The sequence below is a fragment of the Magnolia sinica genome, chromosome 4 (genome assembly GCF_029962835.1).
Source record: "Magnolia sinica isolate HGM2019 chromosome 4, MsV1, whole genome shotgun sequence".
NCBI lineage: Eukaryota > Viridiplantae > Streptophyta > Magnoliopsida > Magnoliales > Magnoliaceae > Magnolia > Magnolia sinica.
In genome coordinates, this window is record NC_080576.1 from 8,841,086 (window position 1) to 8,909,832 (window position 68,747).

Genomic DNA, 68,747 nt, shown 5'->3' on the forward strand with positions numbered 1-68,747 from the left:
TTCACTTGGTTAGTCAGTTTATGAGTGCACCACGCTCTACTCACTATGTTGTCGTTCCTCATGTCTTGCGCTATGTTAAGGAGACTTTGTTTCATGGTCTTGACTTTTCATCGCACTTATCTTTAGAGCTCCACTCTTATTCTGATGCTGACTGGGCTGGTGATCCTACCAATCGTCGCTCCACTACGAGTTATTATTTTTACTTAGTCCTTCTCTCATTTCTTGGCGCAACAAGAAACAGATTGTTGTTGCCCGATCCAAACTAAGGTTGAGTACTGTGCACTTACTGATACTACAGTTGAACTTTTGTGGCTACGATAGCTTTTTACAGACATGGGTGTTTCTCAGCCGACTAGTTTCCCTCTTTATTGTGATAATCGGAGTGCCATTCAGATTGCTCACAATGATGTTTTTCATGAGCGGACCAAGCATATCGAGATTGACTGTCACTTCATTCGGCACCACCTCCAGCAAGGTACACTACATCTTCGATCCATCTCCTCCGAGGATCAACTTGCCGATATTTTTATGAAGTCTCATCCACCTGGTCGACTACGTGATCTTGTTTCCAAACTCAAGTTGACTTCATCATCTCGAGTTTGAGGAGTGATGTTAGAATATTGTGTGATCTTATTACCATACTTTGTGTGATTTTGTTACCATACATGTGCCAGAATATTACAATAATATTCTTTATCATATTATAATATTATTCTTTGTATTTATTGTCCTTCCATAATTGTTTTGCCTCATTCACATATAAATAAGCCCTCTTTGTATAGTTTATACACACGTAGAAATGCAGAATTTCTACGACAATCTCTCTCTTTCTTTTTATTTCTTCAGCATGCATGGATATATGATAGGTATCTACGTTCACATCTCGCAAGGTCATTTACATGGTGAGTCACACATGGCAGAAGACTTGAAGAGCGTGGAGCTAGTAAATGTACTTCTATAACATATATAATCCATTGCATTCCCAAGGTCATCAATGCATCGAACGAAAGGACAAAGGAAGAACTTATTTGAATCCACCATTGTCGGTGGTTACTAAGTTAACCGAGTTCTAAATCTTCCTCTTGGTTTCACCCTTTGTCTGATGGAGAATTAGTGTACTTTTAAGTTGTGTGAACAGAGAAAGAGAGGGGGGGACTGGGACAACTTTAAATGATTAGAATCTTCGTCGCCTCCACATGCCTGTTGTAAGGGAGAGAGTATTGCCAATTCACAACCCTTTCATAAAAGACTATATGGGAGTAATGTAAGAATTTTATAAGGTGGGCCTTATTGATCAACGGTCTAAATTATCCTGAGGGTTGGATAATTTGATCGGGTGCACCAATGGACTCAACTAAGTTGTGATGTTTCTAGAATTACTATAAGGGGTAGAATGGTAAACAAACAGTATCTAAGTGGGATTGAGATTATCAAATTGTAGATCCATAGGGAGATGAGTTTTGATAGGTTTTAAACTCCTTTATCCGAACAAAGTTGGATATCCAATCCAACACATCAGAGCTTCTTTAAGGGTGTAAGGAGAGGAAAACTCCAGCATCCAGCTTATAACAGCAATGACGTCCCAACAAGGTATGCCTTATAGTTCTTTAGATATCTAATGTTGTGCACTATACTTTCAATTCTGAATATAGTTTGATAATTTATCCTCATGTGTGTAAAATGATATATACACCATATGGGCCTCACCTGATGGCTATCCATTTTATCTAAACCATCTATCTCGTTTCCTGTTTAGGTATTGCCATAAGTGATCACAATTCCTACCATAACATTGAAGACAGAAGAGAAAATTTAAATATTACTTGGATTTAAGTTTTACACTGGTACGCATCCTTCTATAGAGGCCGATATCAAAAGATGTCACTGTAGAATAAGACTATCGGCAAAGTGTTATGCATTGCTCTTTAGTTGAATTTGTCACCCCACTACGAAAGTTGCAAGCCCTAAACTCTCCACCCTCTCATCGGGGTTGGGCTTTGCGAAGATGAGTGGACCAAGCCAATTTCCGGTGGTATATTTTCTTATAGTATTCCCTACCTGATGAACGGCCCTGATCTTATATACACGTGCCATGTTGGCAGCTGTGCCCGAATGATTTCCGCGACAAGTACAATGCTTTAGTGTACACTCACCAACATATCACACGTGTATGAGATCTAAAACATTCATTGGGCAGCGCATATTGGGAGAATGCTCATCACCGACGTACGCTGTTGGGGTACTACCCCGCTTATGCCCGCTAGGATCGAACAGGGGTTCTGAGGGGCCACCTTTATATATTGGTTCCGTCCATCCAATTTTCCATATGATTTGAGGGCACAAGACAAAAAATTAGACAAGTCCAATGCTTAAGTGGACCACACAATGGGGATTAAATAAGTACCAATGAGAACTTTTTAGGGGCCACATAAGTTTTGGATCAAGCTTATACTTGTGTTTTCCCTCCATTCAGTTCTAAGTGACCTTATCCATCAGGGTAGGCCGTTTCAACAGTCGGTGTCATTATCACCCCTGCTTTCAGTGGTGTGGTCAACTTCAGCCTGGAATCTTCCTCATTTTTGGGCCCACGACCAAAAATGACAGGGAAAAAGGATAGACCGTGTGGATGAAACCCATACATCACGTTGGCCCCTAAAAATCCATGTACGTTCCTAGCTAGGGATGGGGTAGTACTAGTAGTACCCAATCCGCGTCCTTGACTGACTTGTTCACGCGGTTTTTGTGAGAAGAAAATAACTGGACTTATAAGATACTCAGGCTGCGTATGACCTTCATACGCGGTAATTCTGAAATTGTACACGTCACGTATATTAACTCAAATAAAGCCACTAGCCTGTGCAGCTCACTGTCGCCATGTCACAATCTGAAGTTCAGATTCGTTCAACAATCTTAGCCTATGATTCATGGACACTTGTCTTTTGAAAAAAAACAAACAAACCATTGGACATTTTTTCATTTTCAACTGTCCAATAGTCAGATAGTCAAATAAGCTATTATGATACAATCCAATAGACAGATAATCAAATAAGCTATTATGATACGATCCAATAGTCAGATAATCAAACAAGCTATTAGTTCGTGATACATCTTCACCTCGTCCCATAATTGGGATGGTTTAACTTGCCTACTTGCATGCCACGTTTGCAATTTCTAGATGCCTGTGTATTGCCTATCGCACTCTGCCAGAGTATCAAAGCTTTTCTCCAGTTCAGCGCTGTGGCAAAGCTGGATTACCTTTCATGAGAATGAGATGGTGGATCCATTACAAAGCCTACCACGTTAGGACTGATATGTGCATGAAATCTAATCCATCCATCATGCTTGACCCCTAATGTTCTATTTGGGCCAAAAATCATTCGAATCCTAAATTCTGTCCGGCTACACCATATGTAGAAACATGCCTAAAACCATTAAAATCAGGTGGAGTGGCCAACCTGAATTTTGAGTTGGGCTGATTTTTTGGTACCCATTGATCTTAGTGTGTTGCATCTTCTGAATGGTTTGGATGATATATACAAAGCAAGATGGGAATTATTTCAGAATAAATAATAGCGTAGCGCCATATGAGGAGAGATTGGATGTCCTGAACTCGTTCCGGTGAGCTCCACACATCGCGTTGGAGGTTAGCTTAACCTCCAAACCTTTTGACGGATTGCGTCCTGCCCGCGGTCTGGACGGGCGCGGATTAGATACGTCACCAAGCTCTGTGGGCCCCAACATGATGCATGTGTTATATCCATACCGTCCATCCATTTGGAGGACCGTTTTATGATATGATAAAAATAATGAGATAGATCTAAAGTTCAAGTGGACCCCACCATAGAAAACATGGGGACAGTGACATCCACCGTTCAAAACTTCTTAGGGGCCACAGAAGTTTCTGATCAAGAAAATATTTTTTTATTCACTTCATCCATCTCTATGTTAATTTATGAATAGGTTGGATCTAAAAAATATATCATGGTGGGCACCATAAATGTTTCAACGGTGCGTGTGACTGATCCCACGGTTTTCTGTGGTGGGTACACTTGAACTTTAGATCTATATCATTATTTTTCTATTGCCATAAAACTATCTCTACAAATGGTTGGACGGTATGGATATAACACACGCATCATGGTGGGGTCCACAGAGCTTGGTGACGTCACTTCAGTAGCGATTTGGCTACTGACATTGTCAGTATCTAATCCGCGCCCGGTCTGGACGGCCTAGGTCCAGGCAGGGCTCTGTGGGCCCACCATGGTGTATGGATTTTATCAACGCCAGTCTATCCATTTTTCAAGATCATTTAGCGGTATTTGTCCTAAAGCGAAGTAGATTCAAGGGTAAAGTGGATCACACCACAGGAAGCAGCTTTAATAATGAAGCCCACCGTTGAAACCTTCATAGGGCCCACCGTTATGTTTATTTACCATCCAACCTGTTCATAAGGTCACACAAACCCAGATGAAGGGAAAATACAAATTTCAACTTGATCCAAAACTTTATTGGCCCCCAAAAAGTTTTTAATGGTGGCAGTTCAATACCAACTTTTTGGTCCACTTGAGTCTTGGATCGGCCTAATGTTTGGGCTGTTATACTAAAATAATCTTCAAAAATGGATGAACGGTGTGGATAAAGGACATCTAACAAACAACCATTTTAAATTGAGAAAATCTTTGATACACATGAAACTGTCACGGATGATACAGTTCAAAAAATCAGATTTTTGAATCGGTTCTGCTGTCGTGTCATGTAGGGGTGTCAATGGGCCAGGCTGGGTCTGAAAATCAGATTTTTGAATAGGTTCTGCTGCCGGCCCGGCCAGAAACAGTTCAAAATCCGGGCCGAGACTAACTCCAGGCCCGGCCCGTTGCAGTCCTAGTGTCATGCAAGTAATTTAAACTATCTGATTAGTGGACATTTATTGTACGGTTTAGAAATAAAAATTCGAATGGTCATATTTCGATAAAAAAAAACTGTCCACGAATCAAAAGTTAGGATTGTGCAAACAATCTGATTTCTGGAATATAAATTGAAAACAGTGGGGTTGAATTTGAATTAATGAATGTCACTTGTACCATTAAAAAGTTGCTGGGTATCAAATAACTCCTCTGCTAAATAACACTCTGAAAATTTGCATTTTTACGTGATTTAAAATTCATGTCACTGCTCAGGTATGTGGGGCCCACCCCGTGATGCATGGCCTTACATCCGTGCGGTCCATCTGGTTTGACAGCTCATTTCAGGGATTGATCCCAAAAAAGAAGCAGATCCAAATCTTAGTTGGACCACCCCACGGGAAACTGCGGTGATTGAATAACCACAGTTAAAAACTTTCTAGGGGCCACGGGAATGTTTATCTGCCCTCCAACATGTTGATGAGGTCACAAAGATCAGGACGGAAGGACCACATAAATATCTATCAGCTTGATCCAAAACCCGTGGCCCACAAGAAATTTTTAATGGTTGTAAGGTACATACATCACGGTGGGCCCCACAGTGATAGATCCACCGAAGCCGCCGCCCCTCTAATATACAATTAGCAATTATTTGGAGTAAAGTTTTAAGAGAGGGATCGTTGATCTAAACCGTTGAATCTAGGAAATGATCGTGACCAGTGGGTCATTCGGTGTACAAGTGCCTCTTCCTTAATCAAGGGCTAGATTATAATTTCCAACTTTCACAATTTCTTAAATGGTTGCGACTCATCCGCTCCATCTATCTTCATCAATCCAGACCGTCCAACTTGGTGCCCGCTTGCGATGTCCTACTCATCCAGTTCACAGCAATCAAATGGAAAGTTACAACAATTAGATGAATGGTGCCATTGCTTCAATTTCCTACAACGAACCAAAACTATATTTGGGCAATGGCCGAAGTGGCCCACCAATTGGACGGTCGGGATAAACCAGCACGTCCGTGGTAGAGATGCTTATACACCGATATTTGGAATACAGTAGCCAACGCATCAAAATCTCTCCTATTCTCCCTTCTTTTATTTCTGCTCTGTTGGAGTATCTTCTCTACGCGATCAGCTCTTCTCAACAGAGGTGAAGTCTTTTTGTACAAAAAGGCGACAGAAAGCTAAATACATTTGCAATTTTACAAAATTCTCCAACGGCTCTTTTCCCTCATTGCCATTTTTTCAGGTCCTTTTCTCCTTTCAAATCCATGGCTCAGGACAGTACCATGAAAGGCTCGGAGCCTGTTCTTCTTCGAAGAGATTGCAATGCTCATCTCCTCCAGTCAGGAGATTATTCTCTTCCATCTTCATCATCTGATGATACGCCTTTTGGGTGTTTGAAGCAATGCGGGGATAGTCCGAGAATTGAAGGTAATTGATTGAAGAATGGGAAGAAGATGCACAGTCGAATCTGAGAATCGACGGAACAGGCTGTTCATTTGGATGAAGAATTTCACAGGAGATAGCACTGTGTGGTCCATTATCTTCGTTTAAGATCGCGCTCGAATCACTGTCCGACGATCCATCTTTGAAGTCGCCAAACATCATGAGCCCGCCGCCATCACAATGCTCATGGCTCTGATCGATATCGTCCTCCATCTTGCTATGTTCCAATACCCTGTTTTTGGATTCAGATTGAATGATTTCCTGTTTCACACGGCAGCCGTTCTCTACGTTCTTCACTCCGAGCTTCGATTTCAGTTCTTCTATCTGCAGAAACAGAATTAGAATTAAAATTCGAACCGACCCAATTCAAATTCTTAGAGAAATTCAAAACAGCAAAGAGCAATGACCAACCTCTACTGACAATGCTTCGTTGTCGCGACGGAGAGTATCGAGATTGAGCTTAAGAGATTCGTAATCGGACTTCAAGAGGCCATAATCTTTCTCCAATTGCTTGGTTTTCCAACGGGCTCGCCGGTTTTGGAACCAAACGGCAACCTGCCGTGGCTGCAATCCTAGTTCTCGAGCCAGCGTCACCTTCCGCTCGGGCTCGAGCTTGTTTTCGACTTCGAAGCTCTTCTCCAAGGTCTTCACCTGCTCAATGCTAAGACGCCGCTTCTTTTCACCGATCAGTCCGGATTCTTCAATGCAATCTTCATCGTCCATGCTATCTAACATGGATCGAAATCCCCTATTGTAGACATTGTTTTTGCTTCCTGAGCCTTTGGTTTCTGAAAGCAACAGCAGTATGGAAAGCAAGAGTGAAAAAAATGAGAGAATTAGTCCAACGAAATAAATGGGACCCACGGTTCCTTGATCCAGACCGTTCATCTGACAGGACGAGCTGTGGATGGGGAATGACCCAATGCCCTCAAATCACAGCCGTCCATACAAAGGAAACTAAGAATGTGTGTTTATGTGCAGCTGCTACTAACTCAAAGTTTATAGGGGCGTTGATAGTTTTCCCACATGCATGGCCCACCTACAGAGGCACCCAATGAACGGTCTGGATCATCAAGAGGTGGGGTAGCAAAATGCAAAGGCAGGTATATGATGACGACTGATAATCAAGATTACCTGCAGATGAGCAGACAGGAATCATAACACCCGAGGAATCTGAGATACTGGGCCGCTTCATAACTCAAGAATTGAAATTCCTAAAAACCAGAATCAAACAAGGAATTCTTTTCTCTTTCTTTTATTACAGAGCTCACTCTCTCTGTTTAGCTGAGAGGGTGAAGGAAATCAACACCTCTGCAGTTTGAGAAAAGCCTAGGAAATTTCACTTCCATGAGCATGAAAGCAATAATACAAACATAACCATTGAACTGCCAAAACCCGCACTTGGGTTTCTCACTTCTCTTCTCTCTGCAAAATTCCTCTCTTTCAGAACCCATCAAAAAAAAAAAAAAGGAAAGAGAAAACCCACAAGCCAAACAGTGGAAACACACTACTCTGCTTCTATCTCATTATTGCCCAATCAATACAAGAGAGATTTTGAGGGAGAGAGAGAGAGATTTTCAGAGAGAGATGGAAAACAAGGCAGGCAGGGCCAATATCATCATGTCTTCTCTTTCATGACTTCGCTGGCGAATCTCTCTCTCTATAAATAAACCTACCTGGGTTAGAAATGGGTTAGAAACTGACTCGGGTTAACGAAATGAAGATTGAAATGAAATCCACCTCAAATGCAATATGACAGACATTTGCCAGTCGACCTCATCCTTTTGACCGGAACCTGTGGGGAAGATATCATTTGTGAGAACTGATCACTACAGGCAACCGTAACACAATTTGTGGGGGAGCGGAGTAGGCGAGAGCCCGTATTCGCCCAAGAGTACGTTCCTTAACGTCATGGCCCACTTTGATGAATGTATTCTCCATCCATCTTTTCATATCATTTTATCATTTCAGGGCATTCTCTCAGAAAATGAAGTAGATCCACTAATCAAATTAACCGTAGCATGATCAATCACCACTGTTTTCTATGATATGGTCTACCTGATAACTGGATCTTCTTCATTTGTTAGATAATGCCCTGAAATAATTTAAAAAAACGAATGGACGGTATGGATATATGATACATACATCAAGGCAAGCCCCGCGAAGAGGGCCGCACTGTCTTGTGGTACCATACCATCCATCCCTACTGGGAAGCGGATTGGCTGGCTGGTGTACCACACAACACCGACCATGCTCATGTGTTCAAGTTGCCAATATCTATGGGTCCCATCATGAGACATGGGTTATATCCAAATCGTCCGTTCATTAGATGACCTCATCGTAAGGCTTGAAATGAAAAATATAACAAATATAAAGATTAATTAGACCACACAGCAGCCAATATGATATTTGTTTTTCTTCTTCGTCTAAGTTTTTGTGACCTGGTGCACAAATTGAATGGAAAATAAATATTATGATAGGCTCTAGGGAGTGAATTACTATCCCAATGCTATTTGTGATGTGGTCCACTTAAACTTTAGAAATAAATCATTTTTAGTCTAATAATTGAAAATGATCTCGCCAAATATACGAACGGTATGGATATAATAAATACATCATTATAGGGCCAATATCACTTTGTTCTCATTTGAACCGTTTGTACAACTCGCAGCACGAGTACTGTCAGCGCTCGTCTTCTCACGACATGTACACACAGCAGCCAGGTCGGTGGTGTGTGGTACACCAGCCAATCCGCTTCCTCCCTACTCACATGCCATTTTTTAGGGAATAGTTACCATGAAAAAAATGGCTCACCTTGAAGATCACATTGTCGAAATTGAAGTCGATCCGCCTGCTAGGTGGACCAAACCTGGCTGTCGAGTCAGATCGTCGGTTGATTCAAATGGTTTGGCCCATCTGATAATCCAAACGGACTCACTTTTGCAGCAGGTGATGTACGCGGTCGGACCTGTATTTTTAATGGTATTGATAGCGTAAAAAGTCGTATGTTGGCGGAAAAAAATGGTACAGTACGATAAGCTGTGGTACCTTGCTTTTCAATCAGGACCGGTTATGGTCTGTGAAAGTGAATTGACCACTTCCGGGCACGGCACCGAAACTTGTGGTGCGTTACCATCTTCTCCGCTGATCAGATAGTTGTATGAAAATCAGGACCATTAAAACGGTAGTACCCACAATCAATGTTAATCTACTAAAAAACGAGGCGGATCCATTCGTCAGGTGGGCCATAGATGAGCACCATGTCAGAAAATCAGTTATCCGTTAATTCTAACGGTGGGGCATATCTTATGTGATGAGTGGACGGTGATCTTCATGGATGCCCCGCAGAACGGGCATCTTAGCTGTACAGGCAGTAGGGCACGAGGTTCTGGGAGGATATCAGTTCTCGAGTTAGAAATGACGAGTGCACTCGCCTGATAAAGGGAAAGAGGAGCATGTGTACAAGATCAGAGCCGTTGATCACTCTTACACTCGGTACTTTGCTATGCCTCAAACATTTACACTGGTGCATTGAATCAGTACTAAAAATTATCAAGTGGGCCAATGTTATGCATACGATTAGGGATACTTGTCAATTTCTCTTCACCCTTTAGTCATTTTGTACACGTGGCCACCTAACGAACATTCCTCCCTAGTTCTCAAAACATAGCATCAATTCAGTGGAGAATGATGCAAGGACATCGAGCTGAGATCTTGAATATGTTCTCGAATCGATAGACCTTTGGAAAGTTTTAAGGGATCTAGCTATCTCTCACACTTTAAAAAATCAAAGGAAAGAAAATCACAATTTTTTTAATACTAAAACCTAATGCTTAGGGTTTTCTTTAGGTATCTATATGCTAACAAGCACTGAAACTCCTTGCTTATGTAACCTTTTCTATTGTTGATAAAAGAGGGTCTACAATCTCCATTAATGAAAATACTTGCATGATCTTAAGATCCAAAAAAAAAAAGAAATAAAATATGAATAAATAGCTAAGAGATAAGCTGTAAGGGAAGGATAATTGTTTTGGGGCTGTCCATAAATTTGTGCCAGCTTAAATAGTAATTTTTGTACGGCTTAAGTGGTGCAGATTGATTTGGTGGGAGTGGAAAAAGGGCTCCCTGATCTTCAACACTGTCATTTTTAGTTGATTGATTTGGATTTAACGCACTTTATAGCTTCTGATGACCATAATTTTGTGACTCCTTAACCCTTAATTTGCATGTATGATATATTGCAAAAAAACCATCAATGAGCACTACATTTAGCTAAAAGGTCATTTGGCCTTTAATGTTTTTGCAAAATTCAATTGTTTAGGGGTCTGATGTGAGTTTTAAATCAAAATTTATTAGTATTAATGAGGTAAGGTTCTTATTATTTTTAGTTGTTTAGGCTTGTAATCACTTGAAGTCATGGCTTGAAGTCCGAGTGTTTGAATGGCATAAGATAATTTTACCATTTTTGGTAAGTTTATTATTACAGTTTACTATTTCAGAAAAGTTATAAGCTATATTAACTATATGAACTACTTTTTAAAGAGACTTTTTTCATCATTCTAAATAAAATTCTTTTTTAGAGATTTTTTACCTTGTAATTCAAGAATTAGCTTGGAGAAAGAAGACAATGATCGCTTCCTCACCTGTCCAACTAACTTTGCATGGACTGTAGATCGCTAATTAATAAGATTTTCACACGGTGGCCCATAGATAATGGGAACTTCTAAATGGATGGTTTGGATCATCAACTTACATAAATAGTATTGCATTCCCACTCACATATCCATCTAGAAACATATACCCCACCATGGACACATTGTCCAATTAAACAAAAATCATACAACTTTCCTTGATGAATTTAGACTTTTGTTTGTTTTTCTGTTTAACCTAATATTTAGTGATAATTGCTAAAGACTAGGTAGATTGTCCAATATATGAAACCCACATCTATAGTAGGAACAATGAATCTACTCATCTGGACTCTCCATTGTTATACATAGATTCTAGTGGACCCAAAATCTGTTCATAATTACAATACCATACTCCCCCTGACCACTTTGAGTACCAAAATTTAGCCAATTTATCCACCATGCTATAGAAAAATGGATATCCAAAAGTAAAAATCAATGCAAGTGTCTTGCTTATTTGATGAGTGGATCATCCGAATTTTTGTACTAAAAAAGAGTGGTGAGTGTTGAGACTCAAATATTGTATAATTTTTTCCATTTACATCTTGGTTTTATGAACATGAATCTGCTTAATGTTCTATTTTACTCATGTATGTGTTGCAAGGTGAATTTAAGAGCTTTGATTGAAAAAGGGTGTTAACAAGCATGGATTTGATGCTCAAGAATCACTAAGGTAAGGGATGGATCTTAGGAGACCAAGATTGAAGAATTCACATGCCAAAGATCCAAGAAAACCAAGTGAAGAATGAAGAAAATCAAATATTTGAAGTGAAGAATCCTGAAATTGTCCTGAAAAAGTGTATTCTTAAGCTCTGAGGTCTATTTTGAAAAATTACGCAGCAGGAAATCTATTTTAAACAAACCGTGCAGCAATAAGTCTATTTTGAAAAATGCGTATATTTGAGGTAATTTCTAGGGTTTTTCAACTTTGTAGAAAAATTGGAGTTCCCTACTCATAAATAGGGCTTCATAGGGCATTCGTAAACATCATTCAAGGCATCCCAAAGCAAAAGTTAGAATTTTTAAAGAGTTTTTAATTTTATTAAAGTTATATAAGTTGTTTTTTTTAAGATCTTTTCTATTTGTATTTATTTCTTATTTCTTTTTTTTTCTTTCTTATTTTAATTATGTTTTTCTAAGTTCCTTCTAGCCCAAGCTCGAAGGGAGGCACATGGGTTTAATAATTCTTTAAGATTATGATGATTGATTATTTTAATGATGAGAAGAATGGTGTATACATGTTGTCTATTATTTAGGTTTTTTTTTTATCTTCTTGTGAGATTCATATATTTCCATCATATGAGATCCACAATGATGGATAGGCTTACCTTAGATCAATCAGATTTCCTGAATAAGAGAAGTTCTCAACCTGTTATATTTCTTTGATTTTCATTATCTCATTAATATAAATTCTTAAAATCACTGACGCTTGAGAATATATCGATGGTGCAAATCCATGATTTTCTAGAATTTTATATCACTTATTAAAATATTTAAACTGTTTTATTTTTCGATTAGGCTAACCATAATGCTCAGATCCTAGTTATGTTATCCAAGTCATCATGTTTTTGGAACATTAACCTATGTGTGAAACTTTGAAGCTTGGGTGTTATTTTATTCAGTTAAATTACATCCATTCAAAAATTTCAAAATCAAATCATCAATTTAGTTTTTATAACTTAGTTTGTTTTGTATTTGATTTTTTCCTTCTCATAATTCATCTCCCTGTAGGATCGACCCTGTATTCACAGGATACTACTTACGAACCTCTGCACTTGGAGGCAAGCAATCAGTAAGCAAGCGTTTTATGGTTGGATGTTGTATACACAAGTGATATAATCTCCCAACCATTCACACTCAATGGTCAGTAACCTTTCGTAAAGTGGAACATACATTCTCACATTGGAATTAGGAAAGTTCTAATTTCTATTATGTAGAAGTCATATCCACAATTATGCCAAGTCTTGACGTCCATGGCCATGTTCCCTAAATTTATAGATGATCTTGTCCTTAAAATGTGAAGTAGGGCCCAAAATGTCAACAACATCCATGGTCTCAACGGGTCATGTTTGGATCTGATCCGTTAAAAAGATGGGCCATCCTGATGTTTTGAGAATTAAACCGATCTACATATTGGGTGGGCCACACCATTACACTAGATCATGCCATTAGCTGTTTAATGATTTCGATCATGTTGTATTCTGGCTTATGAGTGGGTTGGCTAGATTTTCATACCAGGAGAAAGTCATGGTGTGGCCCACCTTTCAATAATGCATTGGCAAGAAATAAATATCTGCATTGAGAGTTCATATAGGACCGCTGCATGGTATCATTTATCGTTGATTAATTAGAATTAAAACGACTATCTATCATCCCCACGACGTTGAATGTGGGGTCTATGCTGTGTTAGGACTCTGTGGAGCCCACCGTGATGTATGTTTTTCATCCAGGCCATCCATCCCTCTTGCCCTCTTATTCTATGGCGTGAGACCAAAATTAAAGCATATCAAAACCTTAAGTGGACCACACCAAAGGAAACATTACAGACAATGATGTTCACAGACCTTCCCACGGTCAGGTAGCTACGTGTTGTTGGGGCCATCGATAGACGGTGATTGCATGGAGACGAAGTTACCAAGGTTACTGACTATGTAGGGCTAACATGATGTATGTGTTTTATCCACGCCGTCCATCTTTTTTGCCAGCTCATTTTAAGTCATGAGCCCAAAAATGAGTAACATCCGAAGCTCAAGTGGACAACACCATCAGACTTAGTAGAGATAATGACATGCACCATTGAAACATTCTTAAGCCTGCCATAATGCCTAGTTTCCATGAGGCTATTCACAAGGTGACGAAGCCATTAACCAAAGGAAAACACAAATATCAGCTTGATTCAAAACTTTCGTGACGTTCAAGAAATTTTCAACTGTAAGCCTTTAAATGTCATGTTTCCATCTATCTAATTATAGGTGGGCATCGAGTCGAGTCGGACCGGATTGGGTCCAACTCAACTCAGTTCAAAATTTTCAATGCCCTGACCTGAATTTGATCCAATCTGGGACCGAGTCCGGGTCCTCTGACTCGATCCGATCCGTTGCACTGTTGGCCTGACCTGAACCGAGTCCGACTTGGTCACGAAAACCGATTCAAATCAGGTTGGGTATGGTTCGGATCGAATCTTTTGAAAAAAAAATTAAAAAATAAAAAATATATATGATTTTTACTGTTAAAAAATTCATAGGGCCCATTGTAACGTTTATTTTCCATTCACTCTGTTAATAGGGTTACAACTACATGGATGAAGAGGAAAAACAAATTTCATATTGATCCAAAACTTCTGTGACCCTTAAAAGAGTTTCAATGGTAGACGTTCAACCTCCACTGCTTTTTGCAGTGTGGTCCACTTAATCTTTAGATCCTTTCGGCTCAAGCCTTAAGACAAGCCCGCCAAATAATTGGACGGTTTGGATTTAACACATACCTCATGATGGGACCCACAGAACTTGCTGAAGTCAATACATCAATACCTAGTGCGTGGTACACCTGCCAATCCGCTTCTTTATCTTCTTTCTTTTCGTGTGTCAGGAAATCAGATTGCTACCTCAGGTACTTAGTAGGCTCTTATGAGCAAACTCAGTCGGGCCCACCTTGATTGTATGTAGACTATCCACTCCGTCCATTCATTTTCCATCTAATTTAAGGGGTTGAGCCCAAACTTGAAGCATATACAAAGATCCAGTGGATCATACCACAGGAAACTGTGGGGATAATGATTTCCACCCTTGAAACCTTGATTAGCCCCACAGTGATGTTTATTTGTCATCCAAACTATTCATAAGATCATACATACATGGATGAAGGGAAAAAACAAATATACGCTTGATCCAAAACTTTTTTGGCCCCCAAGAATTTTTCAAGGGTAGACGTTTAATACAAATGTTTCCTGTGGTGTGGTCCATTTGAACATTAGATATGCCTCATTTTTAGAATCAACACCTAAATTTATCTATTAAAATGAATTGACGGAGCGGATAAAATACATATATCATGGTGGACCTCACAGAGTTTACTCTATACACTAATAGTAGTTACTCACTACACAATCCGCTTCACCTTGTGTCAGATCTCTGCTCGGTGCTCGATGCACCTTGAGCCATGAGCTGGGAGGACGGGTTGGCTACTCCGCCTCTGCTAGCCAATGGCTAGTGGTCGGTGCCCTGTGAACCCCATCAAGATGTATTTATTTCATCCATGTCATCCATCTATTTTTCTAGATCATTTTATAGTATTAAATAAAAAATGAGATATATTCCAATCTCAAGTGAATAATATTATAGAAACAGTGTTAAATGAACATTTTGTGGATTAAATTGGTCACTGATCCGAACTCGACTTGATGTACGGTTGGATTTAAGTGGGCCTACTCAATCTGACCAAATCTTAATCCTGATTTTCGGTTTGGGCCGAATCAGGTCAAATTCTGCATAGCTCTGTCTAATTTTGGAATTACTGCTTGAAATGAGATGGCAAAACTAAGGAACAGTGCATAAAGAGCATACCTCGGGGTGACCGCAGAGAGTCGCGTCACCTGGTCTCCGGGCAGTCCGTTTCCGCTCAGCCCACTTTACGAAACTTTGATACTCGGGCACAGCGTGATGATGTGCAGGCATTGCGAAATTGCAAAACTGGCATGCAACTAATTCAAATTAAACTTCCTAAATTATGGGTCTCTCCTTAGGTGTCATGAAACAAAAATTCAGCTCATATGATTATCCAACGATGAATGGGGGTCTTTATTGAATGGCTAAAATGAAATAATATGTACTGGTCCGATTTTTAATGAACAAGAATACCGCTTATGTAACATTGGAGTGCGCGCGTGTCAAGAGTTATACGCTGCCAGAGTATCAAATAACTTCTCAAAATTGTATGGACGCGGATTCGGTGGATCGCTAAGTGTGGGGCTCACCGTGATTCATGTACCTTACATCCACACCGTCCATCCGTTTTGACAGCTGATTTTAGGGAATGATCCAAAAAAATGAATATCCAAATCTCATTTGTAGACCACAACACAGGAAACAGTGGTGATTGATCATTAAAAGCTTCTAGTGGGCCACAGAGGTTTTGGATGAAGTGGTAGTTGTGTGGTCCCTTCGTCCAAGTCTTCGTGACCTTATCAACAGGTTAGATGGCAATAAATATTCCGCTGGTCTCTAAGAAGTTTTTAATGGTGGGTATTCAATCACTACTTTTAATGGTGGGTATTCAATTACCACTGTTTCATGTGGTGTGGTACAGCTGAGATTTGGATCTGATCCATTTTTTAGATCGTACCTAAAATGATCTGTTAAAACGGATGGACAGTGTGTATATTGAGTAAATACATCACGGTGGACCCCACAGCAGGCATCCACCGAGACCGGTGATTCCGGAGATCCACCGAAGCCGCGTCGCGATAGACACAGACATGAAAGGCGTTGATAGGCGTGGATAGACTAGACGTGAAGAGTACTCGCTATTCCTCGCCGATAATGGAAGATGTGGTGTTTTTCGCGTCCAAGGTCTCATTAGGACATGTCCGAGGCAATCACGGACGGTGCGATGTAACGGGCGTCGATGGAGCTTTCATTTCGTCCGTACGATGTGATCGTCACTATTCCCGAGGAATTTCATTCGCCGCTATCTGCGGATATGCACTGGACACTCTGGTTTTAGTTCTAGTTTTTTTGCGTACAATTCAGGTGATCTAGACCATTGGAATGGTGGGGCCCATTGTAGTTGAGGTATTCACAGAATATCTTTTAGATTGAAAGATCCTGCACGTCGATTCTGCCTATGATGTGTATTACGGTTGTACTTCCGTTCTTCGCCTTCCATTAGGAAGGTGGTGGCTCCGCTAATTTCGCACGTGCCACTGAAAAAATGGGCCCCACACCTGGGCAGGGAGTGGATGTTGCCGATGATAATCATTCAACAACGCACGGATCTTGTGGTGTGTATGTATACGCGCTATACCTGATCGCTCTATCAGTCTCAATACATTTTTGTGCATTTGAATTGATACTCCAGCAGCGTGAGGTAGTTGATAAGCGGGGACTCAAAATTAAAACATCTAAATCAAGGAAAGCAATATGGATGGGACATAAAACTGACATCAATTGACGGGACGATCATGACTTTCAATAACTTTCAATAGGTAGATGTTGAACTACAAGCCGTGACTACTTTCATTTTTAACCGTCCATCATTTGTCCACAAATCGTGTAGTGAGGATATAATTTCGCTATGGCCATTTGTTTATGAACTATTTAAAGAGAGGCCCACCATTTCAATGGTATTTTTGAGTTGAACGTTTGATATCTGGACAGTTTCTGAATGCATGCGCGTAAACTATCAAAATCTGGCAGTGTGATCGAGGTTATTCTCGTGCACGTATGGTTGGCGTAGATTACGGTAGAAAAGTAATTACTGGGTACAGCTCATTAGCAAACGTACAGCTTTTGAAGAACATGATTCTGCACGCGTGGATGAACGGTGTGACGGTCAAGACCTTTGAGCTGATGGGTTCTGCTTATTATGATACTGGATTAGAAGATCCCAACCGTATACTATCTTATGTTCAATAAGGGCCATTGCTCTATTTTCTAATCCTCTAAATACAGGCCCTAGGCTGGTAGGTTAAGATTTTTGAGGCATGACTCATCCAAGGTACGGACCGTCGAATCAATGGGTTTGATCATAAAAACATGGCCCACGTGTTCAGAATCTGTGGGCCCACAGGCCGTCATCGCTGTGGAAAGAGGTACGGGAAGAGGAGAAATGTCACGACTAGAATGTTGCTGGCTGTGGTATGTCGCTTTGATTGGGCCATTTGAGCCTTGGAATGGCCTGATTTTTGGAAGTGTCCATTCATCCTGATGGTCACATCTTCTGAACGGGTTGGATGTCATGTACAAAAAAATTTGAGGTTTTTACTGGTCAGCATTCCCATCGAAACCATTTCCTGTGGTGTGGCCTACATAAGTTCTAGATCAGCTTAATTCTCTGGTTCCCAGAAAAATATGAGCAGGTGCATGTGATGGACAAATTAGATCTAGACGTCATAAAAACATCAACGTTAGCTCCATCCATCGCATTGTAAGTTAAGCTAACCAAGAAAGCTTAGCGGTGAATCAGGCGCGTGGATTAGGTACTGCCTAACTGGAGACGCATGGTCAGGTCACAAGGACCTATATGTTTTACACACGCCGTCCATATGAGAGATCGTTTTACGGCGTAAGACAAAAATAAATAAAAATTCAAAAACTACGTAGACCGCATGTGAAGCAGTATTAAGTGATACTCTTATAGTTGAAAACGTCTCAAGGCGCAACATGATGTTTATTTGCCATCCCACTTGTTCATGAGATCACAATCACATGGACGAGAGCTGATTAAGTGAAACCCCAGCCTCACCCAAGATGGTGCGGCTCTCACCGTGGGGTTACTGTGGAGCCCACCTTGATTATGTATTATGTATCCATGCTATACATCTGCTTTTTTATATCATTTTAGGGTATTATACCAAAAATGAAGCAGATTCAATTATCAGGTAGATGATCCCATAAGAAACAGTGGTGATTGGCCATACTAGTGGTGATTGGCCATACTACCATTAAAAACTTTTTATGATACACCTTAATGTCTTCACAGTGTTTATTTACCATCCAATTTGTTTATAAGGTGAAATCAGAATGTATAAAGGGAAAAATTAAAAATCAGCTTGATTCGAAACTTTTGTGGCCAATTAATGGTCAATCACTACCATTTCTTATTGTGTGGTCCACCTGCTAATTGAATCTGTTTTATTTTTGGAGTAATACTCTAAAATGATATAGAAAAACGGATGGACAACATGAATATATAATACATACATCAAGGTGGGCCCCATGGTAACCCAACAATAAGGACCGCACCATCTTGGATGAGGCCGTGGTCTCACATAATCCGCTCTCCATTTGAACCTCCTTTAAGCATTAATATCATGTCAATCCAAAACTCCTGTAGACCCCCTAAAGCTTTTAATGGTAGGCTTTAAATAGTGGTTGGTTCGGTTTGTCACCTTTTTCAGCTCATGCTTTAAAATGTTCTGTCAAAATAGATGTATATGGTGGGTAAAAAATATAGATTACAATGAGCCCCACATAGCCCCATAATGGGTTCATTCTTCTTTAGTTAGGTCCTGGTAGGGTAGTACCCAATCCACACCCGAATAGGCCACATCAACTGGAAGGGGACTGGCTGGTGTACCACACACCACCGACCTGGTTGGTGCATTGACATCACTAACTTTCATGGGCGCCATCATGAGGTATGAGTTATATACGAACCATTTATCCACTTGGAGGCTTGAGCTTAAAAATAAGACATCCAAATATCAAGTGAAAAGTAGCAGGGGATTGAAAGTCTACAATTAAAACTTTTTTTGGGGTAGCAGAAGTTTTGGATCGATATGGTATTTGTTTTTACTCTTCGTCTAAAGTTTGTGTGACCTTATGGATAGATTGGATGAAAAATAAACGTTATGGTGGGCACTATGAATGTTTTAACAGTGAGAATTGTCATCTCTGCTACTATTTGTGGTGTGGTCCATTTGAGCTTTGGATATGACTTGTTTTTTGGGTCAAGATCTAAAATGATCTCGCCAAGTGGATGAATGGTGTGGATATGATAAATACATCATTCTGGGCCCATGTAACTTTGATCTATTTTGAAAGGTTAGTACACACTTGCTAGGTTGGTGGTGTGTGGTACGCCAGCGAATCCGCTTCCACATCAATTAGGGAATGTGGTCCCAGCTAAAGGTTGCCATAAATGGAAAGTTCAATAGTCACAACCCAACATCACATGTTAGAGGGTTGGAGTACTGGATCTGATACAATTAGCATTAAGAGAAACTTTTGTACTGTGGCAGTGTGGTGGTTGACATGTGGGGACCATGAAATTTTACACATCGATGCTGGTAAATATCAATACATAATCTAAGTACGTAGTTTAGATGTATCACAAACCAATCTTTTTTTGGGATCCTGACCTATTACATTTACATGGATGCCATTTGGCTAGTGAACCCCACCATGATGTATGTGTTTTATTCACGCCATTCATTCATTTTACCAACTCATTTTAGGACATGAGCTAAAAAATGAGACAGATTTAAAAATTAGGTCAGACCCATCACAAGAAACATTGGGGATTGAATGGTTATCTTTGAAAACTTTTTGGGGCCATCAAAGTTTTGTATCAAGCTGATATTTGTATTTTCCCTTCATCTATGTATGATCTTATTAACTGATTAGATGGCAAATGAACCTTACAATGAGCTTAAGGAAGCTTTTAATGGTGGATGTTCAATTAATACTGTTTTTCCGTGTGATTTGGACAAGCTTAATGTTCAAGCTTATGCCCTAAAATAAGATGGCAGAATGGATGGACGGCATGGATAAAACACATAAATCATAGTGGGGCCATATAGCTACGACACCAGCAAGCTGACTGATGTTGGGATCACTAGCCAAACTGCATCCCTCTTACAGTGGATCCAAAATTTGGACCGTTTAATTTGAATTGATGTATGGCACATGTAAAATGTACCTTAATTCAACGGGTATTTAATAATCATAAGATGTAGCTAATAACATGGTAACATTCCATTAGGACCGCATTGTATCGGCTTACATGCCCTGTACGGTAGGATGCAGTGATTTTTCACTTTCCTTTTCTTTAGTTGTGACTTTTCAATGTGCCCACATAGCAGTATTTGCATGATGTGAACCGAACTTGAATTGGACGGCTATCAATTGAATAATATCTTTTTCTTCAAAACTCAAATTGGGTTAATATCACTTGTTTAAGTGAGCACATTGATACGATACAGGGGATTTTTTATGGCCCAATAAACCATACGCGATCATGGATATTACGGTGCGTTTGGTTGCACCAAATATCATGAACAATAGATTTAGTGGCTAGACCAAACGTAGTGCCCCACCCATTTAAGATTCTCCGACCTTGATTTTCTCCGTTTCGTCTATATTCAATTGAGCTATATCACAACGGGAAAAGCATCCAAACGCACCTTCAAAGCTACTTATATGATGTGTGCGGATGGATGATTCATTGAAATTCCTTGCACTACTCACAAGTACCTGCTTAAGAGCTTTATCAAACATTTGCCACGTGTGGAAAAGAACTCCTTCTAGTTTGGTGGGCCCCACACATAAATTGTACATTGGTGGCCGTGGTCCCTGATGATCAGTTACCTTTTGATGAAGTATTCTGCGGCAAGAATCCCTGCATTGTTTTAGTAATGCCCTGCACGAACCAAACACGCGAACCCACTAGCTGGATCCAACATCTGCCACGTGCGGAGACGACCATCTGTCATCGGTGGTAATCCGTCCACGTGGGCTCATCAAGATCCAATGGTTGAGCAATGTGTACGAGAATCTTTAGTTTACACCCACCGTCCACCGACCAAGCAAGCAGAAGCAGCTAATATACGAGTATTGGAGCACTGCCCATCCAACTGCAGGCACGTGCCCATCTGGAACACGTGTGAAAATCCTCAGCTTCCAATCAGGTGGGCTACGCTGTTTAGATGTTCTGACCTACAAATCAAGACATTTCACATCTAAACGGGCCACAGCATACCAAAAATAAAAATAAAAATGAACGGCCAGAATAAAACAGTTAAACCGTCAGTTTACCATGTACATCGCGAGCCATCTAGAAGGAAAACTCAGATCTCACGCACGTGTTTCATATTGGGTACGTTTAAAGATTACGGCTTCTTTCAATAGCGAAGAAAACCATCCCTTCGCTCTCTTTCCCATTGAGACCAGACAAGAACAGAGCTATTGCAACCAATCTGGATCCTCCATTAAAACTGCCCGCACCGGCCTACCCAGGATTCTACATCAAATAGGGTGTGGCCCACTTCAAAACATGCTGAGTTGGATTTCACGTTTCGGAGGTGGATTGTGAGGGAGGAATGTAGTGAAGCGCGAGTCCGAAGTGGGCACATTTGTCTCTCGGCAGCGCGCATGTGCAAGATCCAAGCCGCTCATCAGACGGGTCGCACTGTGTCCACGCCTTGCCAAAAAAATATGGCTGAATTGATCATCAGATCCACATGTGTGCAATCGGATCCTATGATCAATATATGTAGGATCCGTTCGGATCATCGGATCCTTGTGGTTTTCAAGGAAATGCGTGTCTTCCTAACAGGATCTACCGATGAAGGGATTGGATCCTGCACATATGTGTGAAATATTAATGCTTGTACGAGACACGTGCCAAAAAGGGTAGCGGAACGCATGCTGTCCCTGTAGAACGACGTGGCCCAAACTCTGTGGGGTCCACTGTGATGTATATGTTTTATCCATTCCGTCCATCCATTTTTTCAGCTCATTTTAGAGCATGATCCCCAAAACAATACATATCTAAATCTCAAGTGGACCACACAACAAAAAATTAAAAATTAAAAAAAATAAAAACAGTGGGATTGAACGCCCACCATTGAAAACTTACTAGGGCTCACCATGATATTTTATTTTCCATCCAACCTGTTTAGGAGGTCACAAAAACCTAGATGAAGGGAAAACATAAATATAAATAAGATTAATCTAAAACTTCCGTGACCCCCATGAAATTTTCAACGGTGGGCATTCAATCCCCACTGTTTTCTGTGTGTGGTTCGCTTTAGATTTGAATATGCATCATTGCTGGGCTCATGCCCTTAAAATGAGCTGGAAAAATTAGATGAACAGCGTGGTTAAACACATACATCATGATGGCCCCCACAGAGGAATGGCCAGGTCGTGCCTCAGGCATATCCCTGCGGAGGATGCCACACTTTCCGCCAAAAAAGTGTGCGCCACGAGTTCACTCAATAGCCAATATTCCTAGACATGTAGGATGGTTTGCATGTGGATGGAGTGCCCCATCCTCTGGCGGTGAGACATTACAGTAGGTTCAAGTTCTCAGCAATCAGAAACGTTGATTTTATGGGACATACAATGGATGGCCAACATGCGAAGCATCTGGCAGAGAAGATCCTATTTAAAGATATAAGAATAGTTGCTGTATTTTCTTTGTTAGCCGTTTCTTTGTTTACCATGTATCTATAGACTTGGTATTTTTCCATGAGTGAGAATTTTGGTGCATGGGTCATTCATATCAGACCCCACAATACCAACGGATAGATCACTAAAAACTGGTCCCACTTGTACAAACAGAAAACCCGTCACAGTACGGTACAACCGGTGGGACCGAGCGTGTCTTTCAAGTGTCGGAAGCAAGTTGGCTCTTTGCATTGATAACGAAACAGTTTCAAGATATGCATGCAAGTTAAACAAATCAAGGGAACCTCATATATCTGACAAAAAAAAAATGGTGGGCCCACAGTATGGACGACTAAATAAGCATGGCTTTCATTTATGTGTCACTGACTTACATGCACAAGCTTCTACACTTTTCTTACTTTCCCTGTGTAGATATGATGTAAGCTAATTCGATAAGTGCTGTAGGTGGGTCCCACCAGGGTATTTTTATGGCATCCAACCTGTTTACAAGTAGCCCCACCGTGAAAGTTGCCCCAAAGGAGAGGTCGATCCAGTCTTCATGTAGGCCACCACCTCAATTTGGAGGATTTTGCAAAGTCGTCCATTGATTACTATGGTCGGGCCCACACCATGAATGTTCTACGTGCTGGTTAGGTGGGCCCCACCATAGAAATCAATGGACAAACATGTAAAACCTACAAATCCGAGTGGTGGACCACTCGGCAACCCGTAGAGAAGGATGGCCCTACGTGAATAGCTTGGTCTGCAAGGACCTGTAGAAGAACCTGCCTCATGTATGTCATTTGATCCCATACGGAGGATGATTTCAGGCGGGTAAAAGATAAAGGCGCTTGCTTCATGGGACCGGATTCACGCACGTGTATACGGAAAGCACCGTACGTACGTGTCATCGCTACACACGTGTCATACATGGATTAGATCTGAACTGTTCATTTGATAGCTCAGATAGTGAACGGCCTACCTGCCATACAGTATAAATCACGTTTTTTGGACAATCCCTACCCATAAGAAAATTCGCCGAAATTGGTTTAATGCAGGGGATCCCATTTTCTCAGCCATGGTCCTACAGCTTGTCCTTTTCTAAAGATGGTTAGCTGGCGGGGCCCTACATTTCAATTTTTCTAATCATCTGAGATCGTATGGTTCTTGTAGTGTCCAATATAACATTTGGCATTAGTGACTTTAATTAATTTTTTCTATTCAATTTCTAATCTAGGGATAGCCACTCCGGATGTCAAACACCGAATATTTGACATGCATTTACAGAGATCCTGACCATCCAAGTTACTAATATAATCTTAGGTGGAGTTTGTTCATCCCAATTGTCGCTAATTTATATGAAAGTCAATCAAAGTGAGTTACACGTGGTATGGATGGATTTGCATGGTGTATATGGAGATCTGCGGGAATATACAAAGAGGATCTTGCGATGGTATATCTAGAGCACATAGGGTGACATCACGTATCTATTACACAGCTGATCAAAAAATTATCGTGTAAAAGTAGTTTCAAGGCAGATGGCAAGAGCATAAACAAAGAAGGACATGTAATGTTAAGCATTTGTAGCAACCATTAGAATGTGGGAAGAATCCGAAGTAAGATTATAAATAACAAAGGAATTTAACATAAAGATTTTATCTCATACCAATCCAATCAAACTCAATATATCTTTCAAGTATCTTTTATTTCAATTGTCTTTTCAATGACATGTTATGTTACGTAATCACTCCACTTTTTTGCCCAATCAATTACACTTTTTAGTGTAATTATTTACCTTTCGTCTACTAATTCCTTCCATAGTATAATTCGTAGCATTAATCAAGTAGTTGATAATCTTATTGTAATTTGAATCTATACTTATAAATTGGATTCAGTATCCCATTCAGGAAGCTGTTTCGCAATTGTTCTCCATTATCAATTATAAGAAATCATTTCTCCATCTTTTATTTGCACTAAAAAGTTCTTTAGTACGAAAGGCAAAGGTGTAACCCATTATCAAAGGATGGACCTAACCCTTTGAATATGGCATGATCATATTTATACTAAGCAAGTGATTGAATGGGTGACCGATCTTATTCGATCTCGACCATATATTGAGTATCCGCTATCTCGGCACTTGGGGTCATAGTTGTTTGGTTTGATTTGAACAGGAAATTCAATTCTAATACACCCACATTGAACACGTGACAAAATTATTAAAAACAAGGAGCAACAGCACTATAGTCTTGTACCCGGGCTAACTAGGTTCTGATCTCGCTACGTCTGGACTTGGATCGGTGTCTCATTCTCGAAAACATGGATCGCATCAAATGGAATGTTTTCGATCGCATCAAATGGAATTCGATTTTATAATTAGGTACTCATTCGCTGTGTGTAGCCCGCCCGTGAGCCAGGGATCATGAAACCTTTCAACAAATGATGTTTGTTACACTGCCATAACCATGTGACATCCACACCGTAAAAGGTCATGATCGGGTCAGATCCATTGGGTACACGTGACCTGATGTGCCCATTGACAGCCCTAGCCAGCAGTCCAAATCTACTAGCTAGGCAGAATCAGATCAATGTGATCGTCTGGGACATGAGACCCGATTGAAGTACATGTGTGTCACGTGTATGTTCGACTAGACGCGGTTGCCACCATCAAATAAGCAATGCAAACGAAAAGCCAGGATCCAGCCAAAGGAGTCGAGAAAATGCGTTGGGGTAGGTATGGAGGGGGGACCAATTTGTAGCAGGTAGCTTTTACTTGTGCTTTTTAACGTCTTTGTTAGAGAAATGGAGAAAAAGACTCTTTATTCCAACGCCTTCTGCCAAGTGCACTCGTACGCTTTTCGCCTACTGCCAATGTCTACGTGATCCTAGCAGCTAAAATAACCAGGTAACAAGGCCGATCCTGTCCATTCATCTCGTGGGGCCACGAGATTACAGAAAAGATGGATAGCTTAAAGGCAGTGTTGTCCGTATCGATCAGGTTTTGCGAGATATGGGACGGATCATGAGAATCGGATTTGGTCCTGTCAGGAACTGGCCTGATGAGCGGCTTGGATCTCACAACTGAGCACATGAAGTTGGAGTAGGATGGATTTTTTTTTTTTGGTAGAGAGGTAATTTTTTACTATAGACCTGACCTATCATCTAATTTTTTTATTTGACCCAAACAAAATCTATCTTACTAATCTAGACATCTATCTGTACTCCTACCAATAAAGATAAAAATATTCCTACTTTTTACAACTACTTTACCTTAAAAATTAAGGATATATTTGTTAAAAACTCTCTTTCCGTGCCTGAAAATTTTACTTTGGTGACATAAGTTTTCAGCCACTAAAAAAAAAGCATAGAAAGAGAGTATCTACCGTGCTAATTTTTTCAACTTTTTCATCTGTCTATTTAAAAAGCCTCTTTTCTCCCACGCAAGACAATCTAACACTTGCAGAAGCTCGGGACTTTCACCTGGGCAGACCCCACAACGGTGGGCCATCTACCAAAGATCGCAATTGTTGAAAAACCACGTGTGCGATCCATGGGACCTAGATAGAGACAAAAATAAGAGTATACATTTTCTCTGGTGAAAAGTTCTCCGACGGTGAGGATCAAATGATGGTGTGATCTTTATGCAGCACATATCAGAGACTCACTGACACTGAACAAGTCCCAGCGCCCTTCCTAAAAGCACCGCAAAGGGGCGAACATGGAAAAAAAGAGGCTCGAGTAATGGACCAAGAAATCAATCTGAAAAGGCGAGGCCATGATTGGATTCAAACTCCCTTCAGTTTTTGCAGCTTTTCTCAGCGCACCTTAAAATCGTGAACTTTCTCAATCTAAAAAAGCATTTAAAGACACACCTAACACGTGCCAATGTGGCCGACATTGGAGAGATCCACCACGTTCATCAAGTTCGCCTCCAAGAGAATGTACTGTAGCTTGAAAATCAAGTCGGCCTATTCATCAGGTGGGTCAGATATGTAATTTGAATGCATGCCTCCACTTTTTAACATACATATGTAGCGCTTCTCATGAGTGGACTGGTCCGACTTTTGGGCTTAAGTAACATTAACCATGGACCCACTGGTCGAAAGGTCCGCGTCACAAATATATGTTGCATGTATGAGAACTTTTTTGAGTTTGGTTCTTGCATTCGCGCTGCTGGAGATGGGCATGCCTCGGTTCTGAGTACGAGCTTGCGAGGACTGCATGAAACAGAGGAGCATGTGGCTTTTTTTTTTTTTTAGGACTGGACGGTTTGTAGGCCTCTATATACCTACTCGTCATATGTGGACCCTTTTTTTAAAAAAATTAAAATCTTCAGCAGGCACGTACAAGATCACACCGGCAATAACATCGTTGTTATCGCCTCTGGTAATTTTGGGAGGAGAGAGATGAAAAGGGTAGTAAATAGGGGTTGGAAGAATGACATTCAAACAGCTTGAAAATTGCAATTCCTCTAGGTGAGACCCCGGCCTCACCCAAGATGGTGTGGCCCTTAACGTGGTGCCCACCTTGATGAATGTATTCTGTATCCACGCTGTTCATCCGTTTTTCAGCTTGATCCAAAACTTGAGTGGCCCATTAATGGTCAATCACCACTGTTTCCTATGGTATGGTTCACCTGATTGGTTTAACTTCATTTTTGGGATAATGCCCTGAAATGATATGGAAAATGGATACAGAACACATAAATCAAGGTGGGCCCCATGGTAAGGTTCGCACTGTCTTGGATAAGGCCGGGGTCACACCTAATCCGCTCCCAAGAATGCAACTCTCTCTCTCTCGCTGTGTACCGCCAGGATGAATTTTCATCCAATCCCATTTCAAAATGATGACCTGTCTACATTGGGTCCCACAATTTTATGACTTGAGAATGCCCAAGTAAGCATCACGGGGGTACATGGATAAAAGAGGATAGATTGCCATCTTCATCTCAAAAATAGCCATTGAATCCAGAAGTGGAGAGAAATTTTTTTAAATGAGATAAGGTAATTAATATTATTAATGAAAGTATGAATAAATTCTAAACCCTAAATTAGTAACTTTCACAAAATGGTAAACTTAAAAGTTAGTAACAATATTAAACAACTTCTAAACTAACTAAAACCCTTTCCCATGACTCGTATGAGGCCTTCAGCTATTCCAGTACTCTGAACCTATAACAGCCTAAAAATAAAAATAATTTCTTCTAAAAATAGTAAATTTTAACTTAAATTAACCCTTAAAACAACTTATTTTTCAAAAATTGTTCCGAAACCAATAGCCTTTAACATTGACCACTACGTAGAACACGTTGATAGCGCTCCATTCCAATGACGTACTATAGGCACGAAACAGGTAACCAACTGCAAAGTTACAACGGTTGAAGGCTATAGTGCATGTTTAGGCCTTTGATCGAACATTCTAACCCAATTTCAATCCCAACCATCCATGTGATTGTCTTTGACTTTCCCCTACATCAAACCCCCTCCACTTGAAAATTTAAAATTCTCTCTTAATTTAGACCAATAGTAGCCCATCCCATTGAGACACCTTCGTAGCGTGTCTTCTTTATTTTCAGTAGCAACTGATGGTGAAAGCATGCATGTCAGGTTGAAATTTTATATTTACGATGAAACTTTAAAAAATAAAATCTCACCCTTTGTTTCTTTACAATTCCTTGTATCTAGTGTTTCATAGTAAATATAAAATTTCATCGTAAATATAAAATTTCACCGTAAATATAAAATTTTATTTTTTATATTACAGCCACTGCAAACCTTTGATATATGTACTTTGGGAGTTGTGGAGGAGGTAGAATGGTGACGATGAGCTTAGAGCTTAACAGAATGATTATGAAAGTATCAATCCCCCAAGTCATCGAATCATCTATATCCACCGATCCATCCATCAATTGAGGTTTTGACTAATCATTCATTAATACACGTGGATCTAACAAGCAATTCAATGATGGACCCCTCTTGGTGTGATGGCATGTGTCGATACACATCTGGAGTAGTTGATCCATCCATGGATTCATGTCCATCTGGAGTAGTTGATCCATCCATGGATTCATCAAGAGATTCATTCATCTGCATACATCCATTCTTCTTCTGTCTTCAAAAGGCACTCCAACTGCATAGGTCTACTCTTTCACCTCCACAGGTTTGTTGACTAAACTTTTGGCATGGTTACTAGAGCACAAACTGATAGATTGCAAGCCCCCCCATAGTCGTGAGCCATTTGTCACCACGATTATATTTGGAATTCTCAATCAATCGACCATCGCTTTCATCTCCTACACTGAATGTACCCATTAAAAGGCCAAAAACTTCACCTTAAACAACGCTTGATTCCTCACAATACCACCAGTAGGAGTGTCACGGTGCAATAGTTGTCCGATCAGCTATTGGACACCATGATCCAATGAAAGACCTCACTCTAATACCAAGTAACCTAACGGGTGCGTAGATTAAAGAAAACAAATCTCTGTCTTCTTAAAAATAACCTTTGAATCCACAAGGAGAAAATTCTCTAAAACCCCATTTGAGTTCGTCACGAGTCGGAAAGCGTACCGGCAGTTTGAGATGGAGAAAATTCTCTAAAACTGAGAGAAGGGAATTGATATTGTTGAAGAACATCTTGATAAAATCACCTCAAATAAGTCATGAACCCTAAATTCATTATTTTTCGAAATAGTAAAATTTTCTAAAATAGTAAATTTATTTAAAATAGTGAACTTTTTAAAAATATTAAACGACTTACTAAAACTCTTTCTCATGACTCAATTAAGAACCTTTAAACTATTTCATAACCCGTAAAAATCTAAAAACAATCTAAAAATATAAAATCATAACTTACTAAAAATAATAAATTTTACTTAAAACTCAAAATTAACCCCGAAAATGAGCACAAAAACAGTTTGGGAGCCAATGGCATTTGCCATTGGCAAGCATGTAAAACTTGTTGATAACTTTCCAACAATATATTACACGCACGAAACGGATAACCAGTCACAAAGTTATGACCCTCAAAAGATATAGTGTGCATGTGGGCCCTTGATCAAACTTTCTAGCCCAATTTCTTTTGATCCTAACCATCAATGTGATTGTCCTTGACTTGCCCTACATCAATAAGTATTAACCACCTCATCCTACGAAAGTATCATTTAAATTACAAAAAAAAAAAAAACCCACCTTATTAAATTGACAGCTAAAAAATTAAGGGCTAGGCCAGGCTGGTCCTGACCCTTTGGCCAAGTTTAGGAGCCCAGGCCATATGGTTGGGCTCCATTGCCCATTGCCACCCCTAACTACTGGGTTCGCTAATCATTTGTTTGGTTGAGATCATGGCTGTTTGTAATCAGATGTCTTCATTATTCTCTAGGAGCGCCAAATCTTTACCAGATTTTGTTGAGGCCTGCTTAGTGTACAGTAACCCCTTATCCATAGCCTTAATGTATGGAAGGTTCTACTTTGTCTGAAATAAGAAAGAAAAAGAAAAACAATATCATGAATTCTGTAAAAGAATTCTTTACCTTTCACATTCCACTGCACATTATCACATCAGTGTAATGCTGAGAGGAACTCAAATAGTTGGAAAGCCTAGCAAAACTTGAGATATTTCCTTGAAAAGAATGATGCTTTCGAACTAAGCCATCGAACAGGAAAATATCTGGTGACACATCAGATGACAGGAGAAAAATTGATAACTTACACTATACTGCAGCTCAATAGAGGCCCAAAAACTTCCACCAGAAGGTCCCAACCACTCCCCAGATCACAGCGTTGATCACAGCCATTATGAATCCCACTTTGAAAACATCTGGCAGCTCAATGTAGCCAGCTATAAAAATAAAAATAAAAATACAAGTGATGATCAGTTCTCATTCTCTAAAAACTATTTGAGGAAGAAAGGAAACAAATCATACAAGCACATGTCACGAGAAATCATAGATACACCTTATTCAGGTGGAAAGATCTCAATGATTCTAATAACCTGACTAGTATGAATATAGGGTCATCGATGATGCTTTTTCGAGAGAACATTATTTTTATGTTCAACTCAGCAATAATAGAATGAGGCCCACCTCCATGATAACATTGCTCTATCCTAACCCTTATCAGATCATCCCACAGATCCGATTAAAATGAACCAGTGGCCAGTAAGGGCCATATCTAAAGGGGGAGACTTCAACAGGGCCCACTATATGATCGATTTGATTCACCATGAGGTCTACTCAAAATGAACAATTTGTTGGCAGAACAAATGCTCGATTAGGTATTTGTATATTTCCTCGTATGAATATCAAAATGAACTCTAAACAGGAAAATCTAAATATCCGGAAGGAACATGCAATACCTCCATAATATACAGCAGCCTGACCACTGCTATAATGTGTGAGTGCACCAAATAGGTTTGTATTATATGCCAATGCAAGTGCCGCCAACACCCCAGGAACTCCAGATGCCAAGTGCATGGCTAGGAATGCAGAGTACAAGGCTCCTACATGCCCAGTCTGACTTGCAAATAGGTAGTGGATGAAGAAATATGCTGCCTGAAGAACACAGAATGCAGCTGGCCAGCTTAACGAGAAGGACTGAAGAGACTTGGCCACACAGTTAGACATCCACGTCACTATGCCAAGGTTTGTCAGCTGGCCAGCCATGCCAACCAGAACCGCAAACCATGCCAACGTATCCCATGCTGATTTCTCAGTTAAGCAGTCATCCCAATCCAGCACTCCTAACAACAGAAGTATGGACAAACCAATCATCGCCGTGACAACACTGGCTATGCCAAGAGCATCTCTGCCAAAACAAAAAACAAAAAACAAAACTTAATCAGTGATTTGATAACCTAACAAAGTATAGTAGCAGCTAAACAACATAATTGATCAGTCCACTTTCAATTGATAAGAGCTCAACTTCCTCCTTTTATGTGTAAAATTTAAAACCATGCAGCCCAAAACAGACATTGTATGCAGAAAATATGGAGAATCATGGAAGAATAAAAGTAGCAGCACTAAAACAGAAAGTAGTGCATGCGAAAAGAGAATTGCACAAGGTCAAAATATCAATTTCAATTACCCTAAAAAAGACCCACTTGCACTCGTGGTCAAACTTCTGCTTTTCTCGATGCTTGAAATAGAAAGAAGAAAACTAATCCACTAAATAACAAAGTCCAGTTACACAATCAATAGATAACAGGTGCAGAGAGGGTTCGATACAGAAATATCAAACACTTGCAAAAGGAGCTGCACAAGGGACCCTCTAAACTAACATGAACATGAGATTCATTACTAATTGTCTCGTAACCTAGTCTGCTAGGTTGAAGCATCCAGCAAATAAATGTGTAGACTTAACAAAACATCTCAAGCATGAGCTTTAATTAACAAAAAAAAAAAAAGCATACACAAATTTGCAAGAAACCAAGATTAGATTAGTTAGGATATGGTTGAACTCTCGTTAAGCTCAATGAAACAGATGGTCTTTTTTTTTTCTTTTTTTGAGCGATTCAATGAAACAGATGGTCAAGAGAGCAGCTTAGCAAAACATTCCAAATAAGCAGCCAAGATTTCACAGGGTAAGTGTTTGCCCCGAATCAAGCACCAATAAAATCCTAAAACCCAAATTTCAAGCAGCAAAAATGGCACGAGGGCAGAAAAAACAGTTTTACAGCAGTAAGATACCATGATTTGAAACCGAAATAAATTTTTGAAGAACACCCTAGCTCGTTTCCATAACAATCTGGAAAGAAACATTGCAAAGATGCTTGCTTTCACCACAAAGGAGCCATAATGCAAGAACTTTCACTTCCGCTTTCTCCCAGACTGGTTTCTAGTTTTTCTACACCTAAGAGATCATGAAGAAGAAAAGAGCAATTTAAAATGCTTTATAGCATGACTGTTCCCCACACTAGGACTCCCCCTTGTGACTGTTTCCCCCAAAAATAATTGGAGAAAATATAAACAACAGCTGGTGCTGAAGACAGAAACCAAGGTTAGAAATCAAAGGCCAATCAGCCCATGAGTAATTTCACATAGATTCGCAGCCATAGCAGAAATGCAAGTAGCATACTAAGAGAAGCTCTTCATGAGAACAATACAAAAAATGAAAACTCGTGGCTTAAGAGTTCTACCCTCCTAGGAAGCATACTAAAGATGGCAGAACATCAGAAAGCCAGACAATAAATTTACCAAAGAAGGAAACTGTAAAACATGAGTTCCTGAAGAAAGGCAGACAACATGCCCATCAGAGGAAGATAACAATCTCCCAGTCTAGGGTCCTTGCAGTGGCTACCTTAGCAGCCACGGCACTGATAGTCCCTTAATTTTGCTGGACCCCATCTCTTCCTTATTTTTGTTAGACTCCCATTTCTTCCTTTATTTTTGTTCGAATCCATCCCTCCCTTAATTTTGTATGTCATTGGGTCATTATCTTTTATTCTTATATTTGTTAATTGTTATCTATCTAAAACCATACTACCTGATAAAACAATATATATATATATATAGTGAAGCTTATGACTCTCGATGAAACCATCTTTCCTATTTCTTCAATGGGGGGCCTTTTTTTCATGAATGGATCTCATTTTATTCAAAGAAAAAAAAAAAAAACCTAGAGCATTACAACCAAGATTACTCGTTTAACTGAATAGATACCTTCCTGTGAGTAAAGAAACAAGTCAAGGTGTATTGCCTACATAAAAGTAAAGATCTTCCACGACAACTTCTTGATTTCAGTAGACTTGAGAAGCATTTCATCATGTCATGACGGCTTCAAAAGAAAGAAAAAATAAAGATTTGGAATAATAAAACTTACTGTGAACGGAACAGGCACGCTCTACCGGTGGTAGAAGATGATGAATTGCCACTAGCCAATTATGACATTTCAAAAGTGACTAGAAACCTTGCTTTTGTTTGAATTTTTCTGAAAATCAAAGGAGAAAATCTTCTCCAGTTTTCAGAAAATTGACTCCATGCCTCAAATCAGAGATTCCGAGCAAGGGCCTCAGTTATGACGAAAGAAGGGATTACCCACCATTCCCCATCTGTGTGAACACATGATCTCTACTTTGGGGAGGAATGAAATTCCTTGAAGAAATTTCAGCAAAATATAACTTGTGTGGGCTTCAAAATAAAAGTAAAAGAGAATTTGGCTTAGAAACAGAAGTAGAAAGAGAAGAAGGGAATGCTCAAATCAGGATGGGATGTGGCAGATCGGCTGTCTTGAGTTTTCAGTTCCTCTTCCTGTGCTTATCTCCTTCAAATGTGCTCTCCTTGGAAGGGTCTACCGTACTGATCTGGAATTGAACCAGATAATTGGAAGAAGAAGACAACAAGAGAACTCTTTCCATAGCGGGGTTACCGGAAGCCAGCACTCATTACCAAAAAGGGTAGAGTTATACACCTCAGCATCTAGGGGTAAGAGAATCCCAAGCTCTCAATTTCCGAACCCAAGTTTTCTCTTTGTTTCTTTTTTCTGGTGAATATTTCCTGCATTTTGCAGGCACTTTAGCTTATGGAATTGGGGTAGGGAAAGGCTTCCTAGGAACTTATAGAATATTTCAAGAGCAAGACCTTTCTCTTGAGCAGAAGGGTCTCTACTTACATAGATTTTGGGTGGTAGTCCAACAATTTAAGTGATGATGGGTTTAGTAAAGGGCAGGAAGTTATGGGATGAAAAGTCAATACCGACTTTACCACCACCAACTTTACCATCACCAACTTGGTTTGTGAAAAGGAGAGAAACCACGTAGAGCACTTTGTTATGTTATGTGTTCAACCGACCTAACCTATAGAAACTATAAATAGGGGATGGGTGTTGTGTGTGAAGTGAAGTTGTGAGATGTGAGTAGCCTTAGTTATGAGGTGTGAGGTGTGAGGTGTGAGTAGTTGTAGTTTTGTGGTGTATTATTGGTGCAGTGCTCTAGTTGTGAGTTTTAGGTGAGTGTCTTGTAGGTGTGAATGTGTAAATTGTAAGTGTTGTTGTGATTTGTAATAGTTGTGAATTTTGATTTTGTATGCACAAGATTTTTTTTTTGGGTACCTTGTTTCTCTCTTCTTACAAGTGGTGCAATCAAAGCCACTATTCTATCCAAGGATTGTCCATTGTGAGCAGTGCAATGCTGTGAAGCTGATTGGTCAGGGACCAAGATTATTGTGGTGAAGATCGAAAGGTGACCACACCAAGCATGATGGCGGATCTTGCAAATACAACTGAAGGGCTCGAGAAGTTAAACAATCACAACTACGATTTCTCGCGTTCATGCATGGAGTCATACCTACAAGATCAGGATCTCTAAGAGGTCAGCGGCAACAATGAACCTATTGCACCCGCAAGAGAAGATGCGGAAGCACTACATTTGTGGTGGATTAAAGCCGGGAAGGCCATGTGTTGAAGACAACAATTCAAAAGGAATTGTTAGAGCACATTCAAGAAGCCAATACATCAAAATCAGTTGGGGATACGCTGGCCACTCCCTTTGCCCAGACAAATGGTGCTTGTCTCCATTTTTTCGGAAAACAAGCTCGCAATGGTTACGCAAGGGTAATTTTCAATTGATCAATATTTCATGAAAGTAAAAACTCTATAATGAGATCTCCCAACTCGATCCAAATTTGCAAGTTAGTGAGGAAAGGATGAGGCGCATTATCGCCCAAGGATTGAGACCTGAGTACAACGGGTTCATGAAGGCCATCAGGGGTTGGCCAACTCAACCATCTCTCATAGAGCTCGAGAGCTTGTTGGCAAATCAGGAACTCTGGCCAAATAGATGGCCAGCTAATGCAAGGGCATTTTCACACCGGGCTCGAGTGGGATAGCCTATGGGTGGCCCATGTGAGGCGGGCGGCTCGTGCGAGGCGGGCCCCAACCGTGTGAGGCAGTACCCATGTGATGTGGGGCCCACAAGGAGGGCTCAGCCGAGGTCCTAACCCATGCGTTGTGTGGCCTGAGTTATAAGATAAAAGGATTAATTCGCCATGCTCTATCAATTTGAGCTTTTAGAGCAAGTGGTTAATTGTCCCACATCACCGACATTTCAATAAAAGACAAAGAAGCACTTTTTATTCGTAAGGGAAAAAATCTGCCAGCCGGGCCACTTTGTTCGTGACTGTGGAGTACAAAAGAAGGAAATTTGGTGACCACAACGAGTCACCAAAGTGAGAGCGAGGAAGATTGGGAAGTCTACGCCTCTGGCAATAACCAAGGAGATCAAGCAGTCAAGTTCAAACAAGACAAGCTGTACTACTTCAAAGAGCCAAGAGGTAGCATTTGGTGTCGCAATTGAAAATTGCAAAGAGATAACACTCACTACAATCTCAAATCCTAAAGACATCAACTATGATCAAGATTAGATTGTTGACTCAAGATGTTTGAATCACATGACAGGAGATAAATCAAAGTTCGTGACCCTTACCAAGAACAACGGCGACAAAGTAGTTGTTACAGCCAACAATGCACAATTACCAATCGCTCACATAAGGGAAGCTACTTGTATACCCAAATTTAGCAAGAATGAAGCACAACTACAACGAGTATTCCACGTACCAGGTACGAAGAAGAATCTATTATTTGTACCTCAATTAACATCATCCGACAATTATGTTGTATTTGGCCCCGATAATGTAAAAGTCTATAGAAGTGTGAAATCTTCTGATGAGCCGATCATGACAGGACATAGATTGAACTCTGTCTACGTCATGTCAATCGAATCAGCTTATGTACAAAAGACCCGTCAAAGCGAGACGGCTGATCTATGGCACGCTCAGTTAGAGCATTTGGGCTACAACATGCTAAAAGTGATGATGGATAAATCTATGATAAAGGAACTTCCTCGGCTATAAGTCCAGAAAGATATTGTATGTGTAGGCTGTCAATATGGGAAAGCCCATCACCAACCATATACAGAAGTCAGTTATCAGGCAGAGAAGCCATTGGAGACATCCACTCAAATTTATTTGGTCCAATAAAACTGCATTCAATTAGTGGAATGAGATACATGCTCACCTTCATTGATGACTACTCAAGGTACCTATGGATGTACTTCTTAAAGGAGAAAATTGAGGTGTTTCAAAAGTTCAAAGAATTTCAAGACAAAATTGAAGGCGAAGTTGGCCAAAAGATCCGGTGTCTACACACCAACAAAGAAGGAGAATACACATCAATTGCCTTCTCAACCTATTTGAAGAAGACTGGTATTCGGTGTCAACTAACATGTTGTTTTGATCAAAAACATGTTTCAGAGATTTGAATATTTATATTCAATAGTAACAAAAGAAATTCAATTAAAAATTATTCTTCATCATTATATTTCATTAATTTGAATTCTTATTACATTCCTCACATTGCCCTTGATTCTAAAACAAAGTACACTTAGTTAATGTAATTAAAATTAATCTCATAACGATTTCGGTAGCATTTCGGCTTGTAGAGCATCTATTGCAATGACAGAAGAAGTGTGCGTGTTTGAAACACTTGCTTCACATCAGTATACATAAGATGCGCATAAGAGGGAGAATCCAGGACAAATCTGCACGAGATGCATAACATATTGGTCGTATATGACCTCTATTACGCGGCCATATATGACCTCTTCTTGCAACTTTCTTCATCCGACTCTACCCTTCTCCCATCTTCCCTTACTATGATCCGCAAGATACCTGAATTCGGCAGCTCTTAATTCATGTACTAGACTGAAGCTTTCGAATGTTTCTCTGATGATCAAATGAGATAGAGAAGGGGGTATTTATAGGCATTCACACGTGTGAAACCTCATATCTGCGCAACAAGGCATGGTTGCACGGCCGTGCAATGAATCCCTATCACGCGGTCACGCAACACATTTCTTGTTGTATGACTTTGATCGCGTCATCGATCTCTGCTTGCCATGCTTTCTTTCAAGGCTTAAGACTCAAACCCCCTTTCTTCAGTTGGACAATCGTGCAACACGTTTCCTGTTGTATGACTTTGATCACGTCACTAATCTTTGCTTGTCATTCTTTCTTTCGCAGCTTAAGACTCAAACCCCCTTTCTTCAGTTGCACGGTCGCACAATGCATTATTGTTGCGTGGCTGCTCAACATGTTCATGTTGCACGAGTGCGCAATGAATTTTATGCTCCAACGCATGCCCATACACTCCGCAGCAAAACGGAGTGGCTGAGCGAAAGAATCGACACTTAGCCAAAGTTGCAAGAAGCATAATGCATGCAAAGAAATTTCCAAGCCAATTTTGGGCCAAGCGTATGTGATGCGGACACCAAGCCACTCAAAGTATATCAACACAGGAGGCGTGCATTACCCATGTCAATGTGGTTGGATAATGGATACGGGTCGGGTCTCTAGAGGTTGAAGACCTTACACATGTGTTCGTGACATGTGTAAGTTGCTTATAGGAGACACTTGGACCGTTGGATCGCGAGGATGGTGTGATCGAACCGTTGGATCGTCACGACCCACCTTCATTACACCACCTTCACGGCGCTATCATCGAGGCCCATCAGATATTTTCAATTTGCATTTAGTTTATGAACATTTGACTTATTTAAGTTTTGAGACAATTTGTGCACAATTTTGTGCGAATTTCTTTTTTTTGAAACTTTTTTTAGTAGGGGTATTTTGGTAATTTCATGTAATTACGATTTTATAAGGGTTGCCCTAAACCCATAGCATGTGATGTTATATTTATGAAGAAAAAAAAAAGTTTTTTTGCCTCTGACGATTTCGTCTTCAACTTCCAGTGATTTGAAGAGGGCGTGAGGCTTAGGTAAACGATTTCTCATCCTCTACTTCTTTCTCCTTCTCTCTTTTCTCAAGGTATTCTTTTCTTTAACTTCATTCTCTTCTTTTTCTCCTAGAATATTTAGATCTAGAAGCCAAATCTTGTTTCTTTTTATCTAAATCATTAGATCTCAAAAGATTTTCATCCCCCCATAAAACCTAAATTTGAAGAACCACTAGTTTAAATTTGAAGAACCACCAGTTTTTTTTTTTTTGAAGAATTTGAAGAACCATCGTTTTTTTTTTCTGAATTTTCCAGATTTCTCAATCTAAGAAATTCCTATTTTTCTATATGAGAAAATCCACTTGGATCGTTAGACTGATCTATTGCAAGACGAAAGTTCTATCTTTCGCTGAATCCAACTAAATTCAGATTTTAAGATTCAATACTTCGTGTTTGTGATGGATGGCCCTAATCAATGCTATATTAACCTTATTTCTTTCTTGTGTTTATGATGTATAAAGCAGGTTGATATTTATTTGTTTTTTAAGATTGCATGAATCTGTCCCTTCCAAATATCATGCTCATTTAAGGTTGGATTAGGCCGTCCTACATCAATTTTTGGTATCAAAGCCAAGTTTGTGATTACTGATGTTTGGTTGTGAATTAGGCCGTCCACATACATAAAAACTGATGGCCAAACTGAGGTTGTGAATCAAAGTCTCGGAAATCTACTACGATGTTTGGTGGGTGAACACATTAAAACTTGGGACTTAGTCCTGCCAGTCGCCAAGTTTGCATATAACAATTCAGTTAATAGGTCTACGGGTATGAGTTCATTCGAGATTGTTAGTGGTTATAAACCTAGACTACCCATAGATTGTTACCGATGTCAGTCACCCAGAGGACCTCAAAGTCAACCGATGCATTTTCCCATCACATTCATGAGTTGCATGCAGAGATTAGGAGGCGAATAAATACTAGTAATGAACAATATAAAATTTCAACTGACTTACATCGTAGGATTCAAGAATTTAATGAGGGTGATTATGTAATGGTTAGGATGAGGCCAGAACAGTTCCCACAAGGTACCGTTAAGAAGTTACAAGCATGCAGTGCTGGACCATTTAAGATTCTGAAAAAGATTGGGTCCAATGTGTACGTGATAGATCTTCCACCTCGCAAGGGGATTTGTTCAACATTCAATGTGGAGGATTTAATGCCTTGTTCAAGCTATCCCATAGACCCTAATTTTGTTCCAAACCATTGGCCAATTTCTGAATTTTCTTCCCAACCTACACCACCTATGCCTACTATACCTGAGATAAGAGAAGAAATTGAAGGAATTGTGGATGAGCAAATTGTTTCCACTCGAGACGGTGGATTTCAGAGGTACTTAGTGAAGTGGAAGAACAGACCATCATCCAACTGTACATTGTTGACAGAAGCAGAGTTGCAGCGATTAGATCCAGATTTGTTAGAAAAGCACAAGAGTTTTATCTCGCCGGAGTCGAGATCTTCTCAGCCGATGAGAGTTGATGCGGGCACCAGGGCATTCAAAGTATATCAACGCAGGAGGCGTGCTTTACTCATGTCAATGTGGTTGGATGACGGATACGGGTCGGGTCTCTAGAAGTTGAAGACCTCACACATGTGTTCGTGACATGTGTAAGTTGCTTATAGGAGACACTTAGACCGTTGGATCGCGAGGATGGTGTGATCGGATTGTTAGATCGTTACGGCTCACCTTCACGGCGCTATCATCGGGGCCCATCGGGCATTTTCAATTTGCATTTAGTTTATGAACATTTGACTTATTTAAGTTTTAAGACAGTTTGTGTACAATTTTGTGCGAATTTCTTTTTTTGAAACGTTTTTTTAGTAGGGGTATTTTGGTAATTTCGTGTAATTACGAATTTATAAGGGTTGCCCTAAACCCATAGCATGTGATGTTACGTTTATCAAAAAAAAAAAGAGTTTTTTTGCCTCTGATGATTTTGTCTTCGACTTCCAGTGATTGGAAGAGGGCGTGAGGCCCAGGTAAACGATTTCTCATCCTCTACTTCTTTCTCCTTCTCTCTTTTCTCAAGGTACTCTTTTCTTTAACCCCATTCTCTTCTTTCTCCTAGAATATTTAGATCTATAAGCTAAATCTTGTTTCTTTTTGTCTAAATCATTAGAACTCAAAAGATTTTCATCCCCCCATAAAACCCATCACCCAAATCTAAGTTTGAAGAACCACCAGTTTTTTTTCTGAATTTTTCAGATTTCCCAATCCAGGAAATTCCTATTTTTCTAGATTAGAAAATCCACTTGGATCGTTAGACGGACCTATTGCAAGGCGAAAGTTCTATCTTTCGCCGGATCCAACTAAATTCAGATTTTAAGATTCAATACTTCGTGTTTGTGATGGATGGCCCTAATTAATGCGATATTAACCTTATTTCTTTCCTGTGTTTATGATGTATAAAGTAGGCTAATATTTATTTGTTTTTAAGATTGCATGAATCTGCCCCTTTCAAATATCATGCTCATTTAAGGTTGGATTAGGCCGTCCTACATCAGTATAAAAACAACAACACACATAATCAACCGGCTACCTCAAGCAAAACTGGGGTTCATCTCACCTTTCCAAAAGTTGTGGAATATCAAGCCCCCAGTAAGGCACTTTAGAGTCATTGGTTGTGCATGTTATGTACTTGTACCTGAGAAGTTTCGTAGTAAATTTGAGAAGAAAGCCCTTTGGTGCATATTCATTAAATATGACACCAAACGTAAGGGATGGAGGTGTTTTGACCTTACCACCAATCAATGTTACACATCTGAAGACGTTGTATTCAATGAGGCGTCCTCTCAGTGGCCACCAAAAATTGTGGTGTTACCAAGTTTCAAGGACTGAAAAAATGACCTGAACCAAGGTGTCCCGTATCGGTATCGGTTGGCGTAACGGTGACCTCCAAAACCGATACGGATACGGGGGCGTAACGGTGATACGGGGGCGTAACGGCGCAAAATTTTTTTTTTGCCAAAAAAATATGAAAAAATATAGATTAAATCCGGAATATTCTAAGCATTCCAAATATGCATTCATTTATAAATTGGAACATGTTTATGGTGGTGTAACGGTCCACTCTTTGGTGAGAAGTTGTATCGGACTGTCTGATGAATTTATGAACCAAATAACCTGAATTTGACTACAAAATTCATATATTTAATTTTCTAACTATCTACTATCAATGATAGATATATTAGAATGAATGTAATATGAAAATATCTTACATTTAGGTGTTTGCAATTATTTTTGAGGGCCAAAATTCATGCGTAAATAGAAAAAAAAATATATAAAAAAAATATAAAATGGCACCCCAAATATGTAAAATGCACATTAGCATGTTCGACTATGATTAACACATCATATGACATCATTAAAACAGCAAAAGAATCATTAAAAAATGATTTTTCGAATTTTCAAAAAAAGGGCCGAAATAAATGCGTAAATAGAAAAAAATATTAAAAATATATAAAATGGCACCCCAAATATGTAAAATGCACATTAACATGTTCTACTATGATTAACACATCATATTACATCATTAAAACAGCAAAAGAACCATTAAAAAATGATTTTTCAAATTTTCGAAAAAAGGACCGAAATAAATGCATAAATAGAAAAAAATAAAAAATATATATAAAATGGCACCCCAAATATGTAAAATGCACATTAACATGTTCTAATATGATTAACACATCATATGACATCATTAAAACAGCAAAAGAATCATTAAAAAATGATTTTTCGAATTTTCAAAAAAAGGGCCGAAATAAATGCATAAATAGAAAAAAATATAAAATTGCACCCCAAATCTGTAAAATGCATATTAACATGTTCTACTATGATTAACACATCATATGGCATCATTAAAACAGCAAAAGAATCATTAAAAAATGATTTTTCGAATTTTTAAAAAAAGGGCCAAAATAAATGCGTAAATAGAAAAAAATATAAAAAATATATAAAATGGCACCCCAAATCTGTAAAATGCACATTAACATGTTCTACTATGATTAACACATCATATGACATCATTAAAACAGCAAAAGAATCATTAAAAAATGATTTCTCGAATTTTCAAAAAAAGGGCCAAAATAAATGTGTAAATAGAAAAAAATATTAAAAAAATATAAAATGGCACCCCAAATCTGTAAAATGCACATTACCATGTTCTACTATGATTAACACATCAAATGGCATGATTAAAACAGCAAAACAACCATTAAAAAATGATTTTTCGAATTTTAAAAAAAGGGGCCAAAATTCATGCGTAAATAGAAAAAAATATTAAAAAATTATTAAATGGCACCCCAAATCTGTAAAATGTACATTAACATGCCAATTCTATTTTCTATGATTAAACACATCATATGACATGATTAAGACAACAATAAAACATTCAATAAAAGTATAAATACCTATTTTTGAGCAATTTCTAGAAAAATGGCCACCGAGCTTTGATTCAAAAAATTCTGTAATATAATGTGTTTTTATCTCAAATACCTAGCTAAGGTTGGTCGAAATTAGTAGTAGAAGGAGTGAAAAACAGTTTGGAAGCAAGAGGTTTCAAAAAAACAGCAAAAAATGAGCTAAAAATGAAAAAAAAAAAAAGTTACCGTTACGGGCCCGGCCGTTAAATATGACACCAAACGTAAGGGATGGAGGTGTTTTGACCTTACCACCAATCAATGTTACACATCTGAAGACGTTGTATTCAATGAGGCGTCCTCTCAGTGGCCACCAAAAATTGTGGTGTTACCAAGTTTCAAGGACTGAAAAAATGACCTGAACCTGAACCAAAATTAAAGATGGAGGAACTTAGAAAGAATGAAGATGACCATATAAATAAAGAAGAACCCAGTCAAGAGGACTTGACTCAGTTTAATACACCATCCTTGCCAAGAAGCTTTACAAGCCCATGGAAAGATGGTGTCTACCAACAGACACCAGAAGAAGCCAGGCCAAGACAGTTTGAAGTAAATGATAAACCAAAGCAATTGAAATGATCCAATAGAGCAAGAAAACCAAATCCAAAGTACATAGATGATGCTTTAGCCCAGATGGATGATATCCGTGAGCTAGCATCACATGATGAAGCACAACATAGCAAAGAGTGGCAGAAAGTTATGGATGAAAAGATTTCAGCTTTAAAAGCAAACCATACGTGGGATCTGGTTCCCAAACCAACAAAAGTAAAATCCATTTAATATAAATGGGTATATAAACTGAGTGGGGCCTGGGCTATGAGATAAAGGGATTAATTCGCCATGCTCTAACAGTTCGAGCTTTTAGAGCAAGTGGTTAATTGTCATGCATCAAATTGGTATTAGAGCGGGAGGTTCGTGTTTGAAACTCCTCACCAGAGGTGATTACTGCAAGTGCATTTTCACATCGGGCTTGAGTGGGGTTGCCTGTGGGATGCAGGGGCACACTCGGGGTGGGCGGGGCCCACAGGGGAGGTCTCGCGTTCGAGACTCCTCACCGGGGGTGATTAATGCGCATTTCATACCGAGCTCGAGTGGGGTAGCTTGTGGGATGTGGGGACACACTCGGAGTGGGCGGCCCGTGTGAGGCGGTACCCATGTGATTTGGGGCCCATGAGGGGGTTCGGCAGAAGTCCTAACCCATGAGACATGGGGCCTAGGCTATGAGATAAAAGGATCAATTCGCCATGCTCTAACAGTTCGAGCTTTTAGAGCAAGTGGTTAATTATCCTGCATCGGAGAGTGATTAAGACCACTTTTAATTAAGAAACATAAGAGAAAAAATAGAGTAAGAGAGTTTTGGAGTGAGAATATTGCAAATGGAGGAGATTTGGAAGTCTTTTTATAGGCGAAATGTTATTTTTTTGCAAAAAAATAAAAATAAAAAATTCAATGTGTCATGGCCAATATGTGATCGCATGTTGTATGCAATCGCATATACTGTATGCGATCGCATACATCGCATATGCGATCGCATATTTTCGCATATGCCACATATACGATCGCATATGTGCCATGATCGCATATGCAATTTGCATATGGATATGCACATATGCGGTCACACGTGACAACACTATTGTCAGCCTTGGCTGCAAGCAAGTCACAGAGGCTATGGAAAATGGATGTGAAGAATGCATGTCTTCGTGGAGAGGTTAATCAGGATATCTATATAGAGCAGCTAAAAGGGTACAAGAACAAGGATAAACCAAATTACATCTGCAAAAAACAGAGGGCACTCTACGGACCGAAGTAGGCAAAGAGCATGGTATGGCAAGATCATTGAATTCTTACTGCAAAATGGATATTCGATTGCACCTACAGACTCTAGCTTATTTATAAAAGTTAGAAATGGCAGGTTATCCATCATTCTCGTCTACATTGATGATCTAGTCATCATTGGATATGATTCCGAAGAAATCATCCGAGTAAAGGAAAACCTATTGGTGCAATTTTAAATGAGGGAGCTCAGGGAACTCTGGCGTTTTTTAGGACTCGAAATTGATCGAGTCAAGGAAGGTTTTTTCTTGTGTCAACAGAAATATACAAGAGACCTACAAAAGTTTAGTATGGCTGACTGTAAGCCAATACCAACGCCAATGGAGACAAGCATGAGACCGAGACACCCTCGAAGATTCAACAATGTATGGACAGCTTGTCAGGAGTCTAATTCATTTGACATTAACCCGACCCGACATTTCACATGCAGTTGTAGTCAGTAGGTTCATGAAGGAACCAAGAAAACCTTATTTGGAGGTTGTTCGAAGAATCATACGGGCATTACTGACTACAGCCTTTTATATAAAAAGGACAAGTGCGAGATAAGTGGATATTGCGATGCTGACTTTGCTGGAGATCTATCAACCTGTCAATCTAATACCAAATATTTCTTTAAGTAGGATCAACAGCAGTCTCTTGGTGCAGCAAGAAGACCAACAGTTCCATTGTCTACTACCGAAGCATAACATAGATCTGCAGTAATGGTTGCTCAAGAATTTACCTGGCTGACACTCTTGTTGAAGAACCTGCATCGGCCAGTAGAGAAGCCAGTGGCACTTCATTGTGACAACTCATCAGCTTTCAAACTAGCCGAAAACCTATCTTCCATGCAAGGACTAAGCACGTTGAAGTACATTATCACTACATTCAAGAGAAAGTCTTACAAGAAGATATAACACTATCACCGATCGGAACAATAGACCAATTTGCTGATGTATTTACAAAAGAACTCAATTCTACGTTATTCACAGAGCACCAAGAAGCACTTGGCATGATTAAGAGATCCACAATTAAGGAAAGTCAGTGTTGAGGAGCAGTATTGAAAAGTCAGCGCTGACTTTACCACCACCGACTTTACCATCACCGACTTGGTTTGTGAAAAGGAGAGAAGCCACGTAAAACACTTTGTTACCTTATGTTTTTAACCGACCTAACCTATAGAAATTATAAATAGGGGATGGGTGTTGTGTGTGAAGTTGTGAGATGTGATTGGTCTTGAGGTGTGAGTAGTTGTAGTTGTGCGCTATATTATTGGTGTGGTGCTCTAGCCTTGAGTTTTAGTTGACTGTCTTGCAGGAATGTGTCAATTGTGAGTGTAGTTGTGATTTGTAATAGTTGTGTATTTTGATTTTGTATACACAAGATTTGATTTTTATTTTTGGGTACCTTGTTTCTCTCTCTCTTCTTACATGGGATGGGTGACAAGTGGCACTATCTTGATTGTTAATTGGGAGGTTTGGAAGTAAATTTGAGCTAGTTTAAGGGGCTATTGAGATATAGGGAAGCTTCTAGGAGTTTTCTAGGAGCTTGGGTTTTGAAAGGATGGGATTTGGACACTTACCAACATCTTATGGCTTAAAGATAGATGTAGAATTTCACAAACCAACGTAGTTAGGGGTATTTTTGTAAATAAAAGATAGGTTAGGATCTAAGGATCCTAGGGGTAATCTAGTAAAGCTTGAGTCGAAGAGTCACATATAAAGGATTTTGGGTTTTTCAATTTTCCAACCTAAAAGGTCATTGTCTGCATTGTTCCCTGCATGGAAATCAACCTGCACCTTTTTGGATTTTCGATAAGAATTTAGTGCTCATGGGTTGAGATTTGAGTGAATTGGGGCTCTATGGAAATCTGGTTTGATTGGCCAACTAATGGACTTGATTTGAGGTTAAAACTCACAAGGATTAGAAAGATAAAGACTCAGGAAGTTGGGTCAGTTTTCTGAACTTAAACTGGTCTCCATGCACTTGCTGGTAAATTGGTCATTTATCTGTGGTGCCCGGAGATGGGATTTCGCTGATTTTAGACTTCATTAAAAAAGCCACTCAAAGGGCCAAAAAAAAATGGAATGAAATTTTTTGAATATTGGATACGTAGGAGAAGACTAATGCAATTGGAGCTAAAGGAGCAAGTCATGAAGCAAGAGGCCGCCCCTTGGGTGGCAAAAAAAAGAATTTACACCATTCAGAGAGCCACTTCTTTTTAAATAACTCTTTGGCTAGAGGACAAGAAATTTCCGCCAACCAGGGAGTGACCTTAAAAGATAGCTCATTGGCTGGCACAAAAGAATTTCCGCCCGCTATAGAGACCCTAAAAAATATGTAAGGGATTGCGCCCCAGGCCAATGTTGACCAGGTATTGGCTCCTTCGTTGGGGTTTTAGGTGGGCTTTTGGGCTTAGGTTGGGATTGAATCTGAGTTTGGTTTGGATTCAGATTAGGATTGGTTTAGGCTAGGGGCAGTACTTAGCTAAATTCTTGCAAAAATCAGAGGCTAACGGAAAGCCTTCCATCGGATTGACTGGGTTGATTGATCTGAACAACCTAATCCAAGATGGGGTGTCTACACACTTGGAAAAGATTCCAAGATGAAGAAGGGCACCTCCCATAGCAGGGTGGAGATATGGATCATTACATGGATACATATGGATCCAAAAGAGGGAATAGAAATTAAATATTCAACATTACCTTTTGGGAGAGATTTTAGTAGTATGAACCAAGAAATAGGAAGGAAAGTGGGTTTAAGAGTGAGAACAAGAAAGTGATACTTCTAAAATAAAGCCATGGCATTGATGCCATAGGTGGTGTCTATATAAAAAAATCTAAGAAGAATCTAATGCTGCTTTTCTGCATAATCAAAGATCAAGTGATTTTAGTTAGGATGCTATCAAGATTAATTTTTAATAAACAACACCTACACCCAGATCCATACCCAACTAGCAAACTGAGTGGAGATACCTCGTTTCAACTCTTGAGGTCTTGGTATCGATCCCTAGCGGGGGTGGCTAACATGGAGTGTGTGTACTGACATGGGTGTGTACTAACAAGCTAACCCAATAATAATAATAATAATAATAATAAACACCTCTAGTCTAAAAATGATAAAAAGAAGAGAGTCCTGGATGTAGTGAAACCGTGGCAGTGACAGATGGTAGAGGAAGCAAAGGTTTAGAGAAAAGTGACACCTTGAACAAAAGATCTCTGAGCGCAAGAGGTAGATAGAGATATCAACAAAGCAAGTATGTACGGATGAATAATGCACATCCCAACTAAAGTGTTTATAGACCTACTAGGCACATCATCAAGTACCATATGGAGAGGGTCCAGAGTAGTAATTACTATAATAGCAACTATACCATTTCAAGTCATGTATCATGTATGAAAGGTAAAGGCAAGTGTGGATCATCCAGCTATGATGATGCGGGACAATTAACCACTTGCTCTAAAAGCTATAACTAATAGAGCATGGCAAATTAATCCCTTTATCTCATAGCCCAAGCCTCAAATCCATGGGTCAGGTCATCGGCCAAACCCTCCTCTGGGCCCCAAATCCATGGGTTTTGCCTCACATGGGCCCCAAATCCATGAGTTCCGCGGGTCACCCACCCTAAGTATGCCCTTGCATCGCACAGGCCACCCCACTCGAGCCTAGTGTGAAAATGTCCGGCATTAATCACCCCCAGTGACGAGTCTTGAACACGAGACCTCCCGCTCTGATACCAATTTAATGTAGGACAATTAACCACTCGCTCTAAAAGCTCGAACTGATAGAGCATGGCGAATTAATCTCTTTATCTCATAGCCCAGGCACCAAATCCATAGGTTAGGTCATCGGTCGAACCCTCCTCATGGGCCCTAAATCCATGAGTTTCGCCCCCTCGTGGGCCCCAAATCCATGGGTTCCACCTCACACGAGCCACCCGCCTCACACAAGCTCCAAATCCATGGGTTCCACAGGCTGCCCACCCCGAGTGTACCCCTGCATCCCACAGGCCACCCCGCTTGAACCCGATGTGAAAATGCCCCCGCATTATATGGCCATCAAAGTGCAACTTAAACAAACAGCCATTTCAATTAGGACACTTGTTGGAAGAACCATTTAGAGTGCAATCTCTCCATACTAATCAGATAATAAACACCAAAAGATGCACGTCCAAAGTGAAGAAGTGACAACCAAAAAGTACCTGCTACCATAAAGAACATGAGCATCTTACTTGGAGCGCTAAAAAATTCTCACATTTCACTCCCTCCAATTTCTACACATAAACTAGTAAGAGTGATGATATGGCCGGGGATTGAGCCTTTCAAGTTCATTACCCAGAGTTTGTGATTAATTGGGCAGATGAACAATGCTAGAAGAATATATGAATTTATGTAACAGTCATGTTCATGTCATGAAAAACTTAAAACTGCTCAAGCAGTTAGCCAAAAGCTATCCATTTTTAAGCAATACTTCAAGAGACAATACAGTAACTGATACACTGAAAATTCAAATCACACCATAACTAGGGGATCACTTACCCAGAGACCCATAATGAGACTGCAAGAAGCATTGTACCAACCATCACCCATTCATTCCTAGTGACAGGTCCCATTTGATCCAGCTTCTTTGTAGCCATAGCAGGTGCATCTGGCGTATCTTTGATTTCTGGGGGAAATATCTTGTATAGAATAAATGGGGTAGCTAGAAGAGAAGCAATTGCAGGTAAACTTGCAGCCTTAAACCAGGAAACCCATGGACTGGCAATTTTGACCCCAAGTTCCTCTGCTAATTTGAGACATAGTAGGTTTTGAGCTGCTGCAGTTAGGAAAAGAGCACTTGAGTTACCAGCTGACTGTCATACATCACACACAACCAGTGAATAAGTCACAAAGATATACCATAACAAAGAGCTTAAAAGACCACGAGAACATGGAAGATCATAAAATTCAGAAACATTGAAAGAGTGGTTTATCACTGAAACATAACATAATGAAGAAAGAAGGTATCAATGCCATAATCAATTCTAGTAGAGAAATTCCTCCTGCCAAACAGAGACATGATTGACCAACTGATACCGGGTCAAAGAAATGGTTTACTGCACACAGGTCCTTAATAGCTTCTTTTTTTCTTTCTTTTCTTTTTTCTTTTTTTTTTGGAAAGATGTCATTGTTAGCATTTGTTAGCCACAACAGGCATATTTTCAGTGGGATTTAAGGAACCTTTTGAGTTTTGTTCAAAATAAAAACTTGGGGTCAGCAGGAAGACCAGAGTATTATGAACTTCAGGCACTGACTGTAAATATCAAAATAAATAAAGCTCACTCTTCTTATTTTTAATCAAAAATTCTCAGAGCTATTTATAGTATAAACTAACAAGAAACAAGACTAGCATGATTGGCAGAAGACTACTAGGATGTCACATGAAAAGGGAATCATCAAAGGAATCTAATGCCTAGTTTGATATGGTAGCAGTAACTAAATCCAACGTTAGTACATTATCTTTTATTACCACACATTGCATCCTTAATAAAAATCCTATGAATTGATCCCTTAGCATCGCTTCTTCTTTTTTCCCTTTTTCATTAAAGATAATCTACACAGAAAATTATCTGAAAACAGCCTGAACAACATAACTATGAGAAATTTTCACTGGGCAGTAAATACTATTTAAATTCATTACAATCCGCTAGTAGGTTGTATATTAATAGATTACATGAGGAATGACTCAACATCCAGATTGCTTTCCAGTGCCAAGGCATTACCAAGGTATCCCGTATCGGTATCGGTTGGCGTAATGGTGCCCTCCAAAACCGATACAGATACGGGGGCGTAACGGCGCAATTTTTTTTTGGCTAAAAAATATTTTAAAAATATGGATTAAATCCGAAATATTCTAAGCATTCCGAATATGCATTCATTTATAAATTGGAACCTCTTTATGGTGGTTTAACGGTCCACTCTTTGGTGAGAAGTTGTATCGGACTGTCTGATTAATTTTTGAACCAGATAACCAGAATTTGACTACAAAATTCATATATTTAATTTTCTAAATATCTAATTTATATACTTAACAATTTAATATCTTTCTCCCAATAGTTCTTTAAAAAAATGAAATTAAATTTAGGTAGATGGCGTTGCCAATTTCGGGCTGACTTGGAGGACCAATCTATGCCCCAAATTAGCCTCAAATTCACGCAATTTATTGCCATTATCCCACTTATGTATTGGTGGACATTTATTGGATAGTGAATCATGAAAAAAATCAAAAGGCCTTATTTTAAAAAATAAAAGTCCACAAAATAACAATTAAAACTATTTAAATAATTTGATTTTGGCATTGTGAGTTAGCAATTGCAGTTCATAATTTAATTAGTAAATTTTAAGTTAACATATGTCTTGTGTACAATTTTTTAAGGGCCCGAATTAGGCGGGACTCGGATTGTGAAGTGTAGCACACGTGTCAAAGTTTTTTGGGCCCCACCCGTGATGAATGTGTTATATCTAAATCGTCCATTCATTTAACGAGATCGTCTTAAGGCTTGACACGAAAAATAATACAAATCTAATTATCAAGTGGACCACACTACAAAAAGCAATGGGGGATTGAACGTCTACCATCGAAACCTTTTTGGGGATCACAGAACTTTTGGATCAATATGAAATTTGTTTTTCCTCTTCATTCAGGTCTTTTTGACCTTATGAACGGATTGGATGGAAAATAAATGTTATGGTGGGCCTACGAATTGTTTAATGGTGAAAATCATCATCTCTGCTGCTATTTTTGGTGTGGTCTAGACGATCTTTGGATACGATTCATTTTTTGGGTAATGCTCTAAAATGATATTTAAAAAATTGATGAACGATGTAGATATAATAAATACATCACTGTGGAGCCTATATAACTTTGATCTCCTTTGAACCGTTCGTACAACTCGGAGCTCGAGGAGTGTCAATGCTCGTCTTAGTGTGACACGTACCTACAACAGCTAAGCTGGTGTGAGGTACACCTGCAAAAAAAAAAAAGAGGAGAGAGGGAAACCGAAAAGAAAAAAGAGGGAAAGAAGAAGAGAAAAGAAAAAAGAGGGAGAGGGAGAGAGAGAGAGAGAGAGAGAGAGAGAGAGAGAGGAGGAAGAAGAAGAAGAAGAAGAAGAAAACGAAGGCTGCGGCTGCGAGCTGCAACTGCAACAGGGCCGCAGCTGTCCGAGAAGAAAAAGAAGAAGAAGAAGAAGAAGAAAGAGAAGAAGAAAGGTAAGTTTTTTTCTTCTTTTTTTTTCAAGGCCCGTAACAGCCGTTATGGGTCCGTAACGGCCGTTACGGTTACAATATCGGCCCATCGCCCATTACGCCCCCGTATCGCGTAACGGGCCCGACCGTTACCATTACGTATCGGCCGATACGTAACCGATTTGGGATACATTGGGCATTACAAGTCCTACCTGACCACATAACCACTGTCAAGATAAAATTATTAGCTGTCTATTCTAACTTTTCAACTAACCACTGTGAATGGATATGAAATAAATGCATAGGAAGGGCATTTGTTCGGTGAGATATCACATTAGTAAAGTAAATGAACTTGATCCTAGTCAACACATTTCATAAGGGTTTTCCTGCTAAGCTTCAAAACACCTAGCTAAAGACAACACGAAAGAAGAGTGGACACCCTGTCTCCTGCTGTCAATCTGTAACTGCTCCCTAGAAACACCCCCATTAGCCAACCGATTCCTGCTGATGTTGTTAGCGCACTAAATGACATTACTTAGCATCCAAAACCTCTGTGTAAATGTATATTTTTTAAGATATGGACCATGTCCTTGGCAGGTACAAAAATTTGGTGTCCCTCAATCTCACAGATGCATGAGATCCAGACCATTCATCCAGCGAGCCCCACCATGGTTGGGCCCCAAGCCAACAATCATGTTGATCCGACCATCCTAACCATCCAGCCAAAATGCTTTCTGCCACAGAATTTGGACATTTTTCGGTGTTTGCTTTTAATCCTCATTTCACGGGCCACTGATTGGACAGCCCTTCCAACCCAAATGACATCTCCAGGCATCAAAAACCAAAAACCTGCATGGAATCTACTGCCTCATTTCCTATTCCACTCAGTATGAAAATGTCAGGTTTGGGAATTGAGACCCCTAACAGCTGTTTGAATAAGACCCAGCTGCAATGGAAATGCTTCACATCATAACTCGGAGCAAGTGCTCTACACCAGATATTTTCTCTAAATTAAGAAATGTGGCATGTCGAATACATATAATTCACATGCAGATTGCATAAACAATCATTCAGGAACAGATAACATCTTAATTGGGGTAAAACAAATTCTGGAAAAACAGATATAGAAAATCAGAAGCCTGACCTGAAATTGCGACTGGACCAGATACGCCCCAAGCTTCTTCGACGACGGATCACTAGGCCTACTACCTGAAGAGAGCGACAGTGACTGGATGATCGGCAAGAACACACCCCCAGCCCTCGCGGTCGTACTAGGCATCGCTGGAGCAATAAGTGTCTCGCTAATCGTCAGCCCATATGAAAGCCCGAGAGTGCTCTTCCCGAGCCACTTCACAAAGTAGGTTGCAATCCGGTCCCCAAGCCCAGTTTTCACGAACCCCCGGGCGAAGAAGAACGAGATCACGATCAGCCAGATGACATCGCTGGTGAACGCAGAGAAGGCAGCCGAGAAGGTCAGGGTCTTGGTGACGACTGACGTGGTGAGAGCGATGAATGAGCAGGCCCCGCCAGGGAGCGGCCCGAGAACTAGGCCCGTGATCGTCGACAGGAATATCGAGAGGAGCTGCCATGCCTGGAGAGAGACTTCGACCGGCTTCGGAACGAGGAATCGGACAATGAGGCCGACTGCGACCGAGATCGCAAGGGGGAGAAGCTTGGCGCCTTGGATACTGGCAGCGGGGCTAGGGTTAGGGTTTTTATCGGAGGAGGTTTGCGTCTGATTTTGGGAGGATTTAGGAGGAGAGAGGAACGGTTTGGTTTTGAAATGGGAGAAACGGAGAGGAGAGATGAAGAAGGGGGTCGGAGATGGAGCTGGAGATCGGAGGGCGTTGGTGGAGCGAGGGGTGAGAGAGAGGGAAATGGACGGTGTAGATTTGAGGAGAGCTCTTCGAGATGGATAGCGATGAGGAGAAGTGAAGGTGGTGGTGGTAGAGAATAGCGCGAGGCTCTCCATTTCCCTTTTTTTTCTGGAGCGAAATCTTCAAAGCCTGGGGCCTCGCGATGCCAGGGAGATTTAAATGGGACTTTTTTATTGGTGGATTACTGTGTGCGTTGGCCACCATTTAGGGCTTGTTTGGCCCCGCGCTGCATATGGATTAAGACGGAACCCATGGGTTATACCATTTACATCCCATCCTATTCTCTATTTGGGACGGCGGGATAAAAACCATTCCATGCACCCTCGTAAACAGCACCGGGATGCCATCAATCCTGAGATATAAATTTTCACCCCTGTGTAGGGCCTACCAAGATATCAATTAGATATCTACTCCCTTCATCATTTTCACCTGCATACATTCAGCAATGAATTGTTTTGAGGCAGCTATAAAGCAGTGAGTGGGGCACAACATGAGAAGCAGTGGAGATGCAAACCCATCCATTTGTGACCATCCAAACACCCCGCTGGATATCCCATGGGCTATCCCAAACCCACGGGATAAACAGACATATTATGACACCACTATTATTACCTTAAAAACCATTCCATCCCACCAAATCCCATGGGATCGGTCGGGCCAAACACGATTTTTGCAGCTAATGTGCTATACATGAACTATTTACTTCAATCGAGAACATCCGAATTGTGAGTTGCGCGGACGCGTGTTAGCTAATGACAGGTTGAGGAGCGAGACTCCCTACAGGAGTGACGTCACCAAGTTCTGTGGGCCCTTTCATGATGTATGTTTTGGATTCACGCCATCCATTTATTCCGAGAGTTCATTTTAAGACAAGAGCCAAAGAGTGAGATAGATACAAAGCTATAGTGGACTCTACCATAGAAAATAGACCGTTGAAACCTTCTTAAGGTCCATATCATATTTATTTAAAACCCAAACTGCTCACAGGTTAACACAGACATGAAAGAAGGCAAAACACAAATATCAGCTTCATCAAAAACTTTTGTGACCCTTATAAGTTTTTAATGGTGGTCATCACTTTTCCACTGTTTTCTGTGGTGGGTCCAGTGGAGCTTTGGATTTGACCCATTCTTTACCTCTCGTCCTGATCTCTCCAAATGGATGGATGGTGTGGATACAAACATACATCATGGTGTCTCTCCAAATGAACGGACCGGGTGGATATAAAACATACATCATGGTGGGCCCCCACCAAACTTAGTGACGTCACTCCAGTAGCTAATCTAACTACTCAAACTCTTAGTACCTAATCCTGTCCGAGTTGCGCGTGTCGAACGAGGAAGCGGATGGGATAATGAAAGGTTGAGTATGGAGACTCCGTGCGAAAGAGCCCACCATGATATATGGGTTGTATCCACACCGTCCCTTTATTTGGAGAGATCATTTGAAGGCATGGTCCAAAGAGTGAGGTAGATCCAAGGCTAGGGTGGACCCATTACATAAAATTGTGGGGAGAGTGATGCCCACTGTTGAAACCTTCCAAAGGTCCACCATTATGTTTATTTGAGATCTAACATGTTCATGTGTTAATGCAGACATGAAAGATGGGAAAACACGGATATTAGCTTGATCGAAAACTTTTGTGGCCCTTATAACTTTTTAATGGTGGGCGTCACTCTTCCCACTGTTTTTTGTGATGGGATCCTCTCCAGCTTTGGATTTGACTTATTCTTTGTATCATGCCCTAATATGATCTCTCCAAATGGATGGACGGTGTGAATACAAAACATACATTATGGTGGGGCCTACATAACTTGGTGATGTCACTTCAGTGGAGACTCTCCCTAATGCGTCCGAAGAAAGGAAGACCCAACACGGTGCAGCCCTAACAGTGGGGTCCACCTTGTTGTATGTATACTATACACAGGCCGTCCATCCTTTTTTATTAGCTCATTTTAGGGCATTAGCCCAAAACTGAAGCAGTTCAAAATCTGAAGTGGAGCACACCACAGGAAACGGTGGTGATTGACCATTATATACTTCCCGTTGGCCGGGAACGTTTTGGAACAATCTGATATTGTTTTTTCCATTCATCCAGGTCCATGGGACCCTATCAACATGGTGTATAGCAAATAAACATTAGGGTGGGTATTATGGTGGCATTAGGAACTCTTTGACGGTAGATGTTCAATGACCACTATTTCTTGTGGTGTGACTAACATGAGATTTGGATGTGCTTCATTTTTATCTCATTCCTAAATAAATGAGTTGGCAAAACGGATGGACGGCATAGATATATAATAGACATATTAGGGTGGGCCCCAAGTCCAGCTGCACCGTGTTGGGTGATGCCGGGACACACCCAATCCTCTCCCGTATGGAAAATCTTACTGATCAGGCAACCTTAATCATCTGATTTTTATCATTTCATTTTAAGTTTGCCACCGATGGCTGCCAATTGGATGGTGGGGATCGTGATTTTTGGGCAATGCTGGACCACGCTCGATTCACGGTTGCTGTCGCAACGAAGACTTTCTAGCTAGGTGGTACCGGTTCACGTTCGCCGCGTACTGTGAATCAGTTGCCACTGTTTAACAAATGGCCAGGGAAGCACCGGGACGTGGATTAGTTACTGACAGGTCGAGCAGCAAGACTGACGTCACCAAGTTCTGTGGGCCCACCATGATGTAATGTTGTATCCAAGCCGTCCATCCATTTGAACATATCATTTTAGGCATGATCCAAAAGAATGGGGCAGATCCAAAGCTGGAGTGGACCTTACCATAAAAAGCAGTGGGAGAATGACATCCACACCTTCCTAAGGTCCACGGTGATGTTTATTCGAGAGCTAACTTGTTCATGTGTTAACTAAGATATGAAAGAAAGGAAAGCACAAGTATCAACTTGATCGAAAACTTTTGTGGCCCTCAGGAGTTTTAACGGTGGATGTCACTCTCCCTACTGTTTTATATGGTGGGTCCACTCCAGCTTTGAATCTACCTTATTCTTTGTATCATGCCCTAAACTAATCCTTATAAATGGATGGACGGCGTAGATATAACACATGCATCAAGTTGAGGCCTACAGAACTTGGTGACGTAACTTCAATAGCGAGTCTCGCAACTCAACCTGTCAGTAGCTAAAGCATCATATGCGATTTGCAATTGCAATTTTCTGTCTGTATGGACTCCGATACGAAGGCCCGCAATATTCAACGGCCATTGTACGCGATCCGTAAGACGTCCCATCTGTGGGCCCACCCTTGCGGCATACATTCTGTCCATAAGGTTCGCCCCTTGTTCTTCAAACCTACGGACAAAAATCATCCCAATCCACTTTTCAAGTGGGCCACACTCGGGAAAAAAGTGAGGGTGGAAGACAACCATAGGCTTGCGTTGGGCCCACTATGTTGTTTATATTTCATCTAACCCATTGATCAGATGAGGCCCACCGGGATGAAAGGGCAATTCCAAAGATACGCCTCATAAAAAAATTTAAATTAAAAAAGAAAAATTAACTGCATGAATCTACAGGTTTGAGGCTTTATTTTACGATGTTCCTGTTTCTGGCCTACTAAAAGTTTTGGGAGTCTTTTTTTTAAATGGTATGTACGGTTAAAAGAAGAAGGCTCGCCTGATGGACGGAGTGGATTTCACACACACTACGGTATGGTGAGCTCTGCGTAGCTTGGATGTTTTACCCGGAGCGCACAGCAAGTGGATTCCGATCCGGAGTTGATGCGCGAAGTAGATACGCGATCGCTTGTAGAACAGTAAAAATAGTAGAGCCGTATCGCCACAGCACACGCGGCACGGTTATGTATCAATCGGGATCGTCCATCTAGTGGGTCTTGCTGCGGATGGTTAAATTGTTAAAAATAAAGATATATCGGATAATCCTACGCATTTGATATGTGGCCTTCAATGGATGGTACGAAATAAAAGTGCCTAATGGTCAGCATTCCCTGTACTAAAGTGAAGAAAAATAATGGCTATGCTTGATTCATGAGCTGTCCATGACAGGCCCTGGTAAGTTTTTCACGGTGGTGTATTCAATCACCACTATTTACTTTGACTAAGGCTGAAGGTCTGGCGGGTGGGTCCGGGTTGGTGGGCACTATGCTTCAACCATAACCCAACCCAACCCAATTTCGGTTGGGAATTCTCAATCCAAGTTCAACCCAGGCGAGCTTGGTAAGGTTAGTTGGATTGTTCGGGTAAATACATGCTAATATTTTTACTATTACATTAGTCTATTATATTTCAATATACATCTATTTTTATCTATAATTTCGTTAATTATATATAGAGTTATTTATCATAAAAGCTTCATTTTTTCTAAACAAACACACTAAAATATAGGACAATTACTCCTTTAAAAGTCGTGTTTTGTAGCAAATAATCTATTTGGGAGGGAGAAATCTGACATATCTTGTTAGCTTGAGTCATCGGAAATAATGTGGACTGAGACCTGATGGCACTGAAAATTCTTATGCCTTTAATACAGACAATTCATATTCAATTATAATTTATAAATAACTTATATATTGTTCAGGTTCGGGTTGGGCTGGGCAACCCAGGACCTCAACTCGAGCCCGACCCAAGTTTTATCAGATTGGTGTTTGTATAACTCAAGCTTGAGATTGGACTCAATACATCCTCTCTAAGCCCAACCCAATGTTGGGTCTGTCACGGGTCGGTCGGGTCGAAATTGCCCAACTTTCAGTCCAAACTATAATATGGCTAGCGTTAAAGTTAAATATGCCACAATTTTTTGATTCATTATATAAAATCATATTAAAAAATAGTAGGATGGCAAGAATGTAGAAAAAATACATCAAGTTGGCCCACACAATAAGAGTTGCATCATTTTCAATGAGGCTGGCATGAATGTAGAAAAAAAATACATCAAGTTGGCCCACACAATAAGAGTTGCATCATTTTCAATGAGGCTGGCATGAATGTAGAAAAAATACATTAAGTTGGCCTACACAATAAGAGTTGCATCATCTTCAATGAGGCCAGGGCCTCACCTAGTCCATTCCTAGAAGGTGGTATCCAAACGGTGCAGAGAGTACATTAGGCGGGTTCCATCCAACCAACCCGTGAGCTACATTGTGTTATTAGGTTCAATCTCAAGCTTGGGCTATACAAACACCAACCTTGATAAATTTTGAGTTGGGATCTGGTTGATGTATTGGGTTGCCCAGCCTAATGCAAACCTAAATTCAATTACAAATTATAATTGAGTATGGATTATCTGTGTTGAAGGCATGTAAATTTCTAGTACCGTTCGATTTCATCAGTCCACATCATTTTCAATGGCTAAAGCTAGCAAAGTATGCCGAACTTCTCTCCCAAATAGATTGTGTGATACATAACACAACTTTTAAAAGAGTAGTTGTCTTATATTTTAGCTTATTTGTCTTTAAAAAATGAAATGTTTTGCGGTAAATAACTACATATATAATTAATAAAATTATAAGAACAAAAAAATATCAATTAAAAATATAATAAACTAATGTAATAATAAATATATTAGCATATATTCACACGAGCAACCCAACGAATCGCGCACAGGTTGAGCTTGGGTTGAGAATTTTCAATGTGTGGTTGAGTTGAATTAGATCACAGTTGCATAAAAACCTTGAATTAGACTTGATTTGAGCACCAACCATGCCCAACCCACCCTGCCCTACCCTACCCTACCCTACCCTACCCTACCCTGACAGAGATGGCCCTGGTACCTGAATTGGTTGTATTGGAGGCCGCCCATTTGTCTTGAAATGCTGACCACTTGAAAGGCTCTTTGTTTTTATCGCATTTGGATTCGAATATCTGACACAGCTCATGTGTTAGTTCAGCCACATTTAAAAAGTGGTGATGACTCTCATCCTGTCCACATGAAGGCTTGTCTGCAAATCCAGGCTGACCAAATCACTGCCCAAGATGTGTACGGAGCATAATTGAAAATTTACATTGAGAAAATAGCAGAAGCAGTGTTTTCTTGCCACTCATTATTCTACTTTTAGTCATCATTGTCACGTGTGAGTATGATGACTTAAAATGGTGGTGAACTATCTCAGGAGACCAGTCCCGAATTATTACTTCGGAATCATCGCCGTTGGAAAATGACACGAATTTCCTCGTGTGAGCTGTTGGGAAGCGGATTAGATACTGAACACTTCGGTTGCCAAGATGCTACTGAAGTGACGCGTTGAAACAAAATTGGTAGAACGTCAGGAGCCCATTGCATTATCATTAATGCTCTTTTCGTTAGTTTGTTTTACGTCTCTCTACGTTTGGCAGTGCAAGCACTAGACCGCGTAACGATAAATGCCTTTTCAGGTCATTTCTTTTCTTGATCCCCTGTTGACCACATTTTGTGGGCCGCACCATAATGTATGTGTTGTATCCATTCCATCCATTCATTTGGAGAGATCATTTTAGGAAGTGAGCTAAAGAATTAGGTAGATACAAAGTTCAAGTGGACCCCACCACAGAAATCAGTGGGACAGTGATGGCCACCATTGAAACCTTTCCGAGCTGACTATGATGCTTATTTGAGATGTAACCTTTTTATAAGTAAAAAAAGACATGGAATAAGGTAAAGTATAAATATTAGCTTGTTCGAAAGCTTCTATGACCCAAAGAGGTTTTAAAGGTAAGCGTTTAATCCTCATTGTTTCCGATGGTGGGGTCCGTATGAAATTTGGATCTTTCTCATACTTTGGATTATGCCCTAAAATGATCTTGCGAAATGGATGTGCAGTGTAGATACAATACATACATTATGGTCCAACGGAAAGAGTATTTATCCTTTTGTGGTCAAGTGCTTACACTGTGTTAAACGGAGAAAGAAGTATATCGGAGCTCCAAACGAAAAGAGCATTAATTATAAGGCACCGGATCCTTAGCGCTCAAGCAATCATATTTTACCATGAGTGTTCAGTAGCCTCTTGGGGCGACGTGATCTATACGCGACTTCGCTGCGACCTGGACCACACTATGTGGGTGAGACACTGACCATGGCCCACCTCAATGTATGCATTGTATATCTACACCATCTATCCATTTTGCCAGCTTCCTTTCAAGGCATAGTCCCAAAAATGAAACAGATACAAATCTCAAGTGATCCACACCATAGGAAACAGTGGTTGTTAAATGCCCACTGCTAAAAAATTCATAGGGTCCACTCTAATGTTTCTTTGCCTTCCAACCAAGCTGTCTGGATAAGGTAAGTGATAACTGGATGAAGAGAAAATACAATTATCAATTTGATCCAAAACTTTTGTGGCTTACAAAAAGTGTTTTATGGTTAATAACCACTGATTTATGTGGTGTGGTCCACCTAAGACTTATATCTGCTTCATTTTTTAGATCATGCTCTAAAATAAGTCAGAAAAACAGATAAACAGCGTGGCTATACAATCCATACATAAAGGTAGGCCCCACAGGCCAAGTTTGAGTGAAGTATATAAATTATAATTGAGTTTTTACTCAAATAGTATTACAAACTATTTAATTGGTGATAGTACCAATTTTGGTAGTAAAAAATAAGATGGCCAGCAATCCAAATTCAATGATTTTATAAGATAATTATGGTGGTCCAATTAATGTGATTTGTTTGGTAGTGGTTTGCATCCTGCCCTGCCTGGACGGAAGACCCACTGTAATGCATGAGTTTTATCTCCACCGTTCATCCACTTTCCTAGATCACTTTATGGCCTAAAAAAATGAGGCAGTCCAAGGCTCAAGTGGACCCCACAGCGAAAAATGAAAGCCCACTATGAAAAACTTATTGGGGGCTATGGAAGTTTTTGATGAAGTTTCATTTTCTGTTTTCCCTTCATCCGAGTTTATATAACCTTGTGAGCAGGTTGGATGATAAATAAACATCACATGATCTTACGAAGGTTTTAACAGAGGATGTCAATATCACTATTGCTTCTTGTGGCCACGTCTACTTGAACCTTGGACATGCCTCATTTTCAAAATCACACTCTAAAATGATTTCTACAAATGTATGAATCGCGTGGATAAAACCTTACATCACGGTGGCCCCATAGAGCCTCTGCCTAAACTGATTTCTATACGCAGGATGCAATCTACTTCTAATTTCTTCTATCTTCTTTGGGCCCAAGATTTTCGTAGCCCAGAGTATCGCAAGTAATCGCTGTGTTAAGAAAAAGGAAAAAAGCTTGCTAACAAACTATTGTTGTAGTTTTGCCTAGATGAAAAAAAAACCATATACTTAATTAACTACTTTTTAAAAAAATTTAGGTCCATCCAAGGAAGATTTATTTTAGTATGAACCGAATTGGATTCATTTTAAAGTTAGGTTAAAGTTTAATCAAATTGGGTTGATTTTGAGTGGACCCAAACTCAATCCATTTAAAATTTTGGACCAGACCTGCCACACATTTAAAAAATTTTACTCGGACCCACTAATTGTCAGGTGGGGTCCATTGACTCACCAGGTTAACACTCCTCATTTGCACCACTAAAGGGGGCCATCATAGTTGTGGGAGTAACCTCATATTCTGGGGTTTTTTTTTTTTTTCCTTCTTCCTTCATCACAATAGGAATAGGTTAGAAGGCATGTCAACATCATGGTGGGCTTAAGAAGATCCCAATGGTGGACGGCTCCATCCTCACCTTTCCCTGTTATCTTGATCACTTGAGTTTTGGATCAGCCTGATTTTTTTTTACTACATCCTAAAATAATCTGCAACAAATGATGGACGGAGTGGATGTTTCACACGTGGCTTTTGGTTGCAGGGAAATCCAAATCCAGTGAGAGATTAGTGAGCTTTCCACCTTAGTGTTGCCAGTGACAGAGCAAATAAATAGATTACTATATGAATGCGGCCCGGCCAGAGCTCTAAGATTGTAAGATCCTAAAGGCGATATGAGGGCCTTTTTTTCCATTGAATATGAACGGCTGATGATTAGCTGTCTTTTTTATGCCACCATATTTAAGGTTGGGATCTTCCAAGAAAAATGATTTACAAGGGATGCCTGATCAAAAGCTGGGGCACACCAAATCAACAGTCATATGATCAATCTCTACCCAACTATCCCTTTTAATATGGATCCTCCACTTGCCACGAGTAGAGATTTTCTGCGCATTGCAGTGTGATTCGTTCACATTCAGTGATGAGGCGGACCAATCACATTGCAACAATCAGTGATAATTAGGACCAATCACATTAAAACAAGTATGAAATTTCTACATGTGGCAAGTAAATGATGGAAGCTCATCTTTTTTTTCTCCAAGTCTATGCTTTCTTCTCACCACAAGCTGAATCTGTTGCATTGTGATGGGGCTAAATCATCATTGACTGCATTTAATGTAACAGACAATGACATTGGTTATAAAGATTAACTACAATGCAAGAAAATAGGAAATTCATATTTATAACAAGTAGAGGATCTGGATTCTTTTTCTCTACATCTGTGCCCAGCTTCAGCGAGTGGACCGGAAGGGCTTTTTGGCCAAGGCATGTCCGCAATAAGGCCCACTGGGCAAGTTGCCAGGATCTCGGCACAATGCAACTGCGTGAGGATTGAGGATAGGTGTCATATGGGGCCTTTCTCTTCTGTGATTTGAGGCCGTCATGGGTCCACCATCTGTCCCACAATTTGGACGGTTTGGACAGTTTGTACCGTGCAGAGGGGATTATAAATTCGCTTGCTAAAATGTATCCCGACCTATTACAGTAATAAGATACTTCGGGACTCTAGCACCTGGATTTTGGTTGTTTTTCAATGATCCCAACCGTTTATGTGATAGAGAGCCATTTGGATTGGGAACGCATGAAATAACTCTTCATCGAGTATCTCAGCCCTTTGATTATACAGAAGCTATGGTGACCGTCCAATTCAAAGCGAAAGAGCGAAACTATCAGACGGTTGAAACAATCCAAGTGAGAGCTTTCATTTATTCCCGTGCATGATTATGTACAAATGGGGCCATGATTCAGTCATCCAGACCCTTGCACTCATTGGTATGGACAATAGATGAGAACTTCATGAGAAATTCCTAATCTTAGATCGGTGGTCCACAAATATCATTTAGGAAGAAATGCATCAATGGTCCCAAAAAAAAAGGCCAAACAATTGGTGGCGAGGAACTTCAGATCCGGAAGATTTTTTGGATACCATCTAAGGAGGGTCTCGTGACATCAACGGTGTAGATCAATGAAACCATGCGCCCGACTTGCAAAATTGGGCCCATTGTTATCATCTATTGGACTTTAGCCGTTCCTCTAGATCGGCCATGAACATGTATTGGTATGAGATCCTCGTAGCCTGCCCGATGATCATCCGCATCCATGCAGCCCCAATAATATGGCTCAATCCGAACAGTCCAAAGGCCCATCTTAGTCCACCATAACCCAAAATTTGGTCCAGAGTGTAGGCCCATCGATTGAGAACTCAACTAGTTAACGATGCACCCACCCAAGTTGACTTGGTTAGGCATAAAATTGGCCAATTGGTGGTTTGGATCATTTTTGTTGATGTGATTTTAGGCCACGCAAGATATGTTTGCTGTAATGAGAGTACTCCAGAGTTAATTGGATTCAATTCAAACCATAATCATCGTTGACCCGTAGCATCGAGATAGAGCAGCTCTGGATCAAACAACCAACATATCAGCCGTCTATTAAGCTAATAATGTGCTGCTTAACTAGGCAAGCGACTTGCAAAGGCTAGGGCTCTTCTTACAATGAGCTCTTTTTTCCTTAACAATCAAGGACTTTCACGAAGGTACAATAATTGTGTAGTCAATCAAAAGAAATCGAGAAGAAGATGCGAAAATGTGGGTTCCTTACCATCGGAATGGGATCAACAACTTAACCGAGAGTAGCAAGATGCTTCTTGGAGTAGCACGATGATGAGAAAGGTACAAGCAATTTCAATAGTTACAACTATAATCGACCCATCGTATGGATGTAGGTGGACGGATTTTAAGGCTAAGGTTTTCTTTCGGATCTAGTTTTTAAGTAGAGATAGAAGAAAATTACAACTGCTAGCTACAACTACGAGTGACACTTAATGACGAGAGTTTTAGATGGTATACTCCAACTATGTTTGCATGGCTGCAATTCAACATTAGAGTTGGACTTCTGACACCATGGCCCACTACATGGATGCTTCATATCAGCGCAAATGGCCTATACCCGGGTAAAGAGTTTTCTGGCCAGTTGGGGTAGATGGTGGGGCAGATCATGGTGATTCGCCATAGGGTAGTTATTCTTCCGATCTGATTTGCATGAATGGTGTGGATATGGCCAGTGATCAATGTGGGGTCCATATTTTGAACATATGTCTTTGATATGTTGAATGTTAATGGTTTTTTAAAATAATAAAAATGAAAAATCAAAATTTTCAAAATTTCGGGATTTTCCCGTCAAAACGCTTTTTGAATTTTTTGAATTAAAAAGTGCGGTGTGTATGCTTTGTTACACATCGGAAATGAGAAAAAAACTTTTATGGTTTATGTGGATTTGTGAAGAGTATTCCTACTTGGAGTTTTTGTAGGAGATGAAACACAGGTTGCGTGTTCCAGTGCTACGCACTAGAATACATGCAAACACGCACGCACGTGCGCTCGGGCTCGGGCACGAGCAGTGAGGCAGTGTGGCTGTAGTGGCGCTAGATGACGCATTTTTCACTGCGCACGGGTCTGGTCAGAGCCTTAGGGCGGTGTGGATCTGAAAATCTGAAATGAGCCTGAGTTTTATAGGTGACTGAGAACGGTCGGATCTTAAATCCGAAACGTCCAGCCGTTTCTAAAAACGGATAACTACCTTGAAAGCTACAACCGTTCGAAAACGGACGAGCTAGGATGATCCAACGGTCAGATTTTCTGATCTAACGACTAAAAACGTCTGGGATTAATAGACAATGGCTAGAAACGTTTTTCAAACATTCTGGACCATTGAATACCACAGCAATGGTGCTATACCTGATGTTTATATAAACCGGACCATTCCAGTCCGATTTCATCATCTTAACACACCATCTTTCCCATCAAATCAGATACGATCCATAGCTCTATTCTAAAATACTTAAAACATCTCCACCGTCTGAGTCTGCCAGAAGGAATCTGCTACGTTAAAATTGTTTCACAATGGACCTATCGTGATTGCTGCATGCTAGATTCAGATAAGACTTGTCTTATCCTGGAAGCAATTCGCCTGTAACCCATCAGCAGTTGATAAGGGGGTGAATCACACTTTAAGGACACCGTATTTTATACGTGATTCAGCCTAGTGAAATATTTTATTTCTATTTATTTTTTATATTTTTGGTGTATCCAAACATAGATAAACAACATGATATATCTATGATTCCCGAGATATTCAAGTGTGGGCGGTATTTTGTGAGTTGCCGATATCTCGCACGAGCAATGGAAGCTACGCGAGTGGGAGTATTGGTTGCCCTAGGACAGAAGTCCCAGATGAGACCATAAGAGGTTCCTAGAAGATCTTGAATGGCTAAGATCAAAGCCGTGTCTTAAAACGACAAGATTCTTTATGCCTCTTGTCGGCTATGGGAACCCTAGAACCAGGGAGAGATGCACAGCTGAGATTGTCTTGAAAATGAAGGGTTATGAATGAAGAATCCCCCTCAAATGCGGACTGCCAGCGTGACAGGGAGAATACTTCCATTCTCGAAAAAATGCTGCACACCACCCTGTTTGTGCCAAAATTTATGATCTCACACATGTGTTTCAATGCGCGGGAAAGGTTAAGATTTGGTTAGAATTGTCCGATCTACAAGATGAACAGATCTGATCTTCCAAATTTAAATAGATGATGGCTACAACCGATTGGAAATGAACGCTATCTGTTCGAGTTCCGCTTGTGTGCTATATGCTTGCATTGCGCGCTCGTACGCATGCAGCTACATGTGGAACTGACTAAGGTTGGTCGGATTAATGCTTTCACCACGATGGACAGTTCATATCTCCTGATTGGTTGGAAATGGTGGGCCACGATCAAAATAGTGGACTGCGTCCATTCGAACGTCGTTCGGCGAGAAAAGAGGGAGGAAACCTTCCTCTTTCGGCTTTCATCGGGTCAACAAGGTTTGCCCGTATTAGCAGGTTTGGTGCGCTGCAAGTGCACGCAAATCTTATGCACACGTAGTTATGGTGGCGTCCATATTGATGTATTTGAATGAGGTCCCCTCCATTCATTAGTTTTGTATGGTCCTGTTAGGGCATAGGGTGAAGAGAGGAGTAGATCAGGTGATCAGGTGGGCCACACTAGGTGAATTTTTAGCTTTGCATCGATTCTTAACAATTCAACTGTCCAATTGGTTTTCATGTAATGATGTTAGGGGTTCCAATAATTGATTTATGTGTTTATGTATTATTACTTTTGCATCTGAATGATCCAAATTAAGGTGACACGTGTAGGATTGCAAAAATGTAAGTTGTGGCCCGATGAACGGTGGATCTGATGATCCGATTCGCGACATGGAAGATGAACGGTTTGATTTGCCCTTTTAGGATGATAGATGGTTAACGGTTCCAGATAATCCATCGGTCATATCATTCCATATCCGACTCGGGTGAGTTCTCAGGTATATAAGAATTTGTAATTTGGAATCCAAGTGTTAATTTAATGATCTGATGTTGGATTGGCAAATTGAGTGCTATGGACTCGAAGGATGGTAGATTTGATGCTTAGGTCCTGGTTATGATATAATACGTTTAGATTCGTCCGTTAAGGAAATTGAAATCTTAAAAATAGATTTCCTTAATAATGTGATGGTCCATCTTGAAAATTAATAGATGGATGACTCTATCCATAAATGCAAATTAATATCAACATTTATATTCAGGCTAAAATGTGGGTGGTCGTCCCAATGAGCCATTTTTTGTTTACATTAAGTTAGGTTTTTATGGTAACACATCTCCACAATTCAAAGCTAATACTGTAATTGGAAATGATGACATCAATATTTCCACGCATTTGTTACTTTTCTTGTGAAGTATGTTTCCATGTGCAATTGTGTACAACTGGTTACTTGAATTGGGATTGTTACAAGTTTACCGGGCAACCATCGGGTGGATGTCTACTCCCAACTCTTTCCTTTGGTGTGGCTTACTTGAATCACAGATCAGCTTGATCTTTTAGACTTAGGTCTAATGTGAGACTATACATCTAACGGTTGGAGTGGATCTCACATTAGCATCACCATGGGCCTCAAGGAAGGCGTCCCTTTCTCAACTGTTCCAAAAAATAGAGATTTAAAAGGAAATTTAGGGACACATCAGGCTTATCTGTGATTTGAGTGAGCCACACTAAAGAAATAGTTTCTAGGGTGAGTGTTGTCTTATACACGGTTTTGAACAACTGTGTCCACATGGAGTCTAGTTTTAGATATACAGCCGAACATGGGGCAACACACCTTGTCTTTGGTGCATATCATTTCCCGTAAACATCATGGTGGCGCCCACTTGAACCTCACA

General features: G+C 40.2%; 2 protein-coding genes across 2 annotated transcripts; both read right to left on the minus strand.

The window, feature by feature from the left end:
* Positions 1–5,815: 5,815 nt before the first annotated feature.
* Positions 5,816–7,988, minus strand: LOC131242359 (homeobox-leucine zipper protein ATHB-6-like). The gene is made up of 3 exons (XM_058240950.1): positions 7,487–7,988; positions 6,764–7,140; positions 5,816–6,676 (listed from the first exon to the last, which is right to left on the minus strand). The coding sequence occupies exons 1-3, from the start codon at positions 7,545–7,547 to the stop codon at positions 6,167–6,169; spliced, it is 948 nt and encodes a 315-aa protein (XP_058096933.1). The 5' UTR covers positions 7,548–7,988; the 3' UTR covers positions 5,816–6,166.
* Positions 7,989–30,047: 22,059 nt separating this feature from the next.
* Positions 30,048–54,402, minus strand: LOC131242360 (dicarboxylate transporter 2.1, chloroplastic). Its single transcript, XM_058240951.1, has 5 exons — positions 53,525–54,402; positions 49,696–50,009; positions 31,503–31,951; positions 30,858–30,986; positions 30,048–30,620 (listed from the first exon to the last, which is right to left on the minus strand). Exons 1-4 carry the CDS (start codon positions 54,350–54,352, stop codon positions 30,871–30,873), a joined length of 1,707 nt encoding a protein of 568 aa, XP_058096934.1. The 5' UTR covers positions 54,353–54,402; the 3' UTR covers positions 30,048–30,620; positions 30,858–30,870.
* Between the last annotated feature and the right edge of the window lie 14,345 nt (positions 54,403–68,747).

Coding starts and splice junctions, on each gene's coding strand:
- LOC131242360 (XM_058240951.1), bottom strand. CDS start 54,352: ATGGAGAGCCTCGCGCTATTCTCTACCACCACCACCTTCACTTCTCCT. Junction 50,010..53,524: donor TGGTCCAGTCGCAATTTCAG/GTCAGGCTTCTG, acceptor GATGTATGACAG/TCAGCTGGTAACTCAAGTGC. Junction 30,987..31,502: donor GGCTGCTGTATATTATGGAG/GTATTGCATGTT, acceptor TTATTTTTATAG/CTGGCTACATTGAGCTGCCA.
- LOC131242359 (XM_058240950.1), bottom strand. CDS start 7,547: ATGAAGCGGCCCAGTATCTCAGATTCCTCGGGTGTTATGATTCCTGTC. Junction 7,141..7,486: donor TCCTGTCTGCTCATCTGCAG/GTAATCTTGATT, acceptor TGTTGCTTTCAG/AAACCAAAGGCTCAGGAAGC. Junction 6,677..6,763: donor ACGAAGCATTGTCAGTAGAG/GTTGGTCATTGC, acceptor CTGTTTCTGCAG/ATAGAAGAACTGAAATCGAA.